The sequence below is a fragment of the Castor canadensis genome, chromosome 5 (assembly GCF_047511655.1).
Source record: "Castor canadensis chromosome 5, mCasCan1.hap1v2, whole genome shotgun sequence".
Classification (NCBI taxonomy): Eukaryota; Metazoa; Chordata; class Mammalia; order Rodentia; family Castoridae; genus Castor; species Castor canadensis.
Window position 1 is genome coordinate 99,206,288 of NC_133390.1, and position 71,355 is coordinate 99,277,642.

Below are 71,355 nucleotides of genomic sequence, written 5' to 3' on the forward strand. Positions count from 1 at the left end.
AACTCAAGGGGACCCCTACTCAGAAGCAAGTGACTTTATTCTCCTCTGATTCTGGTAAGCCTACTTGATTCTTTATTGATTTAGGGGGATTGCCTGTTTAATTTTGCTCTCTTATTCTGGGCTATTATCTAACAAAACTTGAACAACTGTGGGCATTTACTCTTCCTTTCTCCAAAGTCTAGAAAGACCAAATAATTACTCATGAATTTGCCTTTTGTATCCTAAACTGCAACTACAGGGTTAGCTCACAAAGATTTGGGGCTCCTGTGTATTTTCCTTCCTTTCTGCCTTCTTTTTGCTGGTACTAAAATAAGTTTTGCTATCCAAGGTCTTTCCAGTCCTAGCTGGAATACAACATCCTATAACTCTTAGACTCATGTAAGGCCAAATGGGGGAAAATGTAGAAAGGCACCCTTTTAAACATCCAAGTGGCAGCAAAGTTTGCATAATATCTACAGCAACGTGTGGACAAGTGATCTTTGTTTCATTTTGCCATATAGACTGGGTTTAAAAAGGAAAAAACAAGGTGTAAAAAGGAACTAGTATTTAGGAGATGATATATAAACAAGTTATGAGGAAGGAGAGCATTTTTGGATAAGAAAGGATTTTGAATTTAAATAAGGTTTTGTCTTAAAAGCAAAGCATCGTTCCAAAATGGAAACAGGCAGGTAAGGGCAATACCAGAAGATTAAAAGCACATGGCAGAAGGATTTGTTAGGGTTTATGCTGAGATACAATTAATGAAATATGGTAGGGCATGAGGAGACATAAGAAAGTTATAAATAAGAGGACGTTCTCTGGATAAAAAGGCTTTTATATGGTAAAATAAGGTTTGATTTGAAAGCAAAAGATTGTTCCAAAATAGAAACAGATAGAAAATCAGGAGAGTAAAATCATATTGCAGAAGGACTGTAGTAAGGTTTGTGATGAAATATAATTGACAAAAGAAATTCAATGTTGTCATGACAAATTTATAAAAGGCTCTGTAAAAACTTCCCTTTAGGCCCAAATAAAGCTGGGGTACAAAAAACTGTACTGATTTCCTGAATTGTTCTGCTCTATAAAAATATATCCCTACTATTCTTAATAAACTTTGCTGTTACTTTTACTACTATTTATATCTTGCTTGAAGACTTCTCTCTTGGGAACACAAGGACAGAGGACCTCAACCAAAATTTCCAGTAACAAAGGACTGAAGGAGTGGCTCAAGTGGTATAACACCTGCCTAGCAAGTGTGATGCCTTGAGTTCAAACCCTGGTCCCACCCAAACTCCCAGTAACATGAGGCTTTTCTTTTGCAAACTCCCAACAGTCACTTGGGGGGAATAACGTGAACTAGCCACTGTGATTAGGGTTCCCATGAAAGTGTCTGGACTGCCAGACATATGGAAGAACTTATTTCTTCTAACATTCATCTTCTCCATAGTCAGAGCAGCCTAAGATATCTGATTGTGAGTGCACATCTGTTATCTTATTATGCCCTAACCATGTATTCCACATATGTCTGGAAACACACACACACACACACACACAGACACACACACACACACACACACACATACACACACACACAGTCCTCATTTTACAATGGTTTAGTTTATAATTTCTCAATTTTATGGTGGTGCAAAAATGATACACATTCAGTAGGAACTGTACTTTGAATTTTGATCTCCCTTGGCTAGTGATGTGCCCAATGCTGGCAGCAAGACACAGTGGCCTGTCAACCATGTGCTCATGAGGGCAAACCACCAATGCTCTGCAGTGTCCATGGCTTAGGTGTGTTAAATGCATTTTTGACTTAGGATATTTCCAATTTATGATGGGTTTACAGGGGTGTAACCTTATTGTAAATTGAGGAGCATCTGTGTATCTACTCTCAGATTTAATTAAGAGGAGATTGAAAACCTAGGATTTGCAATAGCTTTCTAATTCAGCCACAGTAAAGAAGAACAGGAAGACTGATTCTGTATTGACTATTTTTTCCCAAGGGATCACTACCTGAACATAGTCAAATTAACTTAGCATTACAATCCACTGGTACTGTGAGGTTATTCCTGAATGGAATAATTGTTTCACTTTCATTTCAAGGAGCCAAGATTTGGGTAATTTATAATTAGCCCTTCTCTGAATAACTCTAATGCCTGAGAAAAGCAATGAGGAAACTGATGAATCCCGTCAAATTTACAGTGGCTGTTTGTACTTTTCTTTCCAAGACTGGTTATGTAAAACCTGGATAGGCAGGACCAGAGTCCTGCGGTTAATATGATGTGTGACTCTGACAGCACAACCATTTCTAGTTAAAATAGTTTCCAATTTTTGCTTAAAATTTCACTCAGCTCTTTTCCCTCTAGCAAGCACTGGATCACAGACAAGCTAACGGCAGTCTTAAAGGACACAGGACTGGAGACTCATGTAATGGTAACGGAGTGCCGCAGAATAACGGAGTGTCGCAGAATATGCCCCTTTGGCATACGGATTACTTTGAGCTAAAAGCACTTGAAAAACAGCAGATGCAAGGAGGGCATTCTAAATCTTTCTGATTGCGCTGTGGGGCTGTCTGCTTAAGGCAGCTCCTTCCTGTTATTCTGCTGTTTAGTCACTCCCTAAAACTCATCTGGTCCTGGGCTTCTTGGAAGGGTGTCCCTCCCCCTGGAGCAGCACCCTCAACCTCTCCTCTCTTTCCTCTATCTTTTTAATGTAAAATATTTTAAGGGAGGGAGAGGAAAAGGCAAAATAGAACCTGGACTGAACTCATCTGTAGTATTCGAACTGTGCCTCAACCTTGTTGAGCGCACATGAGATAAATGGTCACATTGCTCTTATCGTCTTCATGTTGCACCAGGAGAAAGGACATTTCAAGCGATGCTTAAAGCCTGTAGGCCACACTGGGTTTTCCTGCCTTGCCAGCTCACAATTTCATGGCAGTGAGGCGCCTGTATGGAATTGACTAGTGGGTTAGTATGAGGGAGGAAGGGAGGACTCAGACGTTTTGTTTATGACCCTTTTACAAGAGGTCTGGTTTCACCTTGGTGTGTGTGGGGGTCCTCTACTTTTTTATCTGCAAGGAGCCACTGGACAGCTCCAGAGTCCTCTGCTTGCCACCTTCACCTCCTTCTTTTCTGTCTATGGCATCCCTAAACATAAGATCTTGCATTTCTTTCTCCCTTGTTTCCCTTCCATGCCCAAGTACCACGTCCTGATCATGCTACCTTGTTAATACCCCTTCTTAGCATCTCTCCGACTGCAGCCTGAGCCGCGACTTTCTGTCTCTCTTGGGCTGCTGTAGCCACTTCAGACCCGGTTTCCCGCCTAGGTCCTGCCAGATCCGTCCTCCTTTGGCCGCTCCCGATGTGAGGACTCCGACTGCCCAGCCTAGCTGCGCTGCTCGGAAGATGTTCAGGCTCCGCGTGGGTCTGGCCCTGCCTGCCCCCCACGTTGTGATCGGACACACCCTAGTACCTGCACCCCCGCAGCGCGCACCACGCGACTCCGCCCCCCAGAAGGCGCTCTCGGACTAGGCGGGTGGTCCCCTCCTCCCCAAAGCCCTCCCCACGGCCCCGCCCCTCCACAAAACCCTTTATGCTCCAGTAGTCCCACGCCCTCTACACGTGCTAGCTCTGCCCTCAGCTTCCGCGCTTGGCCCCCGAAGGCCTATGCACACTTCGGGGTCGAGGACTGTGTCACAGTCTTTTTTATAGTCTGGCCCTTCGCCCAGCTCCCCCAAATTTCAGGAACTCCCCCTCAATGTGCCTTTAACGCAGGGTTGTCGGGCCAAAGAGACCTAGAATCTGCCGTCACTACCTGCCCTGCCAACCCTCAAGGTCCAGGAGGGCATCGCAGGGGATCGCGCCCCGCGCTGCCTTGCCCACCCCGCACTCGTCTCCAGGCGGTGCTGGGGGGAAAAGTCGCGCGCGGTCTCCATAGCAGCGCCGTGCAGCCCCTCCTTCCCTGCGGCACGCCCTCGGCCTGGGCGGGGCACGCGCAGTCGCCATCACAGCTCTGTGGCTCCACTCCCCAAAGCCCTTCCCTGCGGCACGCCCTCGGACTGGGCGGGGCACGCGCAGTCGCCATGGCAGCGCTGTTTAACCCCCTCCCCCCATCCCCGCCTCAAGCCCCTCCTTCCTGCAGCACGCCCTCGGCCCGGGCGGGGCATGTGCAGTCGTCATGGCAGCGCTGTTCCCTCCCCCCGTCCCCGCCTCAAGCCCCTCCCCCCTGCGGCACGCCCTCGGCCCGGGCGGGGCATGTGCGGTCGCCATGGCAGCGCCGCTGCATCTCTTACTGCTGCTGCCGAGGTCAACGCGGTGAGCCGGGCATGTGGAGTATCACGGAGGAGGCCGTCCCTGCGGCGGGCAACCCCTCCACGCCCACCCTCCCTCGGTCCCTCACCCCAGCCTCGGCCCTGGCGGCCCACCTCGGTAAGAAGGAGGGTGCCTGGCCGCGAGGGGCGGCGGGTCGCACCGGCTGATGCTCCAGCAAGCCGAGCGCCCGAGGCGGCGCGGGAAGCCCAGCTGTGGACAGAACTTTGTGCGCCTGTGTGCTATCGAGCGAATGGCGGCCCGCGGCTTTGCTTTTAGGGTCTCTCTCAGGAAGCTGTCCCTGCGGGCTCTTGTCCGCCCCCTTTTAGTGGGAGCTCCCAGAGCAGGCCCCAGATGAGCGAGAGGGTCTTAAGGCCATTCTGAGTTTGCACGTGTAGACCATCAGCGTTTTAAATATTTCTGCGCTCGTGAATTTATCAAATTAAGCATAGCCTGAGGCCCTCGCCCCGCCTCATTGCACCCCGGAGATGAGTGAGCCTCTGTCTTTAGCATCAAGGGAAATTTTAAGCTCTGAGCGTTTACTCTTAGTTAGGGACTGCAGAGTGGGGGTAGGGAGCCCAAGGCTAAGTTCAACCTTTGCATTTCCCAGAACTGAGCTGCGGAAAAGTATGTTTTGGAGGGAACTCCTTCCAAAATGAGTAGTTCCTTTCTCTACAAAAGTTTAAAGGTGCTGCCTGAGGATGTGGCTGAAAAGCGACATTTGGGTTAGATTCCTGACACTTTAGCGAAATTATTTCCTAATTTTTGCTTTACAATTTGAAGACTGATTTAATATTTTTCTAATATGAATATAGTATAGGGAAAAGTTATTGGCACCATACAATCCTGGCATATAAGTGTGAATTTTAAATTAAAAAAATAGCAGAAAAATATAGTAGAAACCTTTACATATTTAAATCTATGGCTAGCTAATTAAAGAAGAGTGTTCTTGTAACTTTCTTTAGCTATATTTAGCTTATAATCTAAAATTCCTTTATGCCTTCACAAAATCCATTTTAGGGTTCCTGGAGATGGTGCGGCCAGCACTGATCTCGAAGATCCTCAGGGCAGGATTTCTCTTTGATACCAAGGAAGGTAGTAGCAGGCTGGGAAGGAGGAAAGAAGCCAGGATGCTAAAAACAACATTTTCTAGTTTGAGTTCCAAGTCAGCCATGGCCACATAAATTTGAGAAATGCAGCATTATCGTCTCTCTCCTTTAATTTGAAGCCTTTGTGTACCTGAGGGTTTTTAAAAATGTCCTTAGAAGTGTTGTAGATAGGACCCTTTAACTTTGCTTAATTCTGTACTTCTCAATAAAATAAAACCTATTCTATTTGGGACAGTTTGGGGTTTTTTTTTTTTGGTACTAGTGTTTGAACTCAGGGCCTACACTTTGAGCTACTTCCTTTTTTGTGATGGTTTTTTTGTTTTTTTTTTTTTGAGATAAGGTCTAGTGAACGATTTCTCCAGGCTGACTTCAAACCATGATCCTCCTCCTGATCTCTGCCTACTGAGTAGCTAGGATCACAGGCATGTGCCACAGGTACCTGGTTTGGTACAGCTTTAATTGATCATCCTGTAAAATTTAGGAAATATTGTCCTCCAATATTATTTACCTGAAAATTTCATAAAAATAGGTGAAGGGTTACACTACATATATTCATCACATGACATATATTATGCTGACACTAAAATTTCAGAGAATATCTAGTGACATGTGAAAACTTACAATATAATACTTAACTAAAAAAGACAGAATATCAAAATATACCCAAAGATCTCAATGTTGTTTAAAACATACGTGTGTGTGTGTGTGTGTTAGACTGAAAGAGGCACAAAATAGATAGCAGGAGTGTATAAAGGTTTTTAAAAAGACAAGGAATGAAGTACCCTCAGATTTCAATGGTGGTATTTTGGCAGTGAATGTGTCTTTCTTTTTGACATGGAAATTTCCAAATTTGAATGTGTGTGTTAAATTTATTTTTTAAAAGGTTATTTTAAAAATCTATTTCCTTTTATTTTAAAGATAATATACCTCATCCTAAATCTTGTTCTGCAAATCTGTTTAGCAAACCCTTCAGTTTCTATAGTGTAGAAATCCACTCAGCAAAGGACTAAGATGTAGAAACTTAAGGAGAAGCCAGCTCCTAAAAGTCCAGGCTGGTTGAGCAGTGAGATCTCACACACAGATGTTTAAAGAGACATAATGCAAAAGGTAGGAAAGAAAGCAGTGTCCTGTGCGTCTTAGAAAAGTATCGGCATACCATTCCATCCCAGAAGACCTGGGTTGCCTTGCCAGATATGTTTTAAAAGTGAAACTGAAAACAGTAGACTATTAAGGAAAGGTGTGTATTTAACAGAGAAGGGAGATCTTAACTCCTGTTTTGTCTATTTAAGAACTGTACAGGAAAAAAATTAAAAAAAAAGAAATAACTATATGGGAAAACTCTGTTAGCATGAGGAATGGAATGGAAGGCTGGGGTAGGTCAAGTGTTTTCATGAACAAGGCCTCAATTTGGTGTGAAGAAAATGCTAACTTGTGACAGTATATATGGTACTGAAGAAGCCCACAGGACTAGGCAATTTTCAGACCCTTCTGGAGTTAGATTGTTGGATAAAGTTGTCTTTTTGGGGGGCAGCCATGGAGATTGATCTTAGGGCCTTGCACTTACTACGCAGGGTTCTGCTACTTGAGCCATACCTCTGGCCCTTTTTCTTTGGTTATTTTTGAAGTAGGGCCTCCCTGTATGTCCAGGCTGGACTGGACAACAGTTCCTCTGCTTGTGCTTCCCTGTGTAGCAGGGATGATAGGCATGTACTACCTTGTTCAACCATTGGTTCAGTTGGAGTCTCATGGACTTCTTGTTCCAACTGGTCTTGAATCGCTATCCTCTCAATCTCTGCCTCCTGAGTAGCTGGGAGTAGCTGTCTTTATTTGGAGCTATTTTAAGAAAGCTTGAGTTACTATAACCCAGTGTGGCACAGTGAAAGAGTCTTTGGAGGCAGTAAGATTTTGCATACTGCCCTTACTATTGGCATGATTTTGCACAAAGTACTTAATTTCTCTGGACATCATTTTCCATATGCTACCAGGTATTGCACATAACAGAGGTTAGTTTTCTTTTTATGTCATTTCCATATTAGGGTGCTGACTCAAGCCAGGTTCTGCCCACCCTTTTTGGGTACATCCATGTCCCTCATTCTCCAAACAGCATTTTAATTCTCCTAGTTTATTTCTCTCCTATTCTGTCTTTAGTTCTCTCTTCTTCCCCCCACCCACTACACACATACTCATCTTTGAAAGAAGTATAGCTGTTGCTGAAAAAAAAAGGTTTTGGAATAATTTATATGTTATGACAGATGTATTTATTTTTCAAAAGCTCCAGAATCTCTTGCTGGTCTCCAGGAACATTATTCTAATCTGTGTTTGGAAAAATCCCAGAAAGTTAATCCTTTTATATTGCATATACTTCAAGAAGTGGATGAAGAAATTAAAAAGGGGTAAGGAAGACAAATACTTGATTACATCAACAGCATTCACTGATTCCCATCTTTATGAAAATCCTGGACTACTCGGTGGTCTTATAGCCATTAGAAAATGGCTTGGTAAAATGGAGATATCTTTTGATTCAGATAAGTAAGTAGATGAGTGGTGCTGTTTATTAACTGCTGGTGGAGGACACAACCTCAAGCCTAGGCTTCAGGTTGCCTTTAACTCTGTGAACTGGGTGAGTTTTAGGCAAATCGTCAAAGTTTTCAATTTTTTTGTGTGGGATTGGGATTTGAACTCAGGGCATTGTGCTCACCAAGCAGGCAGTCTACAACTTGAGCCAGATCTCCAGTCCATTTTTGCTCTAGTTATTTTGGAGATGAGATATTTTGAACTATTTGCCCCAGCTGGCCACCGACCACGATTCTACCAATTTCAGCCTCCCAAGTAGCTAGGAGTACAGGTGTGAGCTACCAGAGCCCAGCTAAGTTTTCCATATTTTTATAAAGTGTGGATACATTGGGGGAGAGAGACAGAAATTATGCAGAGTATATTTGTTTGCAAAGTCTATAGAATGTCCAGCAGTTTTAAGTTCCCTGGTATAATGTACTATATATGGTAAGTCTACTATATACTTTGTTCTAGTGAGTGTGATCTGTGCTGTTACTATTTATGCATGTAGAAAAATACTTTTATTACTTTACTGAGTGTCATTGTATTGCAACATCTTTTTCTTTATTTTGTACTTTAACAGACTGAAAAAAGCAATCACATTAAATATTGCTGGTAACAATCGTTTAATCCCAGTAGAAAGAATAACAGATGAAGATTTTTGCATTCTTTCCAAAATTTTACAGAATCATCCATATATTCATGGTATGCTTGGTTAAGAATCAATACCTTCTGCTTTCTGTTCTCCTGACTTTAAGCATTGTTTATAAGGAATGTCAGTTTCTGTTCATCTGTCTCCTTCAGGTTTGGATGTTAGGTATAACCTCATAAGTGATGCTGGTGCATACTATGCTGCAGAATTGCTCGAGGTATTATTTTATACAAAATATTCTTCATTCTGTTTACAGTGAAACCCCTTAGTCTAAATGGCACCCACAAAAACACTAGTTATGCAAAAAGTCCAGGATCCTGAACCCTGGGCTACATTTATAACACTTGAAATACATGGAAACACCTTGTGTTTGGTCTCAGAGCTGGTACCTGCTGCTCCTGAACAGTCTTTTGTAAATTTGTGTGCCATGGGGAAATACATAGAGCATATCCATACTTTCAGTTGTTGGTAAAACTGAATATAGTAGTTTTCTTTCACTTATATTGCAATTACATTGTTTAAATGAGAATGGTGATTTTTTTTTCCTTTCATAGTTGCTTTTGCTGGAATTCAATTTTTGGGGGGTTATAGAGATTTTCTTTGGAGGTAAATACTTTTAACTAAATAAATGTGTATATAATCGGTCAATTTCCATACATATGTAATGGCTTCTTTTTGCTCCTTATAGACACAACTTTATCTCATTTACTTAAACCTGATGTTTAATGCTATTCGGCCTGAAGGTGCAGAATTGATTGCTAGAGCACTACATGTAAGCATTTATACACCTCTAACATTTTATTCGGAACTTTTAACTTCTGATATATTAGAGATAACAGAACAAATGTTAATGTAAACTTGTATTATTTCAGTATTGTAGGTATGTGTATTTTATCACACTTCAGTTTATTAAAGTGTAGATACTACATGAGAACTTTTGAAACAACAATCAGCTTTGCTGGGCATGGTGGCACGTGCTTGTAATCCCAGCATGTTAGAGGAAGAAAAAGGAGGATCATGAGATCCAGGCCAGCTTGGGCTACACAGTGAGACCTTGACTCAAAACAAACCCCCAAAACAAAAATACTTATAAGAGCTATATAATATACATAAAATTTATCCTCTTCAGGACTTTGCTTTAGATGGAGTTTAAAAATATATTTACAGGGCTGTGCAACCATCACTACTACTATTTTTAGAATATTTTCATTACCCCCCCAAAAGAAGTTCCATGCCCATTAGCAATCCTTCTACCACACACACTCCACAGTCTCTGACAGCCACTAAATACTTTCTGTATATAGATTTACCTATTCTGGACATTTTATATAAATGGAATCATACAGTAAGTGGCATTTGTAACTGGCTTAGTGTTTTCAAGGTTTATCATCTCATTCTTTTTTATTGCCAAGTAATAATCCATTGTTCTGTTCATTTTTCAACTGATGACATTTGAGTTTTGACTTTTTGGTTATTATGAATGCTACTATGGACGTCCATACGTTTTTGTGTGGACATATGCTGTCAATTTGAAGGAGTGTTTACTTATTTTGAGTGAATTTGCTGAGCCATGTGATAATTTTTGTGTGTGTGTGAAACTGGGGTTTGAAAAAAAGGCTTTGTGCTCGCTAGGCAGGTGCTCTACCACTTGAGTCAGGCCCTCAGCCCTCTGCTTAACATTTTGAGTAACTAAGTGGCTGCATCTTACAACAATTCTGCCAACAATATATGATCTTCGCACCTTGCCAGCATGTTATTGCTGTTTTAATCTTATCCAGTCTAGTGGCTGTGACCAGGTGCTGTGGGTTTTTTATTTATTTCCCCAATGAATAGTGATGTTGAGCATCGTTTCATGTGTGTATCTCCTTTGGAGAGAGGTCTATCAAAGTCCTATTCTCTTTCAAAGTTGGGTTTTGCTCATTGAGGTGAGATCTCACTGCGTTGCTCAGGTTGGTCTTGAACAGCTGGGCTCCAGCCATCCTCCTGCCTCAGATTCCCAATTAACTGGGAGTTTGAGAGCAAATCCCGCACCCAGAAAGTTGTTTGGAATTGTAAGAGCTTTTTATATAGACCAGATATAAGGTGCTTATATCTGATTTGCAAATATTTCTCTCATTCTGTGTTTTGTGCCTTAAAGAACCATAAAAACTTAATTTTGATAAAGCCCAACTTTGTTGCTTATTCTTTTGATGTGGTATTTAAGAATGGATTTGCCCAACCCAAAGTTGCAAAGATTTACATTTATGTTTTCTTCTAGTTTAGTGATTCATCCATTATGAATTAATTTTTATATGGTATAAGGCAGGAGTCTAACTTCATTCTTTTACATGTGGGTATCTAGTTGTCCAATTGGATTGGGATGTTCATTAAAAAACTTTCCCCACCGATTTATCTTGACACCTAGTTAAAAAAATCAGTTGAACATAAAATGTGAGGGTTGATTTCTGTAGTGTTCTCAGTTCTGTTAGTCTGTTGCCTATCCTTATGTCAGTACTGTGTTTGAGTGCTATACTAATTCTAGTAACTTTTAAAGTCATTTAACTTTAGTAATTTTTCAAGACCCTTCTTGGTCCCTGGTTTTTTTGTTTTGTTTTGTTTTGTGGTGGTGGTACTAGAGATTAAACTGAGAGCCTCTCACCACTTGAGCCACACCTCCACTCAAATACAAAGTGATAGGAATGTCTACTTAGTGGGTACAGGACTACCTTTGGGGATGACGAATGTTTTGGAACAGGCTCCAAGTGATGACTATAAAACACTGTGAATGCTGAAAATGCCACTGAACTGTGTAGTTTAAAATGGCTGATTTTATGTTATATTAATCTCACCTTAATAAAAAATGTTCCTAAAGAAAGTTTTCTAGGAAATAAGTTTTACAGATTTTCCAATAAAAGGAGATTTTATTAAAATCTACTTTATTTACTGGTTATGTATTGGGCACTCTTGGTCATTTTTTTCTATTAAAGTAGATTTTTATCTATTATGGGAAAGCCAAAGTTAACTCTTAAAGGATATACCCTATTTTGCCTCCTAACTCATTTAGAGAATTCTGTGGATTGAAACATAAACAACTAAGTTTTGATTCTTTTCCTTCTCAGAAGAATACAACTCTGAAGTACTTAAGGATGACTGGAAATAAAATTGAAAATAAAGGTGGTATGTTTTTTGCTTCAATGCTGCAGATTAATTCATCCTTAGAGAAATTAGATCTGGGTGACTGTGATCTGGTGAGTAAACTGATTAGGAGAAAAATCAGTAAACTGATTAGGAGACCCTGGATTATTCTTTTAAGAAATCAGCATAGAAAATGTTCAAGAGATCAGCCAAGTGAGTTTTATCAATGGCTAATCTTGCTCCAAAATGAGAAAATGTGATTTTTTTCCTCTTTACATAATAATATTGTTTAAAAAAAGTCAGATAGTAAATGCCATAGGAAAATATCAAACACAACAAAAATATTTCTAATCTGTAGCTCATCTTAACCTAGTTAAAATATTTTGCAGTAAATATGTTGTACCATAAAAATTTAAAAATGATGCTAAAAGTTGCTGTGAGCCTTCATGTGGCTTGATAACAGGAAATGTTTCTTGCATGTCTTCAAATTCCAAGGTTTACTTTCTCCAACCTACTTTCAAGTTTGAGGCTTTAGGAACCTGTTGTATAGCCTCAGATTAATACAAAATCATTGGGACACAAAAACAGTAAAATGGACCAAGAGCTAGATGCAGCCAGTACCGTTCTTAGAAAGCACTGACGCAGTATTTGCTTACACGTACCACTCAATGTGCTAGGTACTAAGGACACACAGTGAATCATATATGGCCTGTGTCCTTATGGAACTTTATATTTTAGTTGGGAAAACATCAATGAAGAAATAGATAAAAGTGCTGTAAAGATGACCAAGTACTTGACGATGAGGAAGAGATAATTCTGTTCGATGAGGTGGCTGCCTGAGACCTGAGCAGGTGATATATAGGAGTTATAAAGCATGACAACTCCTGGACAGGCCCATGGCAGAACATTCCAGGCAGTGTATCCAGAATGTACAGACGTTAAGACAGTGCTTCCCACATGTGGAATGGGAGTTATTACTGCTGCGGAATGAGGTTATTTTAATATTCAAGTATTTATTTTTCACAGATGTTTCTATTTATTTCAAGGGATTATGGTTTTACATTTATGGCAGTGATAACAAAGTTTCATTTTAAAATAAACGTATGTGAAAAAGTAAGTTGATTTAATGGATAGTATTAACTAAACAGTAAAACTGTGACAGGTAAATATTTTGCATATTCAGATATGGCAACGATCATGAGAGGAGTACATGAAAAATGAAATATCAAGTCTGTCATGTTTTAAGAACTGAAAAGTCCAAAGTGTGTGTGCAGAGGAGGTTAAAAGAGTACCTTTGCAGAGGTGGAGAGGCTCAGACACACCAGATTAGGCAAGGTGTGTGGGGAATGAGCCAAGGGGGTCAGGGGAAGAAGGGATAGTTATAAATGCAAAGGCTTTAAGTCAAGGGCTGACATGATCTGATGGGTATTTTCAAAAGATCACTCTGGTTTCTGTGTGGGAATTGGAGAAGTCGACTGACCACTAAGATAAGTCACTGCAGTCATCTAGGTGAGAGATGATGAGGGCTTGGGCAAGTGTGGTGGCCATAAAAATGTGTAGAATTGGACTAATTTCAGACAATTTTTGGAGACAGAATGTGTAAGACTTAACTGAATTGGGAGGCTAAGGAATGGCAGAGTGAGAAGCTGCTTTCTGGGATAACAGTTTTGTGTGTGCGTGGCGGTGTCCATCATGAAGATGGGGCAGGTTAAGCCCTTCCAGTCAGATAGTGGGAGGGAGAGCTATGGAGGAGAGCTGTGAAAAATGTGATAGTGACCCTTTCTTACCACACACACTTAATGTACTAGTATGAACATAAAAGAATTCTTGCACAAGGGTATGTGTTGCTAAGCATATGGGTCCTAACTAGGATTCACATGTGCATCTCTACATCATACAGAGCCTTGAGGGCTTAGGAGCAAGTGTAGAGGCAAATACCCAGAGAATGGATACTAAAATGTTAAGAAACTCCCCATGTATGCTGTAGATTTTTGGGCAGGGAGAGGAATACATTAACAATTCATTTTTAAATTTGACCAACCTACAATTCAAACAGCAAGAAATGCTTAAACCTTTTAAAAACGTAATTATGACTTATCACAATTCAGGTAATTGGTATTCAGATAATTGGTCATGAAATACTTATGTAGGGAGATTAATTTATATAATGTCAGTTTCCTTAATGAATTTACCTGTTTTTAGGGAATGCAAAGTGTGATAGCATTTGCTACAGTACTAACTCAAAACCAAGCAGTTAAGGGAATAAACCTGAACCGACCTATAATGTACGGTGAACAGGTATGTATTCAAAGTGTGGTTAATGTAACTTGTGAATAGAACTTTCTACTAAAGTATGGTGCGTGAATATGTTGTATTTTTAGAATTATCCACTGTATCTTATAAAGCACTGTTTATAAAATCAAAACTTTCATTTAAAAGAAAATTATGTGGTTTTTTTTGAAGCAAGTTCTCACCATATAGCCCAAGTTGACCCCAGGCTGACCCCAGACTCATGATCCTCCTGCCTCAGCCTCTCTAGTCCTGGGATAACAGGTGTGCAGCATGCCTGGCTTATTATACTAATTTTTGATAAGACTTTAATAACTAAATATGCATTTTGGTGCTGCTTATTTAAGCAGCAAACATGTCTTTTCTTATACAACTCAAGTTCTGGGTGAGTAAACCTGTGAGTGTTAAAAGTTAAGATGAAGAGTCTTTACAACCATGATATAAGAACTCAGGGTCAACTGTTCCATTGTTTGTTATGTTGATGTGACTGAACCATTACATCTTTGAACACATTACATGTTTGAAACATCTTTGTTCAAAATAGACTTCAAGCAAAAATGAGAAGATATAAAGAGGGTCAATATATAATAGTAAATGGAAAATCAACCAAGAAGATTTAACAGTTGTAAATTTGTATGCAACAAATGTTGGCGCACCCAACTTCATAAGACAGACACTGTTAGATATAAGAGGACAGATAGGATCAGATATAATAATAGTTGGTGATTTTAATACCCGACTCTTGCCAATAGATCATTCAGAAAAAAATAAATCAACAAAGAAAACTTCAGAGTTAAACTGCACCACAGACCCAATGGACTTAGCAGACACTACAGAATATTCTATCCAACTGCTACTGAACACACGTTCTTCTCAGCTGCTCATGAAACATTCTCCAAAACAGATCACATTCTAGGCCATAAAACAGATCTTAACAAATACAAGAAAATTGAAACCATCTTATGTATCCTATCAGATCAAAATGGAATAGTTAGATATCAATAGCAAGAAAAATTATAGAAACTACACAAACACACAAAAACTAAACAATATGCTTTTGAATGATCAGAGGGTCACTGAAGAAATCAGGGAGGAAATTACAAAGTTCCTAGTATTAAATGAAAATAAAAACACAATATACAAGATCCTATGGGATACGGCTAAGAAAATTTTTAGGAGGTAAGTTTATAGCTATCAGTGCCTACATTAAAAAAAAAACAAACAGGGAGATCTCAAATAAGTAATCTAGGGCTAGCAGAGTGGCTCAAGTGGGAAAGTGCCTGCCTATCAAGTGTGAGGCCCTGAGTTCAAACCCCAGCACTGTTCCCCACTCTCCACCCCAAAGTCAAATAGATAATCTAAAGATGCATCTCAAATTCTTAGAAAAATGAAAACAAGCAAACACAAAAATTAGCAGATGGAAAGAAAAAATAAGAACAAGGCAGAAATCAGTGAAATAAGACTAAAAGAAAGTACAATGAATCAATAAAACCAAGAGTTGGAACTTTGAAAGATTAACCAGATTGATAAACCCTTAGCTAAACTAACCAAAAGCAAGAAGAAAAAGACCTAAATTAATAAAATTAGAGATGAAAAAGGGGACATTACAGCAAATACCAATGAAATCTAGAAAATATTTTTAAAAAATTAGATTCCAATAAGTTGGAAAATCTAGAAGAAATGTATAAATTTCTAAACACATATGACCTGCCAAAATCTAACTGAGAGGACGTAATTAACTTAAACAGATCTGTAATGAGCAGTGAGACCAAAGCAGTTAATAGTCTCCCAACAAAGAAAAGTCTGAGTCCAGAAGGATTCACTGCTGAGTTCTACTAGACTTCTAGAGAAGAACTAACACCAATGTTTCTCAAATTATTCCATAAAATAGAAAGGGAAGGAATGCTACCAAACTCATTCTATGAAACTATGAAGCATTCTATGAATGCTACCAAACTCATTCTATGAAACCAGATAAAGACACAACAAAAACTATAGAACAATTTTTTTGATGAACATAGATGCAAAAATTCTTAACACTTGCAAACTGAATTCAACACACATTTAAAAGATCAGACATCATGATCAAATTGGTTTCATTGCAGGGATGCAAGGATGGTTCAACATTCAAATCAATGTAAGTATAATACATTATATCAACACAATGAATACAAATCATATCATCAAGAGATGCCCAGGAAGCATTAGACAAAATTCGGTGTTCCTTCATGATAAAAACTCCCAAAAAACTAGGAACAAAAAAGAAGATATTTCAACTTAATATATAGGCTGTATATGACAAACCTATAGCCAACATTGTAATGAATGGGGAAAAATTGAAAACATTTCCCCTAAAATCAGGAACATGACAAGGATGTCCTCTTTCCACTCTTATTCAATATAGTCCTTCAATTCTTAGAGCAATAAGGCAAGAGAAAAATAAAAGGGAGACAAATAGGAAGTTAAATTAGCCCTATTTGCAGATGATATGATCCTATACTTAAAGGGCACCAAAGACTACACCAGAAAACTAAGACCTAATAAAACACCTTCAGCAAAGTAGCAGGATATAAAGTCACACAAAATCAGTAACATTCTTGTATGCTAACAATGAACTGAGAAAGAAATAATCTCAAAATAACCCTTCCCCTCCCCCCCAAAAAAACCAACAAAAAACCCCTTAGGTATAAGACCTCTGCAATGAGGGCTGGAATGTAGCTCAAGCAGAAGAACACCTATTTTGGTTCTTTTTTCAAGCTTCTCAGCCTCACAAAAAATGTATTAGGTCCTCTGTGACAGAACAATTAATAGTGGACACCCCTCGCTGGTCAGTTTGTATTTTTAAGATCCCATACTATACAGCATTTCTTCAGGTTTTTTTTTTTGTGTGTGTGTGGTACTAGGGCTTGAACTCAGGGCCTTGACTTTGAGCCACTCCACCAGCTCTATTTTTGTGAAGGGTTTTTCAGATAGGGTCTCACAAAACTATTTGCTAGGGCTAGCTTCAAACCACAATCCTCCTGATTTCTGCCTCCTGAGTAGCTAGGATTACAGGCGTGAGCCATCGCCACCTGGCTCCTTCAGGTGTATCTTTTCAGTGTGAAAACAATAACTAAAACAAATCAAATACAGAACTACAGAATACTGAACAATAATAAATGATTTGCAGGTTGTTATAGAAAACTTATTTTGATCAGGTTGTTTTTGTTATTTAATTCTGAGGGAAGCATAATTTCACCTATTTTATAGAAAAGGAAATGGAGACTCTGCTAGATGAAGCAATTTGCCCAAAGCCATGAAGGTAAAGCTAACATCGGGCCAGGCCTGTTATCACAATGCTTATGTGCCTTCTGCTGCTGCTCTGTGGTTTCCTCAGAGTGCTTTGACATAATGAGAACATGCAGCTGGCCATATTCATCTGCATCATCTGTAGTAACTATAAAACACACCACAAGTTGGGCGTGATGGAAGATGAATGATTATATTCTAAGCACTTGGGAGACTGCGGCAGAAGGATCACAAGTTGAAGTTCAAAACCAGCCTGAGCTAGTGACACTAGTCTCAACAAATAACAATAAAAACAACCAACAGAACAACTTCTTACAATGTTATACAGCAATCATTCAAGACTTACAAGGAGGTACTCTGGCCCATTCTTCTTAAGATGTGCTTTGATTCTGAATGGTACTTACAACCTCATTGGAGTACAAATCTTTTGCCTAGAAGCAGCTAGTTAAAGTTTTCTGGTAACCAGAAAAAAAGTATGGGAAGTTTAAAAGAGAGGAAGTCAGCTATGTCATTTATTAATGAGTGTATTTTTAAAGCAAAATTAAGATGGCAAAATGTCTCTATTTTGTCTTAACACCATTAAAGAGGTAATCACAGGCAAAGGCAGGAACATAGTGAACAAACAGGAATGGTTTAGAGACTTGAAAGGATAGCAGTAGAGGAACATACATGCTCAATATAGGATATAAAGTTTTCATTTTTTTCCTATTGAAATAACTATTTTCTAAATCTTGTTTTGTATCACTGAGTTACTACATTTCATAAGTGCCTGCTACCTATTTTCTATTATTAATTTTTTACAATTAGGATATATTTCTTAAAGGGGAAGATTCACAGTGACAATTCCGATTAGGCTTATATTGTACATTGGTTAGATCACCTCCATTGTCTCTCCCAAAATATTTGCCTGGGCTGGCCTTGAGCCTCAATCCTCCACATCTCAACCTTCCAAGTAGTTGGGATTACAAGCGTGAGCCGCTGGTGCCCAGCTTTTTATTCTGATCTTAATTACTAATTTTTTTTTGGTATCGAGGTTTGAACTCAGGGCCTCAAACTTGTGAGGCAAGCACTCTTAATGCTTGGGTCACTCCACCAGCCCCCTGCTACCTATTTGTAAATGGTAAAAGATACCATTTGGAGCCCACTGTGGTGGTGCATGCCTATAACCCCAGCATGTGGGAGATTGAGGCAAAAGGATGGAGAACTCAAAGCCAGGACTAGACGAGTGGCTTAAGTGGTAGAGTGTCTTCTTTGCAAGCATAAAGCAAGTGAGTTCTAACCCCAGTGGTGCCAAAAAAAAAAAGAAGCCATGCAAATAATGCATTTGGGCTGGAGCTATAGCTCAAAACCCTGAGTTAAAGCCACTACTGCCAAAAAAAAGATTAAGAGAATTGGAAGCCAGCCTGGGCTGCATAGCAAGATCCTATCTCAAAAACAAAAGGCTAATTTTAAGTTAACAGGCAGGATATATTTGAAATAGACATGTAATGCTTCAAACTGCATTTTAGACACAAGAATTTATTTTTAGGAAGAATCTACAGCCCACTTAGGCCATATGTTGAAAGAAAATCACTGCCTTCTTGAACTACACATGTGTAAACATGGTATAAAAAATTATGGTATACAACAGTTATGTGATGCATTGTATCTGAACAGCAGCCTACGCTACCTTGATATCAGCTGGTAAGTGACAATTTATATACAAATTTACTATATAAATGTTCAGAGAACATGGGATAGTTTTGTTAAGCACTATTTCCAATGATTAGAAAATGTATCCATTATTGTCAGTCTTTTATCCTAAGCCTTAATATTGATTAGTTATACTGTATTATATCTCTTAATTACCACAATTGGTAGTTATGTTAGCTAGAATGGAGCTGTATTTTAAGGTGAATTTTCATTAACTTTCTTGGCAGTTCAGTGAACTAAAATATAAAGTACTTTATCGTATGTTTTCAAGCATCTTGTTACCATGAGTAAAAGAATAATGCTTTGTGTTTTTAAATATTACTAATTATTTTCCTTCCCTAGCAATAAAATCACTCATGATGGAATGATACATTTGGCTGCTGTACTGAAAAGCAATACTACCCTGGAAGTGATAGATCTTTCTTTTAACAGAATAGAAAATGCAGGAGCAAATTATCTCAGTGAAACTCTTACTTCACACAACAGGAGTCTTAAAGCGTTAGTATGGTTTTATAATTAATCAAAATAACCAATTAAACTTAAATACTTTAGACTACTAACCTCAAACCCCTTAACTCTTAAGGTTCTAATAAAATGTGGAAATTCAGTTTCTAAATCTTACTGTATTAAGTTACAGTAATCATTAATTCAAAAGCAATGTCTTTTAAAAACTAGACTGATTCTATTTATGCTTACCTGTTAAAATTCATGAGAAAATTTTTGTTTATAGTCTTTATCCTGAATTCTAACAAAAATCTTAAGCATTCAATATGACAAAGACTTATACCTGTAATGTACCCAAATGTACTGAATAATAAAAATAATAAACACCAAAAAGACTATTTTCAAGATGTAGGTTGCTTTGCTAGGTACATGAAACATTTAATGAGAAAACAAAATTTCATAATTCAAATTCAAATGTCAAAATTCATATAATTCTTTAGGAATTATATGGTCAATACCTTATCATATTAAAACATTTAAAATGATGCTGAGACTTAAGAAAGTGATTGAAATGAATGTTGATGCTAACTCGTGTATTCTTTCTTAGTTCAACTATGGATTTCCAGTGGTTTTTCTTCTTTTTTTTTTTTTTTAACAGATTGTCAGTAGTCAGCAACAATATAGAGGGAGAAGGTCTTGTTGCACTATCACAGTCAATGGAAACAAATCCTGTATTATCTAATATCTACATCTGGGGAAACAAATTTGATGAGGCTACATGTGTGGTAAGTTTTTTTTTTTTTTCCAGTAAAGCATTTTCTGAGCTGGGTGCCTGTGGCTCATGCCTGTAATCCTAGCTACTCAGGAGGCAAAGATCAAGAGGATTAGCCTGGGGGAAATAGTTATGTAAACCTAAGTGGTAGAGCCCCTAGCTAGCAAGCGTGAGGCCCTGTGTTCAAATCCTAGTACCGCAAAAGAAACCCCAATAAAATAAAATAATATTGCTTTTTTGGAGGATGTTCTCTACAACCATAGACATTTACAAAACCTTAGAAATGGTTACAAAGGATAGTCAGACATTACATCTTGGAGAATTTTTACTTTTTTTTGGTGGAACTAGGGTTTGAACTCAGGGTTTTGCACTTGCAAAGCAGTTACTCTACCACCTGAGTCACATCTCCAAAGGATCTTGTGAACTATTTGCCCTAGCTAGCCTTGAACCTCCATCTTTCCAATCTCAGCCTACAGAGTAACTAGGATTACAAGCATGAGCCACCAGCACCTGTGGGACTTGAGAATTTTGTCCATGAGAACTTTAGTCCACAAAATTGGACCAAAGTTAAATTGGAATTTTTACTAGAGAAATCACAAAATGACAAAACATGCCTTATTTATGAAAACTTGGAAATAAGTTTTATAGTATTAAAATCTCATTGTGTATAATTAATAAAAACCTACCTATAATAGCTGGAAAATATTAAAATTCAAGTTATCCAGAACATCTTATTTTAAGCTATAAAACAGCACAGCTAAATTGAATACTTACATTTGTTTAAGCACTGCAAGTTGAATAGATTATATTCTTAATCACACACATTTTGCTAAAAATCCTAGGCATATTCAGACTTAATTCAAAAGGGCCGTCTAAAACCAGACAATACAGATGTGGAGCCATTTGTGGTGGATGGATGTGTATATCTTGCAGAAGTCTCCAATGGCCTTAAAAGGCATTATTACTGGACACCAACTTATGGAGATGCTTACGGCCACTCATCCAATGCAGGTTTTGCTCTTGTTCCAGTAGGTCAGCATCTATGAAAAACAAGCCCTAAAATAGTTTTCATGCATTTGTCTTATTGCTTTTAAAGCCTATTTGTTTTCTTTCATAAATTAGAATGTGTAAAACTTTGTGTAGCTGTTCATTGTGAAAAACTAATTTTTTGAGAAGATATTTTACAATGTAAAGACTAAAATTTTAACCCTGAAGAAACCAGGGAATATACTAATTTTTTTCAATACGGAAATATAACCAAATAGTGAATAGCATACAAGGTTACTACAGATATATAGATCTGTATGTCTATCTATAATTTAATATTTTTTTGGCAGTACTGAGGGTTGAACTCAGGCCCTTATACTAGCTAGGCAAGCGCTCTATCACTTAAGCCACTCTGCCAGCCCTTTTTACATTGGTTAATTTTGAGATAGGGTCTCAATTTTTGCCCTGGCTGGTCTGGACATCATCCTATTTGTGCTTCTCTGTATAGCTGGAATGAATGACAGGTATGCAGGCCCTACCACGCCCAGCCATTGGCAGAGCCATGGGGATCTTGCAGACTTTTTGCCCTGGCTGGCCTCCAACCATGATCCTCCCAATCTCCACTTTGAGCCATGGCTCCTGGCGGTCAGGACAGATACTTAATGAAAGTTGTTACAAAGTGGTGAAAAGGTTTCAGATAGGAAATTCCCAGTGAATTTCAAGGAGTTTCAAAGTTCAGGACTTGAAAAAGTTTTCTATATAGTTTATTTAGGTATTACAATAGGTGTTAATAACAATTTCACAAAAATAGGCAAATAAAAAACCCTCTTGACAGTTACTATTCTGACTTCTAATACCACAGAGCAGTTTTTTCTTTTTGCCTGTTTTTGAACTTTATACAAATGGAATCGAAGACTACATAACCTTTTTGTGTCTGGATTCTTTTGTTCAACATTTATTAGTGCAATTCACGCATGCTGCTTAATGTAGCAAACCATTTTTCACTGCTTTGAAGAAGTATTCCATTGTGTGCTGGGTAGGAGTCTACAGGATTCTGGAGAGGGCCCTTCAGGCTAAGACACAGACACATTAACCTTTAGCAATGCAGTTTGCTTTTTTCAGTCTATTATATTTCTATGTGTTATGGAGGGACCTACAAGTTCCCATATTCCTCCAAGGGGAGATTCAGAAGATAGCAGGTAGGCTTACCTGAACCTGTAATGGGATGGCACTGATAAACTTGCAGTGTGATCTATATTGGCTTGTTTCAGACAGACATACAGGTGATATAGCCTTAGAGAATTGTCCACACCCAAGAGAACTGAGGTGAGACCAGCTGAGCCAAGTACTACTGGGCTCTGGCCAGGCTAGGAAAGATCTCATGTATTCTATAAATCATTGCCTGCTGCACCAGAGGCCAGCAGCATGCCCAGAAAATGGAAGAGCTAGAGACCCCATCCATCCTGATGCTATACTGTCATGTGAACCCCCTCCATATATCTGGACACCATTTGAGTCAAAAGGTAGAAATAGTAACATTTTTCCAAAAGAGTAAGCCATTACCTTGTAAGATATTAAAAATTTTATCTTCCTTCTACCAGGATAGGTTTTCTTTTTTATCGGTGGCACTGGGGTTTGAGCTCAGGGTTTCACGCTTGCTTGGGAGGAGTCTTACCCCTTGAGCCACTCTGACAGCCTGTTTTTTGTGACTTCTTGAGATAGGGTCTAACTGTTTGCTTGAGGCTGGCTTTGAACCATGATCCTCCTGATCTTTGCCTCCCAAGCAGATAGGATTTCAGGTGTGAGCCACTCCTGGCTACAGATCCTTCTCGAACCCTTACCTAATGGTAAGTCACTTTTTAGTGGGTTTCATTATGCTATTTTCATACATGTGAAAATATCATTTTACTGTCACCCACAGAAAATGTTTAAGTGTGTAAATAAGTGTTTTCGTGGAAAGTCTAGAGAAAATTATCTTATACTCTTAGCCAGTGAAAACCTGCTCTGGAGCTGGGTGTGCCAGTGGCTCATATTTGTAATCCTAGCTACTCAGGAGGCAGAGATCAGGAGGATCATGGTTCAAAGCCAGCCCCAGGCAAATAGTTAGGAGATCCTATCTCAAAAGTCACAAAAAACAGGCTATCAGAGTGGCTCAAGGGTAAGACTCCTCCCAAGCAAGCAGTGAGACCCTGAGTTCAAACCCCAGTACCACCAATAAAAAAGAAAACCTATTCTGATAGAAGGAAGATACAATTTTTAATATCTTGAGGATATAAGGTAATGGCTTACTGTTTTGGAAAAATGTATTATTTCCACATTTTGAGGCCAGCCTGGGCAATAAAAGGAAGACCCTATCTCAAAAATACACAGCATTAAAAAAGGCTGGCAGAGGGGCTCAAGTTATAGAGCACCTACCTGGCAAGTGTGAGGCTCTGAATTCAAACCCCAGTACCCCCCCCCCAAAAAAAAAAAAAGTTCTGTAGAAAAACTGCATTTCCTCTTTGTTCCATTTTCTTCTTAGTACTATCATCTTTAGAAACCTACCTTAAGTATAGCCTGTTATGCTGTTTCAGATCACATTATGCTCATCATTTTATGTTTCAAATTTGAAAGCAAAACAAATACTGGTATATACTTTAAAAATATTTGATAAAATAATGATCTGGTTTACATTCTAAAGTACTATTTACTCACTGTCTTCTTAACATCTACTACTCTAACAATATCCATTTGACTCCTGCTTCTACTGGTATATTGTGGCTGCCTTCTCAAAGGGCAGTCATGCTCTACTTACCCAATCCAATGATGTCTTTGATTTGCATCTTACCATGTGATCACTACAAAGCCTCCTTTGTCTTTGAGAAACTTGTGCCACCTGAATTCTTTCCTATTCCATCTTTCTTTTACAATTTTTCATCTTGTTTTCTGTTTGTGTCCATAATTTAAATGCACTTCTCTCAAGGTTATTGTCCTGTACCATCTTCCAGAGCTGCCTTAATCATTTCTATAAATTATTAGTCTTATGTGGATAGCTGCAAGACCTCTATCTCTAGCTTTAAATGTTCCTGGATTTCCAGGCCCTGTATCCACAACTGTCTTCTTTTTTTTTAATTTTTTTTTTTTTTTAGTGGTACTGAGAATTGAACAAAGAGCTAGGTGAGCACTCTACCACTTGAGCCACACCCCCAGTCCGTGACTTAATCTTCCTTAAATAGCAGATAGCTACCACTATCTTCTCAATAACCAAGGTTGAAAAATTAGGTATCCATCACAGAGCTATTTGACTGCAAGGAACAGAAAATGACTAGACCTTATTTAAGAAAAACTGAAGCTGGGTGCTGGTGGCTTGAGCCTGTAATCCTAGCTATTTAGGAGGCCAAGACTGGGAAACTGTGGTTTGAGGCCAGCCTGGGACAATAGTTTACGAGACCCCATCTCCAAAATAACCAACGCAAAATGGATTGGAGGTATGGCTCAAGCAGTAGAGCAACTGTTTTGCAAGCATGAAGCCCTGAGTTCAAACTCCAGTCCCACCAAAAGAAGGAAAAAGAAAAAGGGGATTTAATGTAAGAACACTGGCATCTAGTGGCCAGAAATGAAGCACAGTTGTGCCTCAAGAGTGGGATTGTACAGCAAGAAACCAGGGCTAGTGCTACCTCTTTAGACAGTCTCTAGACTCTGTAAACCTGCTTAATTCCCTTGCTTTTAAGACCAGCTTTCTCTATCCATAATTTCCTTTAGACTTGGGATTGCTTTACTGACATCTGGGCAGTTCTAACAAACCTTTTCATTTGCATGTATACCTTTACCTAACAGCTCTGAATTTTAAAGCTCATATTCTTGAGAATCTAAATAGCTCTGTCAGGTCTAAGAATTGTTTCTTCTCGGCAAGGCATCGAGTTGGCTTGTGGTCACAAGTATGGAACCATGTGTTACAAATTTGGCTGTCTAATTCCTGTCCTCCAGGAGTCAACTATGGTTAGTGTGGGAGATCACAGGTCATAAACCTAGCTATCACTATTCATAATAGCCAAACTATGGAAACAGCCAAGATGCCCCACTATTGATGAATGGATTAAAAAATGTATTTATACATGATGGAATTTTATTCAGCCACAAAGAAGAATAAAATTTTGTCATTCACAAGTAAATGGATGGAACTGGAGAATATCATCTTAAGCGAAGTTAGCCATATTCAGGAGGCCAAAAATCACATGCTCTCCCTCATATGCGGATTATAGACCTAAAACAAATGCAGTAATATTACTGGAGATAGGTCACACACTAAGGGGAGAACACAGGAGGAATAGGGAAAGGGAAGGAAACCTAAAACTTGAACGAGGTTGAGGTGCTTTCTGTAGAGGAGCAAATATAGTAATCTTAAACTGGCAGAGGCCACCATGGGAAGGGGACTAGGAAGGAGTGAAGAAGTCTGGTAGAGATGAAACAATGTAGGTTACAATACACATGTGCACGGAAGCAATGCTAGGAATCTCTCTGTATAGCTGTTTTTATCTCAAACTAGCAAAAATGCTATATCTTATTATCTCTTGAACAAAATCAGAGAACAAGAGGGTGGAACAGGTTCTGCCCAGAAAGGGGGGGTGGTGGGTGGCCCAAACAATATATACACGAGTAAATACAAAAATGATAAAATAAAAAATAATAATAAACCTAGGTATCTAAGCCACTCCTTCAGCACAAGCTATGGATAGAGAACTATAACAAGAAAGTCAGTATGGATATGCTGGACATTTGTCTCCTACCCTCCTCCCAATGTGCTTTTTGCATTCCACCTAGCTCACTCCTCAGTCAGCTGTGTGCAACTTCCTCCCATCAGCCATCTCCTGTTTGCCTCTTCAGGTAAGCAATGGCTCTTTTGCTGTCAACTCCTGTTGTCTGCTCAGCATTTCCTTTCTTACCTTCCTTTACCATCATACTCAACATTCTAGCTTGTTTTACTAGTTAGTAATACTGAGTCTTGGCTTTTTCAGTTGACTGTAAACTTAAGGGTAGGTAGAGTTTATCTCATTTATTTACATATTCTGATTTCAGCATTTTTTTCAGCATCTGAAATACTGGTAGATATCTACGGATGTTCACATCCATAGTTTATTATATTCTTCCTGAAATTAGGTACCCTATGTTTACATGATATATCTAATTCCTTAAATATATCAAACCATTCTTCACTGAATGGGATAGGGGTTGTAGAAGACAGGAGAGTAGACTATGTATCACGGTCAAGAAATTCAATTTTAAGGGCTGGCAGAGTGGCTCAAGTGGTAAGAGCACCTGCCTAACATCATGACAAACAAAACAATGTTTCAATAAATTTCAGTTCTTCAAAAATAGTGAAAATGTAGAATTTAAAGAAATTGCAGGGCTGGTAGAGTGGCTTAAGTGGTAAAACATCCATCTAGCAAGAGTGAGGCCCTAAGTTCAACCTCCCAGCACTGCATTAAAAAAAAAGAAAAAAGAAATTGCATTAAAATATAATTTTAATTTTTAGTTAGTGGTATTTCTAGCCAAATAAAAGGCTCAATCTTTAAGTAAAAGACAAAAAATTATAGTCAAGAGCTTTATTTTTAACTGCTTCCCAAAGGTAGAAGACTAAAAATGTCTAGAATAATTTTCTTCTCAATGTTTGGTATACGTTAAAATCACTAGAGGGGGTTTTCCAATCTATATGTATGACCTGGAGATTATCTGATTCAGCAGGTCTAAGGTCAAGTGGGTATTAATCTGGTAAGAGTTAAGGTGTTGAACTATTAGTCTTTTGAAAATTAGTACATGTACATTAATTGTCACTACTCTGATTTGCATGATCTGTAAGATTACAATATACAGAAATGGTAAAATTACTGTTGCAGTGGAATTGAAAGAGCTTTTAACTTCAAGAAAAGCCAGTTTTCTAAAATTTTTCTATCAAAATTGTCCTGTGAAATTAAATATAAAAAGCAAATACCACTTAACAGCGAAACTCCATTAATTATTATCCACAATTTCCTTTTTAAAAGTCCAAATCTAACAATACAGTAGGAATGATTTAATGCAAATACAAAACAAGGTTAAATTCATTAAGAAAATAGTTTTTTGGTAAGATAGTCAACATTCTAAAGAGAGTTTCAAAAAAAGTTGTAATTCTTAAATAATTACAAATAAACATTCTCTAAAAACACTGCATTGTGTAGTAACAGTATATTTAAAGGACTTAACTGAAACTATTCATTATGAGTATTAGAATAATTATCAGATACAACTAAAATATATGCATATAAATGGATGGAATTGGAGAACATCATTCTGAGTGAGGTTAGCCTGGCCCAAAAGACCAAAAATTGTATGTTCTCCCTCATATGTGGACATTAGATCAAGGGCAAACACAACAAGGGGACTGGACTTTGAGCACATGATAAAAGCGAGAGCACACAAGGGAGGGGTGAGGATAGGTAAGACACCTAAAAAATTAGCTAGCATTTGTTGCCCTTAACGCAGAGAAACTAAAGCAGATACCTTAAAAGCAACTGAGGCCAACAGGAGAAGGGGACCAGGAACTAGAGAAAAGGTTAGATCAAAAAGAATTAACCTAGAAGGTAACACCCACGCACAGGAAATTAATGTGAGTCAATTCCCTGTTTGGCTATCCTTATCTCAACCAGCAAAAACACTTGTTCCTTCCTATTTATTCTCTCTTCAACAAAATTAGAGATAAGGGCAAAATAGTTTCTGCTGGGTACTGAGGGGGTGGGGAGGAGAGGAAGGGGGTGGTGTGGGTGGTAAGGGAGGGGGTGGGGGCAGGAGGGAGAAATGACCCAAGCCTTGTATGCGCATATGAATAATAAAACAATAAAAATTAAAATAAATAAATAAATAAAATATATGCATATTATGATAAATAGTAACATAGCATTATAAGAAGGGATTTCAGTCTTTTTTTTTTTTACATGTAATTTTGGAAGTGCAGATGACTCACACCATGTCAATTTAAAATAATAATCTTTTAGCTAAGCAGACAATGTGATCTTAAAAAAAGTAAGTTAACCCTAGCTACTCCAGTTCTGCCAAATAATACTAAAAGTATTAAATTTGGAAGCTAATTTATGCAAAGACAAAATGCTCATTTTTGTATTTGAGAAAATTTGGAAACTCATATGTTATGACATCACTATAGTAGTGTTTTTTTTGGAAACACGATCTCACTATCCTAGATTGGTCTCAAACTTCTGATCCTTCTTCCTCAGCCTCCTGAGTGCTGGGATTGTAGGCATGTGTCATCACACCTAGCTAACTATAGCAGTTTTTAAAAGAGAGTTATGTCCATTAGATGCTTGGATTATGAAGGTGAAAATTAAATATAATCTTTTCATTTTGACACACTTCTAAAAGAGACTGAGTCTTTTAATTTTCTTTACATTCTAATGAATTCCTATTGAATTTAAGCAGATTGAATTAGCTGAATATTTTATAAATTTTATTTAAACCTAATATGTCAACTAAACAGACATGCATAGATTCTAAGTTTGTATAATACAAAGGTACTATTTCAAATTTTCTCTAATTTAGTCAGTCCCACCAGTGGCAATTTATTGTGAAAATGCTGTATGTGCTGAGAAATGATGAAGATCTCTTCAGTGTACAAGAATTAAATATTTTTAAGACAGGAAGGCAGAACAAGTTCTGTCTGAGAATGGGTACCAGTAGGAGGGGGAGGGCATAAGGAAAGGGTAAATTAGCTGGAAATACTTTGTATTCATGTACGAACAATGAAACCTGCTGAGCTCCAAGCAGGAGGGTAGGGAAGGATAAAGGAGAAAGATGGAGGGGATGAATCTCATTTATATTGTAAGCACTTTAATATAAACTGTAACCCCTGTGCAACTGTAATATGCTAACAATAAGAAAAATTTTAAAAACTTAAAAAAAAAAGTTAAGTATTTTTATTGTGTCCTCTGACTGGTTTCTATGACTTGGACCCCAAATACAGAAAATTACGATTAAAGAAACACCAATAAACAAATTAAATTTATTACAGGTGTAGTTTAAAACTCAAAAACAAATAAGCCATAATTAACACATGGCAGAGAACTAAGTCACCATGATGTTTGACTAGCATTATGGGAATTAACTTTATGAAACTGTCAATTTAATGTCCAGTCAGGCAGTAAAATAAAATGTAGGAAAAATGAGGTGGGGAAGAGTGGTAGCAAATAGGATAATATTAAATTTTCTATGTTCACTTGGAAGGAAAAGAACCACTGTGAAACTATGACAAGTAAAAGTTGTGGTGTGATTTATAAAATTTAAAAACAAAGCTTACAGAAAACTCAAATATAAAATGTTTAACCCAAAATATTAGAATTGAAGTTAGTTTCTGAAAATTGAAGAGTTTAATTCTTTTTTTCCTTTTTTGCAGTACTGGGGCTGAATTCAGGGCCTCAGGCATCCTAGGCAAGTTTCTTTATGCAAAGTAACATCAAATTTAGAAACTAAGTGATTTCTACTATGTGTTTTGTATCTAGAAAATTCTTTTTAGAATTTAGTATTTATTTTTTAAAAGTGCATAACAGACATAAGACAGGATTATCAAAATTTTTTAAAAACTTGGTATATATTCCTTATTTCCAGTAATCTACAAACCTAATAAAAAATAAACTGAATCAAATTTTAAAACTGTCATTTGACTAGATAAAAACACCACGTATGTTTTAAAAATATAATTTCAAGTGACTTGAACCAAAACACTGACTCAACTGACCACTGATTTTCTCTCGAATACTGAGTTCTAAATCAACAAAAGTTTATGTACAGTTTTCTATCTTTTAAGAGAAACTTCTTTTGGCTTCATTTAGAAAAGTTACCTTTAATGGAACATATTATAGAGAAATTGCACTTTCTTATTCAATACCTAAATTTTCATAAGCAGAAATATGAAGTATCAATTTGTCTCCATCATTTATGTACTGATCTCTGGGGTTTACAAATAGCAACACTTTGAGGACTGATACCATAGATTTTGCTTAAGTTTTGAAGGGCGAAGAATAAAAAAAAAAAATCCCATATTCAAAATAGAATTACAAAACTGACTTATTCTACTTCAGTAAGTAAAGAGTAATTCTAAAATGGAACTGAGGAAGCTTTAAGAGAATAAAACATACCCATCCAAAATAGTGCTACCATAGTATAATTCATTCTTTAAAAAGCTATTTGTATTATTTAGACATAAAAGCCAAAAATCAAAACAAGCACTGCAGTTTTGATGCAGCATCAGTGTTTTTACTTCAGTGAATGAAAAATAATGGTCACAACTCAAATGAATGGGAATTTAATATGAATATATGCATCTTACCAGAGATGTGTGTTTACTACCAGAGATGTCTTAGCAATTCCATATTTCTCACAAAGTCAGTATAATTGTTGTAAAAAGATCAACTGTGGTTCTGAATACCCATTCACAGTTGACCTCAACAATGTATCTGATGTAGGAGACTGATTATCTGTGACAGGAAGAAGCATGTGGTGGTCCTCAGTCCCAAGTGGAAGAGCTAATGGTAGAGTCATATCAAAAGGCTTCACATCTATAGTTTCTGACAAAGGACTTTTTTGTATGCAATCTTGTTCACTCAAAGTATGATCCTCTACACTGGAATCTAGAGTTTTATCTGCACCTGAAAGGGAAGGGGAAAAAATTTTTTTACACTATCTTTAAAATCAAAACAAAATGCCTGAGGTTAGCCAGTCTACTTCCAAGTCTCAGAAGTTTCATTCCAACCTCCACACCTTTTACATAAACTATTTTTTTACTGATAATGCCCATTTTATTACCAATTAAACTCAAGACATGAATTCAATCATTCTAAACCAGGATGAGCTTTTTCTAACTTACTTTATTACATATCTGTCAAGTTTCATATACTGCCCTATGGCATTCGTCTTACTGCTACTTAACAGTCTACTCAGGTATGCCTTCAATCCTCATCTAGACTACAAATTCCTTGAGAGTAAATATCAAATTATGCTTCTCTAATTCCTTCCAAGTACTGAAAAGTGATATATTAAATAAATATTTGCTGACTATTTTAATGAGTTCATACTATTCTGTGAGCTCAAGCTCAAAGTATGAACTTTCATCTATCTTCAGAGGTGAGAAATTATCACATTGACTAAAGATGTACTTTTTGTCTTCAAATTTTCCACTAGTTTTATTTTAACATGCTCTTGTCACTCCAAGGTGTTGAATGATTTCACTATCCTTATTAAATAGATAAAAGTACATATTTGCTTTCATAAAATTATATTCTCCAGTCCAACCAGTCAAGAGTAAGACCTCTGCTTTCTTATCCTAGTGATTCATAACAATGTTTTCTCCATTTCTATCCCCACCTCTACCCTTTGAACTCTTCTTTGCTCTCCAAGGTCTCTACAGTTAAGCCTTTCCTTTTTTCATGTTTTGGATCAGGCTCTTGCTACATAGCTCAGGCTGGCCTTCAACTTATTTAACTCATTCAAAGTACTCAACACTGAAATATCACACAGACATTCTCATTTGTTCACTGAATATTTTAATGAGTAGTTCATACTATCCTGTGAATTCATAACCATAACATCTTCTTTAGCACTTTCATGTTTATTATATTTTACATTTTCTATTGATTCAAATTTCTGGCATCCTATAAAGGTAGTAAGATGAGGACTTGGGACTATGCCTTGTTCAACTCCATATTCCTTACACAGTTACATGTATTTTATAGCATTTAATAAAAAGTTACTCAATTAATAACTCACTGAGATGTTTCTAACTTAATTCTTATGATGTTTATGTTTTATATTATAAAAGACTCTTCACACACCAAAGCAGCCTAGTGTTTCTACTCATGACAGAATAAAACAGTAAGCATACTGAATCTTTTCCAAGGATCCATTTTAAGTAATAAGCTTAAAATTTTGTAGTATGGCTTTCTACTTTTGTGTCTTATAACAATCTGGGCTACTCGTTTCCTATTTCCTCTTATACATATGCTGGTCTTCATGATAACCTTCATAATAACTAGAGTCAACCCGGGTTACCCAGGCTCTATTATGGGATCAATGGTACTTAGTTTGCTTATACTCTTTCATTCATGAAACTGTTCACAAGTCAGGGTTTTTTTTTTTCCAAAGAGGGTCTCACTATGTAGCCCAAACTGGCCTCATACTTGTGGTTCCTCCTGCGTGCTAGGATTACAGGTGTGTACCACCACTCCTGGCTACAAGTCAGGTTTTTAAAGGAGGAAACAGTTGAAATGTTCAAATTTTTTTTTTATTATTACAAGTTGAATATCAAAATTAAGTTCCTACAATTACAATGCTAATTTCCTCATATGTGTATATCTAGTTTTATAATACAGGTATCTAATTCAAATCTTCAAAATTTACATCTCAACACTGTAAGAAATGTCACTAATATGAATGCAACAAATTGTTTTTAAAACATAAGTATTTACCAGAATGGACTTTTGTTTTGTGCTTCTTTAAATTTTTAATATCTGTATAAGAATTTCCACATAATTCGCAGATAAATGGTCTTTCTCCTGAAAAAGTTAAAAAAATTAAAACTTTAATATTTTAAAAGCTGCTAAGACAAATATATCAATGTTCATGAATATAAAGCAAAAACTATACTGTTTAAACTTGGTTTCAAACTAACATTTTAATCACTTCGTTGTAACACTGAATGAGGAATTCTACGCACATAGTTACTCCTCTCCTTTAAAGAAAACATATCCCAATTTCAGGAAAAACTGCCTTTTCATTAGCTGAAATTTGCCAACTTAAAAAAACAACCTATCTTGTATTTCTATCAGATATTTATCGAGTGTCAAATGTAAGCCAGGGTCTGGCTAAGACAGAGTGGGGAGGGGGGAGGTATTCTTGCCTGGAATGCATGAGGCTCATTTTCCCTAGCATAGGGGAAAAACAAATCGCTGAAAAACCCAGGAGCATGAGAAAACAGAAGCTGAATCTTGCCTGGGTGTTCATACTAATCTAAGTGGGAATTATGAGGAAGAAGTTTTGAAAAGAAAATGAGCACTACATTTTAAAAGTGGCATTTTCCTTTGTATAATCTTTAAAAAATATTCACTATTTTATTCTAATCTACACATTAAATTTTTATAATAAGCATGTCAATGTCAAAATTTATTTCCAAAACTTGGATACAAAAAGTTTAATAATAAAATCTGACATTATATTGGTATCAACTATATCTTTTCTCTTTTTGGGGCAGTACTAGGGTTTGAACTCAGGGTCTGTACATTTGAGTCACATCTGCAGCCCTTTTGGTTTTAGTTATTTTTCAGATAGCGCCTTATCATTTTACTTGGGGCTGGCCTTGGGCTATGATCCTAACTATATATACCTCCCACGTAGCTGGGACAACAGGCACACACCACGTCTGGCTTATTTTTTTTGAGATGCTAACTTTTTGCTGGGGCTGGCCTCAAAACATGATTCTCCCCATCTCTGCCTCTTGAGTAGTTGGGATTACAGGTGTAAGCACCACAGCTGGCTCTTCCTTTTCATTTCTTGGTGTATCTGCAGTTTAATCCAAGTCATTTTAAAAGCTATTGATTATCTGGCATATTTCTTGGAAAATCTATACAATTCTTGACTGAATTTAATTCGTATTCCAAACTAAAGGAAAAAAAGCAATGAAATAGGCAAATAAAAAGGTGATACTTATACATTAAAATACTACTATAGGTAAATTATGACTAGACACCATATAGTCCATAATGGGTTGAAAGCCAAGGTTTATAGAAAAAGAAATGAAGAGAGAACAAAAAATAATACGTTCTCCCTAAACACAGACCTGTATGGGATCGAAAGTGTTTGTTGAGCTCTCCTGAGGAAATAAAACTTTTCCCACAAATACCACATATGTATGGTTTTTCACCTAGATGGAAAATAAAAGATAGCGAAGTGGTGTACTATACCAATATAAAATTTATCAATTACAAATAAGTTGTCCTAGTAATCCTAAAATATTAAAGTGAAACCTCTCAATATTGTATTTTAGAGGTATTTTCAGTGATCTTACTTAAATGCACTCTTGTTTTATTCTGTTTACATAACCTGATATTTCTCTACACTACAATTTTATTCCTGCAAATGTTTCTTCAAGTACAAATGAACTGGACATGGAGTTTGATTTTTTATGACTAAGAGCACATTAAATTCATCATTCCATATCAAATCTATTGACTGTATTATTAAGGGAAAATAAAGAACATTTAAGGAAGATATTTAAACATCAACTCTACCCCCCGAAAAGATGACTCTTTGACCAAACTTTTCTTCAAAACTATAATTTGCATTTGAGCTGCTTATATTGAATTTTACACAGAATGTCTGTGTAGGAAAGTCTGAAAAAGTTAATAAAGTCAATTTTCTAACCAAACCCATCTCCTACCTCTTAACTTCACAATTTTATCCAAAGGAAATAAATTCTCAAGAGGATATGGTGTTCTAAAGTCCTAAAACATGTCTTACTTTAAATTATAAACAAATTATCTCACTAATTTTAATGTGTATAAGTTAAATGATAAAAAAAATTTTCCCTACCTTCTACTATTCTAGAAAATAGGTCAGTTTTTATATCAAATATTTATGTGAAAATCATAAGCAAAGCTTAAAAAAGCACAAACACAAATAGATAACCTAATATACTATAATCTACCTCTGTAAAAGACCAATTCTGCTTTTTCTTTTACTTACAACTTTCCCTATTTTAAACACTCTCTCCATGTCAAACTCTTACCTGTGTGTTTTCGTGAATGAGTGATAAGTGAACTAGAGACTGCAAATGCCTTCCCACAGGTGTCACATACATAAGGCTTTTCTCCAGTATGTCTTCGGACATGATAGGTCAGTGTGCTGGCTTGGGCAAATCTCTGTCCACATCTATCACAAACATATGGCTTCTCTCCACTATGCTTCCTATTGGTAAATAAGTATAAAGTCATACTTTGGTAAATAAAACAATTTGGAGGTCAAATAACAGAAAGCATTTTTCATATAGCATTTTATTTCACTTCATCTCAGGAAGCTAATACTGTACTGAAAATCAGCAATTGTTTCTATGGAAAATACTGCTAAAATATTAGTTATTATTAAAACAGTTCTGAGATCAGTTCGAAAAATTTTGCCATCATCTTTATACAGTTATCAGTAAGCCTCTAATAACTGCAATTACTTTGCTAATCTATTTACTCTCACTCTCACTTGTTAAAACTCCTTCAAACTATCAGCATCTCCTTACCCAACCTCACTCCCAGCTGACATCTTCCTTTCTGCTTCACTGAGAAGAATTTAATCAGAAGAAAATTCCCATCACAACTGTCTACCTACAGGCACCTGCACTTACATAGCTCATTTTCCTTCAGGTTAATTGTAACATGAGGTGACAGTTCATCTCAACGAGACTCCAATTTTAATAAGCACTTGAAATGCGCTAGTCTATGGTATCACTCTGCAATTCCTCCCAACCATTATCACCCTTACCCTTCACTCAGCCCTTGGACCATAGGACACAAATATGATATGCCTTCTACCTTGAGTGAGAGAGAGACCCAACCCATTTCACTTTTCCATTTCTCTGCTTTCCTTTACCAAAAACTGGAGTCTCCAAAACTTCTATTTCCATGTCTTCTTTATTAGCCTCTGCTTAAGACTGCTTTTGTCAAGAGCATTGATGATATCCCACTTTACTAAATCCAAGTCAACTCCTAGTCTGTCATCAGAAGTTTACACAATTTATCACAACCTTCTTGAATAATTTTCTTCACTTGGATCCCAAAGTCAGCCCACTTTCCTACCATATTGGATGCTCCTTCCTAGAGACTATCTTAGCTGGTTCTTGCCCATCTATTAAAGTAAACTCAGGATTCAGTTTTTTGATTTTTTTCATTCACTCTCTTGGTGACCTTATTAAATATTGGAACTTCAAAAATACCCATATTCTGATGACTACCAAATTTATATATTCAGCTAAAAAAACAGTCCCCTGAACTGCAGATGTTAATAGTTTGGATCTGGAATATTCCCCAATATTCAGTCATGTGCTAAAGGTTTGGTCCCCAGCTGGTGGTGCTTCTGGGTAATTAAAACTTTAGGAGGCGGGGCCTTAATAAAGGAAGGTCACTGGGGGCATGCCTTTGAAGGGTCCCCTACCCCTCCTCCCTCTCACTGTTTCCCAGCAGATAAGAGTTCTTTCCACCATGTCCCCTCTGCCTCACTACAAACCCAGAAACAATAGTCAAGAGACTGTGGACCTTTGAAACTGTAAGCCAACATTAACCTTTCCTCCTTGAAGTTGATTACCTCCGATATTTTGTCACAGTGACACAGGCTAACATGGAAAACTGGTATCATCAGGAGTGGGGGCTATCACTGTGCACCTGATGATGTGATTCAGAAACTTTTGGAATCTGCTTGTAGCAGGAATTTGAAAAAGCATGTTTTGGAGAAGCAGACTGGAGAAATCCTAGGATGCTGTAAGCAGAGCTTAGTGGGTAGCTTCTGGGCTGCTCAGAAGACTAGAATTCTCATAGGAATGTGGATAGGAACCAGGGATGGTGGCATGTCCCTAGAGACTAAGGCAGGAAGATTGAGAATTTGATGCTGGTCTGGGTTACATAATGAGACCTACCAAAACAGTTAAAAAAATAATAATAATGCTGACAGTAAAGATTGTGCCCATGAAGTTTCAGAGGGAAATGAGGACTCTATTTGGAATTCGACTAGAGGCCAGTGTCACATTCTGGCGAGGAACTTGTCTACATTTTGTCCATCCTGAGATTCTGTGTGGATTTAAAGGTGATAGGTTAAGGCTGGGGGCATGGCTCAATGGTAAAGTGCCTGCCTCGTGGGCACAAGGCCCTGAGTTCAAACCACAGTACCACAAAAAAGCAAGAAAACAAAATGAGCTAATAGTTCAGCAGAAGAAATTTCAAAGGAGCCTAGCATATAGGCTGTGGCATGGGCATTGCTTGCTATTTTTAGCCAGATTTACTGTGAGATGTGAGCAAAAAACAAAGTGGAAAGATTTGAAAACTTGCAGCTTGGTCAGAAAAGAAGTGTGGGTAAAGCTAGGGCCAAGGAAGGTGCACTTGCTGAGGACATGAACACCATTACAAAGAAGTCAATGGCACACACTTGTGTGCCAGGCCAGTTTGAGTTACATAACAAGCTTGAGGTTTAGGCTATGTAGCAACACCCTGTTTCAAAAAACCAAACAACCAACTCAAGGAAATATCCCTTGAAGGCACCTCAGGAATTATCCAGATCCCACTAATCACAGGCTCAAGGGTATAAAACTGTACACTTACTTGCCTTGAAAAGGAAGTGCTGGACACTAGAGAATCATATTCCCAGGACTCCTTACCTATATTCAGTCATACAGGCATTAAGAAGATGCAATAGCCATGGTCCAATACTGCTCCCAGGGACAGCAAAACTTGGCGTAGTCCACATGGCACTAGTTTTGCAGGCATACAGAATTTGAGAGTTGTGGGGATTCACAGAGGTTTCTACCCAGATTTCAAAGGAAAGCCTACAAGATCAGGGGTTGGACTAAGAAGGTGATGTTTGAAGCTCTGAGAGTGAAGCTGAAACTCAAGTTGGAGATCCAGAAATGTGGAACATCTGTCAAGGGAAGGTGCAGAGAGCAAGCAGAACCAGCCCAAGAAAGATGCAGTAGTTTGTAGCTCACATCATACCACACTGAGCCCCAGATGCTGAACATGGAGCTAAAGGATTTGATGTTTGTCCTGCTGGGTTGCCATCTTGCTTTGGTCTGATCCTTCCTTGGTATTCTCCATTTCCTCCTCTTTGGAATGGAAATATTTATCCTGTGCCATTGTGTCATGGAAATGTCTAAATTGGTTTATTATTATTGTTACAGGCACTCAGAGCTAAGCATCTGTCGAGTCTCAGAAGAGACTTTGCTTGGGCTTCTGAGCAATTCTAGAACTGCTCAGACTTTGGGGACCCTTAGAGATGGACAAAATGCATTTTGCATTGTGAAATGGGAATGAGCCACTGGGGCCAGAGGTAGAAATGTTATAGCTTGGATCTGAAATGTACTCCAGAGGCTCATGTGTTGAAGGCTTGGTCTACAATGCAGCAATGTTCAGAGGAAAGGCTCTGAGAAAGTGATTAAATCATAAAGACTCTGACCTCTTCAGTGGATTTTTCTATGGATGAGCTCATAATCTGATGGACTACTGGGAGATAATAGAAACTCAGGAGGTGGGACCTAGTTGAAGGGATTAAGGCCCTTGGAGATGTGCCCTCGGGCACACCTTGAGCTATGTCTTGTCCCTGGCCCCTTTCCTTCTCTCTCTCCCTTCCTCTTCTCCCCAGTCACCAAGAGCTGAGCACCTCTGCTCTACTATGCCCTGACATCATGCTCTGCCTCACCATAAGCCCAGAAACAAAAAAGTCAAGTGACCATGGATTAAAACCTGTTATACCGTGAGCCAAAATAAATGTTCCTCCTTTGGGCTAATTTTGTCGTAATGGGCAGTTTGTCAAAATGACAGAAAGCTAACATACAAGACTTAAATAAACAAGTGTCTATGGCACATTTCTGATTCAGATGTTTAATAGTCATCTCAAATTTAATATGTTCATAACTGCACTCCCGCTTAAAACTGCTCTAACCGTAAACCTTCCCCATCACAACTAATAGCAATTCTCTTCAAATCCTCACAAAGCTTTGAAATCATCTTTGACTCTTTTTTTCTTTATTCAGATCCCACATCCAAACTATAAGCAAATTCTGTTAGTTCGACCTTTATAATGTATCACAAATCTGTTACTTATTTCCTTCACTGTTAGCATCTAACCCTGAACCATCATCACCTTCACTTAGGTTTCATTTGCAGAGTCCTAACTAGTCACCCTGTTTCCACTTTTACAATTCTAATGGTTTTTTCCTAATATGGCAGCCAGAGGGATCCTCTTAAAATGCAAGCAATCTCAACAGGAAAAGCTTTATAATTGTCTACAAAAAACCCTTTGTATCTCTAAGCACTATCACCATTGTGATCTTATTTTCCAGTACCCCCTCCCTGCCCCACTCTTATTCCCTTCAAACCACCATGGCTTCCTTGTAGTTCCCTGAATGTGCTAAGAATACAATATGGTAGAACTTTAATTAGAACTCTACTGTCCTGAATTCTAACGAAATACTGTATTCAAAAGTCTATGATGATTAACAAAGGTCAAACAATCCATTTTTGTTGCTTTTTTTACCTTGCATGAATCTTGAGATTGCTAGAAGTTGCAAATTGTAAATTGCATACATCACATTTATAAGGTTTTTCCTCACCATGATGCATGCGACTATGGAAGACCAGCTGGCATTTCTGAGCAAATCCTTTATCACATAATTCACATTTGTATGGCCTCTCACCTAAAGGAACAATAAAATTTGTATTAAGAAGGAAAAAAATTCTGCTTTAATTGCTAAAGTCATAAGCTTTCAAAAGTAGTTATCAACAGTACTAGCTTTGGTATTTGGAAAATGTTAAGTACTAAAACAACAGCAAACAGGACCTTCCCAGACTATTAAAAAACATCCATAGAATTAAGAGAAATCTCTCAACACACAGTAGTGAAAGATGATCAATGAGAAAAATACATACTGTATCTAAAAAAGTACAAATCTAAGTGTACCAATGGGTGTGCATACTTTGCCGCTAGAAAAGTGACATGCAAAATAAATGTAGAAGCTGAGGACAGAATGTATGTGTAATTCAAATATGTTCAGAAATCAATGGTCTAGGAAGCATGTAATGAGACTTGTTGGTAATATGTGAAAATTGGCCTGAATTATAGTTACGTTTTTTTACTTATCAGCTGCAGTCTTTGTCCCTTAAATATTTAAAAAGCAAGCACCAAGTTTATGCTTATTTTGAGAGAAAATGGGTAACAAACTGATGCATTAGGACTTAGACATCAATTATGATAAAACAACCAATAAATATCTGACTACAATTACAAATAAATTTTCAAAAGTCTAACACTATTAAACACCTTTATGAATAAAAGAATAGCAAACTTTGGTCATATGCAGTCAACATTGTAGCTAGTATGTCTTCTACAAAAATTACTATTTTAGGGGTGTTAGCTCAGTGGTAGTGTTTAGCATGCATAAGGCTCTTGGTTCGACCACCAGGACCTTCCCCTCAAAAAACAATTTTCGTCTTAGTATAAAAGCAATTACATTTCCCCACAAACCAGTCCTACCTGTATGAGTTCGTACATGTGTTTTCAGCTGGTTACACTGGGTGAATGCCTTTCCACACAAGTGGCAGACGTAAGGTTTGACTCCTTTATGTATTCTCATATGCCTTCTCAAGCTGCTGGCTTCGGAAAATACTTTCCCGCATGTGTTACACATTGGCTTGGCCTTGGGATACCTCTGATCCAGCTCTTCCCCAGAGCTCTCCAGCTCATAAGGACTCTTTACACTGGCTATGTTAGACATAGAGTGTTCTTTCAGAGCACAATTTGGCTGTGACTTTCCACGTTTCCGTTTCACTGAAACAGTCTGCACGATATCTTGTGCTGGAAAAGTGTTTTCCACAACTGCTGTCAACTCAAGTTCTGAATTATCATTTCTTTGGGCAACTTGTTCAACCACAGATGTGGACAATTTATTTGCATCTAGGAATAATTCAACAGATGCATTCTCTAAAATGTCACTGGGATATTGCACTGTTTTAGTCTGTCCTGTTTTCTGGGAATTGAAAGACTTTTTCTTCTTTTTAGTTTGAGATGACTTCTTTGCTAAAGCTCCTTGTTTAGGATTTACAGGACCTAAATCTGCAGACACTTCTGATTTTTCCCGATTGTTATAATCTCGTAGAGTAAGAAGACAAGTCTGTTGATTCAATTCAATGTTTCCAGTAATACTAGATATCTCTGTAGAAGAGGGATTAGCAATAAAAGCAAAATCTTCCATTTTAATTTTACATTTAGTTACCACCTCTTCCACTTTGAGATAGTCAGCAGCCTGATGAATTTCTTTAACATTCCAACTGTAAAGAAAAAAGGCTAAATGACAACATTCTGATCAAACAAAAACTGTTTTTTGATATACAGCTGCATATACTTCAACGTACTTTAAAGATCTAATGAAGCAAAACACTAAAAAAGATACTAACTTAAACAACAAACAACATACAAAATTTAATTCAGTCAGAATAATATTTAGGCAAAGATCTCCAATTTTACAGAACCTGTAAACATGAGAAATGATGACTATTCACAAGCTGCTGAGAGACCACTACAGAAAAACAAAATGTTTCATTTTTCTGGCTGTTTTTAATTAAAAAGAAACTGGGACACAAATATAGTTGTTAGCAAGCCGCCACTGCTTCCTCCAGTTTTCCCTGAGACCTCTTCTGATAGCAACCAACTTTTCTGGATAGCAGCGGAGAATCTAATAAAAATCGCTTCCTATTACTTCCCCATTCTGCCCTGTGTGAAACTTTTAACTGTGCTTCTCATTACTGTGCATTTGAATTACCCAACCAAGGACCTTTCTTTTTTTTTGATTGGGGGGCAGGGCATGAACTCAGGGTCTTGCACTTGCTAGCAGGCGCTCTAGCACCTGAGCCACACTACCAGCCCTTTTTGTGTGGGTTATTTTTGACACAGTGTCTTGTTTTATGCCTGATTTGGCATGGACTGCAATGCTTCTATTTGTTTCCCTGTGTAGCTGGGATAACAGGCCATGAACCACTGCACCCAGTCACTGACTGAGATGGGGTCTTGGAAACTTTTTTTTGCCAGGGCTGGTCTCAAACCCTGATCCTCCTGATCTCTGCCTCCTGAGGAGCTAGGATTATAGGCTTGAGCGACTGGGTCCAGCCTAGATCTTGTTAAATGAAGATCCAAATTTAGTAAGTCTGTGACAGGGCCTGAGATTCTGCTGTTCTCATGCACTTCTTGGTGATGCCAATGCTGCTAGTCCAAGAATCACACTTGGGAGGGACAAGGTTTTAGAATGTGTTAGTTAAGCTCTCTCCAGCAATTCTCCCACTTTTTTTTTTTTTTGATAATTCCTTAATCTAATTGGCTGGAAAGACTGTCATGTTAGACTTATACAGAAAGACAAGTCATTTTAACATTCTAGTCAATATTTATTGAGCCATCTATCATATGTGGTACTGACAGATATTAAAAAATGTCAGATACAAGGTGCTGGTGGCTCAGGCCTGTAATCCTAGCTACTCAGGGGGCAGAGATCAGGATCTCAGTTCGAAGCCAGCCTGGCCAAATAGTTCGTGTGACCCTATCTTGGAAAAACTCAGCACAAAAATAGGGCAGGCAGAGTGGCTCAAGGTGAAGGCCTTAAGTTCAAACCCCAGTACCACCAAAAAAAAAAAAAAAAGAAAGAAAGAAAAAGAAGTATCAGCTGGGCTCACACCTATAAACCTAGCTACTCAGGAGGCAGAGATCACGAGGATCACAGTTTGAAGCCAGTCTGGGCAAATAGTGCTTGAGTCCCACCTTGAAAAAACCCTTCACAAAAAACACTTGGGGGAGGGCTTAAGGTGTAGGCCCTGAGTTCAAACCCCAGTACTGCAAAAAGTATAGAAACTTAAGATATTTCTTCTTATTGGCCCTTGACTCTAATTTCTAAAATATACCATGAATTTTTGCAGTCAATTCTCTATTCGCAAAGAAATAGCACAAATGCTCAAATATATATAAAAACAATCTAATTCACTTGCATTTCATTTGGGAGGCTGAGGAGAACAGAGGTTTGAGACTAGCTCAGGCAAACAGTTTGTGAGGCCCATCTCCAAAATATTTAGAGCAAAATGAACTGTGGTTCAAGTGACAGAGCACCTGCTTTACAAGCTTGAAGCCCTGAGTTCAAACCCCAGTACCACTAGAAAAAAAAGTATAATAAATGCAACACTACTAGAATGAAAAGATCAAATTTACTCTTATACTACCTGTTGGGGCTCAAATTATATTACTGCTTCATGTTCCATGCAATAAAGCACCTAACAGAGAACAAGGCTACGTAGCCTTTATGACCAATAAAACTAGAATCAAGTCACACACTAGTTGTTCAATACTGAAACAGTAATTTATACAAACTATTTCACATTCTATAATCTCACTGACAGTTAAGAGAATTTATCAGTACTTGTTTACTTTAATAGCTGATCTCTGCTTTTGTGTACAAGCATTAAGTTACAGTACTTTCAAACTTCCTTCTATGTTTTGAACATTCACTGAAGGTCATTTAATTACATATTGCCAGGTATATGGCTAAATTTGGTAAAGGATTAGTTCCCTTAATACTCAGAACATACTTCTGAAGTCTATTATAATCTTCATTTTACATAGCAATTAAAAGAAAAATAAGGGGCTGCAGGTGTAGCTCAGTGGTTAAGCACTTGCCTAGCATGCATGAGGCCCTGGGCTTGATATCCAGAAACACACACACAGAAACACACACACACACACACACACACACACACCCAAGCCAGATTTCCAAAGAAATTAAGTAACGTGTTCAAGAACCAAGATTTAACCAAGGTAATTTGGCCCCTGAATCCACTCAATTTTCTATTATTTTGCTTGTTTTCTTAATTCCTAAATTGCTCAGCTTTTCTATTTTGGTAGACATCTTCTCTCACACTCCTGACTGGGCTCAAACAATTAGCTATCTAGCTTATCATGGAAGACATGCATCAAAAAAAAAAAAAAAAAAAAAACACCTGCCTCTTCTTCACACTGGTTATTTGCATGAAGGCACAAAGAAAGGTGCTCTGTAAGATTTTTTCTTGACTAGTTCATTGAGGAAGAGAAACCGTTAAAATTGACTGTCAACCAAAATTCACTAGCCTGAGGCTACTATCTATTGAGTATTCTAAACTCTTTTTTTTTTTTTTTTTTTGGTGGAACTGGGGTTTGAACTCAAGGGTTTCAAGATTGCCAAGCAGGCACTTTACTGCTTGAGTCACACCTTCAGTTCATTTTCCTGTGATTTTGGGTATGGGGGTCTTGAGAACTATTTGCCCAGGATGGCCTCAACCTCATTCCTCCTGATCTCTACATCCTAAATAACTAGGATTACAGGCATGAACAACTAGCACCCAGCAATTCTTAGATCATAGGCATCTATATAACGAACTATTTAGTAAATTTAAATAATTTGTCACATGAGCTTAATCTATGACATTGCTCTGTTCCTTTAATTTGTCCAGAACTGACTCACTTGAAGATTTCATTATACCAAAATTTTAAAATTCCAAAACAGCATCAACATCTCCTTTTTTTTTTATTTTTCAGTACCAGGAACTGAATACCCTTATGGCCTCTTGCCACGGAATCAACTAAGTGAGCCATGTCCTCAGCGCAAACATTTCCTTTTCAAAAAAAGGCCTAAGTAGCATCTTGATTTTAGCATTTTTATTCTGCTTAGTGTTTACAAGCAATATGTATAGAGCCCTTCTGGATGTGAATGAGTTTCTATCAAAATGGTGGTTATTAGTGGGTGGCAAAATTTCAGGTATTTCCCCCTTCCCTTTTTACACCTTCTAATTCTTCTCTAAGAAATGTGGAATCCAAGGGGAAAAGTAGAAAAAATAAAGAAAACTAATGTCTACTGCAAGATGGGGTTTCAAGTAAATCCTCCTTTAATCTTTGCAGTAACACAATCATTACTTTTTTTTGGGGGGTGGGTGGTACTGGGTTGGAACTCAGGGCTTCACATCTATGCTTTACTACCAGAGCTATGACTCAGGGTCTTGTACTCTTATCATTTGAGCCATACCAACCAAGCCCATATCTCCTGGGGTTTTTTGTTGTTGTTGTTTTGTTTTTATAGATGAGGAATCAGTGAGGCCCAGAGAAACTCAAGAAGATACAGTGATTAACAGGCAAAATCTAAGTCTAAAGGCTGTAAATCTCTCGCCAGAAAGTTATCAACAGTCTACTCATGTCTACCCTTTCATAAAAGATGGAGGAAAGAAGACAGGCATAATATAATCCATTTCTTTTCATTTTTATCTTCTCTATCTTTTCTCCTATAACTAGGAATGTACTGCTATTAATCTAATCATATGGTTTACTATGTAGAGAAGACACACAGTGTACGAATTATCAGACTCCTCAGAATCCACTTGTTAATGCAGTGACAGCAGTAAGCACCTCAGAGAAGTATTCTAGTACCTCTGACTTACTTGAGCATTAGTTAACAGTGGTTATCAGTGGGTGGCAGAATTTCAGTTGTTTCCTTTTCCCCTCTTCTGATTTTTCTGTTAACCAGGTTAACAGAGAAAACAGAAAGACTCATTGCCATTTATGCTCCAACAAAGTTGCTTTCCAGAGTTAAGATCAGGAAGAGTCCTATACACAACTATTTGTGGTTGGCACTTCCTTCTTTCCAAACAAGGTGTTTCAACTCCAAACACTTTTTAAGTAGGAAACAGAGAGTGAGAGAGAGACCAGAGGAATACAATGACTGAAAAGTAACAGCAAACTCAAATACTCTTAGAATTCAGTTTGAACACCACATTTTCAAAACTGAAAAGGTTTTGTTTCAGAACTCTTATTGTTCACAATGTGCTTTTTGGGCTTCTCAAACATATGTCCATCTCCAATCAGTAATATCGACTTCTTTATTAAAACAAAAACTGGGTAAAAATATTTGAAGACTAAGTGCAGAAGCTGAATGGGAAAAAATACAAATTAGTTTTGCTCTAAAGACTACTGACTAGCTTTTATAACTGGAAATAAAATGTGTACTTTACCTGTCAAGATTTAAAGTTCCTGTGTATATAAACTCCAACAGTTTCTGAAATCCATCAGCCTTCACCTGACTCTGATCAAGAAAAACATTGTTCTCAGAAGTGCTTCTGTATATCGCACCAAAATACTCACTAAAGGAGGCAAGCACATTCCTATGGGCTTTAAACTGGAATTCCCCAATCACTATGGTGCAGTCACAAAGAAAACCTGCTTCTCGCTGTTTGTTCAGTCTCTCTAAAAGGTGCTCACAGTGGTGTGAATACTGCATTTTGGTATCAGAATGGAATTTCACCCTTGATCTAAAAAACAAAAGAAACAGTAAGTTAGTAACCCTAAGTTTTCATCAAATGTTCACCCAAGATACTGGCGGTGGAGAAGGGGCAATGAAGAATTGTTAGCTTTCATTTTATCCCCCCTAAAAACCATCATCAAACATGTTTGGTTAAGAATGTTCAAAGGGTAAGTGCCTTTCTTTGTTTCACCTTGGATACTAACACCATCCTCGGGACACTTCAACAAATGACGGCGAATGGGAACAGTTCAACGAACTGCAGTAAGGGATTTCAGTAAGCTTTTACAGTTGAACTCTCAAACTTTCAAGCTCAGTAAGTATGCTAAGGGAGAAAAAATAACAAACCACTAAGACGTTCCTTGAGACAAATGGGGGGGAAAGGCAGGCTATGAATTTGTTTTACATGCTCCCCAGTCTCCGAAACCTGAAGGCTTGCGCAGCTCAGTTTCTGAAAAGCGCGAGGCGATGCCACGGGCGGGGAAAACGTTGGGCCAAGGATTGTCAAAGGTTCGGTCACTCGCCCCGAGGAGGCCACACCCTCCTCTCTCTCTCTCGACGCCCGGCGGCTACGGAGTGACAACCAAAGCCAGTCCCTCCTCGGCTTCTCTGCCCTGCCCTGCTCCCGGCTCTCATCCCAGCGAATTCCCACAGCAGAGATTGTGGCCTGGGTCACTGACGGCTGCTTCACCCAAGCTTTTCACCTACGGCCGACACACCCTAGAACTGCAAGGAGCCTGCCCTCCAATGACTCAAGGTCTGGAAAGGGCTAGGATGGCGGCGGGGGGTGAAGTCAGCACTCACCGGTAGCCACTCAGAGGGAACAGTTCCTTCACTCTCTCTCCGCCATCTTGCGAGGACGTCACAGCGCGGCGCAGCGCTCCGCCTCTCGCTTCTTCCTCCCCGCCTACGCCACATCCGGCTCCGCCGTTCCGTAGCGACGCAAAAGGAACTAGGACCGTAGGGGTCCGACAACCGCCGAGTCCCACGAGCTGCCCAGAGCCGGGACTGTCCAGCATGCTAGGGGCTCCCAAAACAGCCGGCATCAGGGAGTCCTGGCTGAGGGCTCGTTCACAGTATTATAGCCTCCTTCCTCATGCCATGTCTGTCCGGTCAGTCTGCAGCGGTCGGCCCGGATGTGCACCGAGGCGGGTCCCAGCGCCCCGCGGGTCACTCCGGGAGCCAATTGCGCACTGCATGCTGGGACTTGTAGTTGCTGCTCTTCTCCCATGAGCCTCCCTTCCTCCCTCGGCTCTAGGCCAGTGAAAACGACTGCTTGGTGTTCTCGGGCTCCTGGCCGTGGGGGTGTTTGAGCCGAGACCGCTCACCCTCTCCCTCCTTCACGTACCCCAGAACCCTGGGGACCCCCGGAGTGCTGTTTGCTCCAGTCAACTGTAGCTCACCTTGCCAGATGCCCTTACCTGCTGATACAACTCAAACGCACGAAAGCGAAGCAAAGCCGCGAGGCACACTAGGCATGCGCTGCTCGGGAGGAAGGTGGGCTGTGTACCGGAAAAGGTTTTCTTGCGGCTGGACCAGAACGCTTTAATACAATTACTCACATCGAGTTTGGATTTTGTTCAGTGAAAGAACAGCTCTTTGTTCAGCATACAAAAATTTCTTCCCCAGTACCTGCGGCGTCATAAATCTCAGAAAACTACAACTTACACATTTTTTCTTAAAAGTTATGTGTCCGGACCTTTAGGAATTCACCTATAAATTTATTTTAGTCAAATCTCAACTTGAATTCTCTTCTGAGGTTTTTTCCCCTACCAGAATCTCTTTGCTCTCTATACACAGGGTGAATCATATTTGGGAATAAAACTATACAGCCGTTGTGTTTATAAGAAAAGTTTTGAGACTGGTTCTTTTAATTTTTTTATTATTGTTATACTGGGGGTAAATTGTGACATTTACAAAAGTTCTTACAATGTGTCATAGTTAAACTCACTCCCTCGAGACTGGTTCTTTGTTGATTCATCTTTCTCAATATAATTTTCTTCTGATTCCACCTTTTCAAAACGTTAATTCAGCAGTATTCGACACTATTTAGAATAGGAATAAAACATAGTCTGGCCTTGGGAAAATGTAATCTCCAGGGGAAAACTAAATGACAGAATGCTTATGAGGCGACATTGCTAGTAGTTTTTGTGCTATGTTTGATCCCCCACTCTGGGCTGTACATTATTTTTTCAGTATTAGAATAGTCGCGAGTCTAATATGATTTTTTTTTAATATCAGGTTATTCACTGATAAGAAAACTTTATGAAAAGATTTGGTGAACACACCTTCAACTAAAGACCTCACACTCCTAGCAATGGAAGTTTTGTTATTATCAAGACGATGTATTGATAGGACCAGGGTACCTAATTGGACCGTTACTAAAAGGGTGTGTTTCCGCCCGGTTTCGAACCGGGGACCTTTCGCGTGTTAGGCGAACGTGATAACCACTACACTACGGAAACCAAGTTGTAACAAAGCTTGGAAAGATCCTTCTTATGTACATAGTAACGTGCAGTTTACAACTGCCTTAAGTAGAATTGATGCAATATTTTTGGCAAAGGAGTACTGGAAAAAGAAAACCGTATGTTCAATTGAGCAGTGCTGAAACTATTTCAAAAGTTGAATTTGCGTGCACTTTTTTGCAAAGCCCTGTAGGTACCGCTGTAGAAGCGAGGTACCCTTTTGGTGCTGGCCCTTTTTTGTTTCATTTTGGTGCTGGCCCTTTAGGTTAACTTTATTTTCCCAGGGGGGAAAAAAAACCCGTTTTATTACACATCGCTCAGCCGGTTTCTGCTCAGTGGAAGGAGAGTTACCAGGTTTCTTCCGCTGGGGAGGTTGGCGGTGCGCGGATGCCCAGGTCCTAGCGCCCGGGATGGTATTTGTGTCTATAATTCCAGCTACTCGCGAGGCGGAGACTGTTGGATGGAGGCTCGAGGCCAGCCTATTGAAAAAGTTAGCGCGCCTCCATTTTAATCAACGAGTGGTGTGGTAGTGTGTGTGTGTGTGTGTGTGTGTGTGTGTGTGTGTGTGTAAAACGTAAGGTCCTGCCATTAAAAAAAATCATGTACATTTTTAGAACCCACAAGACAGAAATACAAATCAAACACTCGTTTTGCACCCATGCATCCTTTTCCTTCCTCTTTTGAGCAGCGGGGCGTTCCAGAAGCGCTGGCAGTGCCCCTCCACACCCTGCAACAACTCCCCCGACCCTTGGCAGGGTTTCCGGCGGGTCCCACCGCGCAGGGCTGCTGGCTAGGATTCCACGACTTTGGGACGCCTTCTTTCTCTAGATGCACCTGTAGGATTGGGTCTGTAGGCTGGGGAGCGGCTTTCGCCGGATTCCTGGGTCTAGGGGCCCAGCGGTGCAGGTGACCCACCCCGTCCTCTGTGACGCGGTGTTCCAGGCCACCGTCCGGGCAGCAGCCCGGTGACACCCGGCGACACTGGGCGACAGCAGACGGTGGCGGCATGAGCTACCACCAGCTCCCAGTGGTGATCGACAACGGCTCGGGCGTGATCAAGGCGGGCCTGGCGGGGACCCGCGAGCCCCGGTTTCTCTACCCCAACATCGTGGGCCGCGCCAAGCGCGTGGGCAAGGCGGCCGAGGGGCAGGAGCTGTGCGTGGGCGACCAGGCGCAGGACAGGAGGAGCTCGCTGTCCATCAGGTATCTGTCCCTGCCAGGGGCGGGCGGCGACAGCCCAGCCGGGGATAGCAATGGTGACGAAGAGGATCGGGAAGCCAGCCACAGGGGAGTTTCAGCGCCCCGACATTTAAAGACTGAACGTTTGTGCTCTGTATCAGTATAGAAGCATTCAAACACAAAGATAGGTTATCTTTCAGAATGTACACTGTCATTTAAGAATGTCACATAACAGGGTGCTTTTTTTTTGTCATTTGGGATTTTCTCCCAATTAATTGGTACTAAAACTATACTATAATGTGGGAATTTGCCAATTCTTTAAAAAGTCACAGTCCTCTAAAAGGGGGAGGAAGAAAAAGATAAGCAACAAATGATTGTAGAGGAAACAAATGGTTGCTAATGTTTGCTGACAGTTTTTTTCCAGGAGAGGCTGGGGCGGCTACTGCCTATAAAGGGCCATTGGTGATAAAGACCGGGGTTAGCTAAGGTTTGAAGACAGGAGAATCTGTCTCCTATTTATCCTATTGCTCTCCCTACAGCTACCCGGTGGAGCGCGGTCTCATCACTTCCTGGGGGGACATGGAGGTCATGTGGAAGCACATCTATGACTCTAACCTGAGCCTGAAGCCCTGCGATGGTCCAGTCTTGATTACCGAGTCGGCCCTGACCCCCATAGCCAATAGACAACAGATCTCCGAAGTGTTTTTTGAGCACCTGGGTGTTCCTGCCTTCTATATGTCCATCCAGTCTGTGCTGGCTCTCTTTGCTGCTGGCTTCACTACTGGCTTGGTGCTGAATTCAGGTGCTGGGCTTACCCAGTGCGTCCCCGTCTTTGAGGGTTACTGTCTGCCTCATGGGGTACAGCAGCTAAATCTGGCAGGCCTTGACCTCAACAACCACCTCATGATGTTGTTGAAGAACCAAGGTATCATGCTGCTTAATACTTCAGAAAGAAAAATTGTTGCAGACATTAAGGAGACCTGTTGTTACGTGGCAGTGAACTACGAGGAGGAGATGGGCAAGAAGCCTGGTGGCGTGGAAAAAGTTTACACACTACCGGATGGGAAGACCATCAGGCTCTATGATGAGCAATTTCGTTGTCCAGAGGCCCTTTTCTCTCCATGTCTCATGAACCTTGACGTCCCTGGCATTGATAAGATGTGCTTCAGCAGTATAATGAAATGTGATACAGATTTGAGGAATTCCTTCTTTTCCAATATTGTCCTTGCTGGGGGATCAACCTCTTTCCCTGGTTTGGACAAGCGGTTAGTTAAGGATATAGCAAAGGTGGCCCCTGCCAACACCCCTGTGCAGGTTACAGCTCCTCCAGAAAGGACACTATCGGTGTGGATGGGAGGTTCTATTCTTGCATCCCTGTCTGCCTTTCAGGACATGTGGATCACTGCTGCAGAGTTTAAAGAAGTTGGACCCAATATAGTACACCAAAGATGTTTCTGAAATACAGATAAATGATTAGAAAAAAATGTTTTGAGCATATGTGACAAACAAAATACTTCAATTGTTGGATGTTCACGACTCTGTTGCATTTCTATAAAGGGGAAATACTAATGGTAATAATAATACTGGTGAAACAGTGAATATTCAGTAGAACCGAGTTAAATGCTATAGGAGGCTAGAGGTATGACTCAAGTGGTAGAGCACTTTCCTAGCAAGTATGAGGTCCTGAGCTCAAACCCCAATACCACCAAATAAACCAATAAGTCGATAAATTAAATAGTACTGTAGGAAGCACTATTGTTGACCTTGAAGGGAGACAGCCATCGTTGGTACGATATCCTACGTGCCAAATGAGTGATAAGATTTAAGGCTGTTGAAGTTTAAGAAAAGATTGCTGTGGGAAAAAAGACTTCATAACAGGATGGGATGGCATCAGGATAAGTGGGGGAAATAAAGAGAGCCAATATCCAGGCAAGCATAATGGAATGAACCAGGGACTAGAGATGAGAATGAGCAAACATATTCAAGGCATGTTTAATGACTCATTTTGAGCAGAGTAAGAGATACACTAGGAAGGTAAATTAAGGCCAAGGGATGAAAGGCTTTGAGTGTTAAATGTCCTCTGGACAAAGGAGACCAATCAAAATTGAAAAGCAGGAGACATAGGGAATTATGTTAAAATGAGCATGGTATTATCAGGGAGAATAAATTGGACTTGGGAAGGCACTGGATTCAATGATGAATTAGAAAGTTATTAGTTCAGATATGAAGAATCTAAATCTTGTATTTAAGATTATAAGCAATATGAGTTGAAGAAATTATGAAAAACTGACAATATCTGGTGCCTAATTAGGTAGACATGAAGAGAAAAGAAGGGTCTGAGATGACCTGGGTAGCTGAGAGGATTGTGGCAGTATTGACATGAGTCAAAGTATTTAGTATGTGCTCCACACAAGGCACTGTGCTAAGTGCAGTGAGTCCTAAATCAGGACTCAGATCCTGTCCTTATAAAGGCACAGTGGCACAGGCCTTAGTCCTACATACACAGGAGGTTGAGACAGGAGGATCCCTTGAGCACAAGAGTTCTAGGCCAGACCGAGTAACACAGAGAGACCCCCAACTCAAAAAAAAAAAAAAGCAGTCTAGTAGAAGAGGCAGAATTCAAAACCTAAATTATAATGCTTCATGGTAGGAAGAGACTTGGTGTCCTAAGAGATGTACACAATGTTGTGAGGGTCCAATTCCAGAAGAAGGCTCTAGGAGGACTTTCTGGTAGGTTTGGACTAGACTTAGAGGATAGCTATGACTTAAACGTACTAGAGTGCTTTTCCATCTGAATTTAGGGTCAAAATATGTGAGTGTGTGTCCACACACTGCTACCTACTAGCTGCAGGGCTTAAGTAAGCTGTTCAAACATTTGAAGATGAATTTCCTCATCCTTAAAATGGGATGGGTGGTCCCCATCCATCTCACAGGGTTATCGTGTAGTTTAAGGAGATTTTCAAAATACGATGAAGTTACATTCTCCTTACAGAATTAGGGAATTTTTAGGCCCCCTCCACTGCATCAAAATGGTTCCTTTGTGTTGTCCAGTGCATTGTCACTTGTATTTCTGCTGATCACTTTCTGCAACTGTATCTTTTAGTTTGCTCCTCTCTCTCCCTCACTGGCTATGCTCACTAGCATTTGCTTCTTCATGTCGTCCCCTTCCATGACGCTTTCTATGTGAACTTCCTGTAGGTACAGAGAAATGACTAGAAACACTTTCCCCTTGGAAAAAACAGTAGGGCAGAGGTGCTGAGGCATAAAAGTGATGGGCATGTATGAGGAATAGGAAGAAACTCAGTTTGGCTTGGGTGAAGCATTTGTGAAGAGGTACATTTCATTAGTTAGCACCTGTCTCCCTTGTTAATGATTGTCTACGTTTTTGGGTGAGGTATAGAAAAGGGCAGTTTGAACAGTTGAACACTCACTAGATTGACAAATATTAGAGAATGATCCCAAATTCCCACTTTATTTTATTTAGTTTTTTGGAGGCAATGGGGTTTGAATTCAGGGCCTCACACTTTCTAGGCAAGTGCTCTTACTACTTGAGTTACTTCACCAGCCCCCAACCTCTCACTTTATAGTTCTTTAAACTATAAAGTTTAAAGTGGTGAGGCAAGGTGCCTCACACACAATCCCAGCTACTTGGGAGGATTGTGGTTCAAGGTCAGCCCTAGCAAAAAAGTTGAGACACTTGTATCAACCAATAGGCTGGGTGTGGTGACAGTGTCAGTCATCCCAGCTGCATGGGAAGTGTAGATAGGATGGTAGTCTTATTTACAAATCAGGCTCAGGCAAAACCCAATGACCCTATTAGGAAAATAACTAAAGCAAAAAGGGCTGAGGGTGTGGCGCAAATGGTATAGCAATTGCCTAGCAAATGTGAGGTCCTGAGTTGAAACCCCAACACTTGCCCTCCCTCAAAAGAAAACAGGGTTACATTATCTCATCATTGTCTAAACTTCAGCAAACCAGAGAGATAGGTAAAACAAGTAAGCCATTCTCACTTTACAGATGAAGAAATTGAGATTTAAAAAGGTTAAGAGATTTGAGTTTAAATGTTTGCCTTACTCACACAGTCCTTAATCCCATTCTCTTAGGCAGTTGTCTGAGCAACCAGCCTGGAATATTCTGTAGACTCTAGCCTCTTCCACAGGCTATAGATGATCCCTTTCAAGTTAATTTAGGGGCAAAGGGAATGAAATGTCAGTTCTATTTTCCCTGTCCTTAACAATACAAACCAATCTCCTTTATCTTTTCACTTCTCTCTGGAGGACCAATAGACAACTCTGCAGAGTTTACACAATTGGACAATAGTAAACTTTTCTAGATCAGCTGACCAGAGAGATGAAAAACTGCATTATACTGGCCATTATGAAAAGCCGCACAATTTATGGCAGACTATTTCTCTCTTTTTACTATATCACAACACAGATTAAAGCAAAGTCAATGACTGAAAAACCTTTGTTTCCTAATAAAATGGAGTTTCATTTCTTAATATAAAAAAATGAAGTCATTACACTTAATAAAACACATCCGTTACTCAAAGACAAGGCAAGGAAAAGGTGTTCCAAGTGGAAAAGGGCAGGGCAGGAACTCTGACTCAGCTCACTGGGCCCAGAGCCAGTGTTGCCTGGGGATGTTTCCATAAAATTTTCCAACAAATGTGATAATCAGAAGTAGGGATCCCTGTTCTGTGTCCTTGTCCTAAATTTTTCTCTGTGAACGGCCATTTTTTAAGGTAGTGGAGGTACACCAAATCTGGTCTGTAGGGAATAGAAAAAGGTGTTATAGTTTTGATGTCTAAAGAAATCAGGCCTGGTCATGCTCACACATGTAACCCTAGTTACGCAGGAGGCAGAGAGAGCAGAAGGATCTTGGTTCAAGGCCTGCTGAAGCAAAAAGTTAGTTAGATCCCATCTCAACCAATGGCTGAGCATGGTGGTAGGCCTTTCATTCAGCTACTCAGGAGGCAGAGATTAGGAGAATGGAGGTCCAGGTCAGCCTGGGCATATGAAGTGAGATGCTACCTCCAAAAAAACCAAAAAATTCAAAAGGGCTGGTGGAGTGGCTCAGAGTGGTGCAACACCTGCCTAGGAAGTGTGAGGCCCTGAGTTCAACCCCTAGTACCACCAAAAAAAAAAAAAAAAAAAAAAAAGCAAACCACCTCCATTCTTCCTGGAAACTCTCAAGCCCTAATGACAGATCTGTCCCTTCTTCCCAATGTCGGTGGATTCCGCACAAGCCTTGGACTGGGGTGGGGTTAGATAATTACTGTCTTGGCCGGCAGAATCCTCTCTACACAGTAACCAGAAAATTTTTCAAAGTATGTTTTAAAAGAGAAAAAGTATTTTTGTTTTTGGCGATACTGTGGGTAGAACTCAGGGCGGTAGAACTCAGGGCCTCACACTTATTAGGCAGGTGCTCTGCCATTTGAGCCATGTCCCCAGCCCGCTAGGTTGGGTTTTGAAGGTGGGCAGTGGTCAGTGGCCTAATCCCAGTTGGTCCCTTTCTGCCACTTTAACCTTTTTCTTTCTCTCTGAGCCTCTCTCCTGCAGCTTTCTTGAATTCCAGGAAGGACAGCACTGATTGACATCTTTATGATAAGGACCAAAATTACCCTTAAGGAACAGCGGCGCTCTGGAGGACAGACCCTCCACAGCCAATGAGGACAATTACCTCATTAATGACGAGGCTGCACCCTGAAACAGAAGTAACCATCTCATGGGAACCAGATTGCTCCCCTTAAGTGATGACAGTGATAACTTCTTCCGAATCCCTCTCCGAATCCCTCCCAGAACCAGAAAGATGTCCTGCCGCATGTGCATACTTCAAAACCCCTCCTTTGACTCCCTTTTCTATAAAACCGCCCAGTTACTGTAAGCCCAGACGATCTTGGGGGTCACTGAATCACAGGGCTGCGCTGGACTGAACCTCCTTTCTCTGTGGTTCACCAGTATTATTTATTTATTTATGGTGGTACTGGGGTTTGAACTCAGGGCCTCACATTTGCCAGGAGGCGCTCTAGCACTTGAACCACTCCGCCGGCACTTTTTCTTTCTTTTTTCTTTTTTTTCAGTGAGGTCGGAAGCCAGAGCTTTCGGCTCTAACACTCCGCTTCCGTTTCGCCTTTAAATTACTTAAGTAATTTAAAAAGTAATTATAAGAGACTGGCGCGGCACTCGACTTCATGGCCGGAAGTGGAACTTATTTGAGGTGTGAGTGACAGGGCCTTGGCCAATCAGCCTGAGAGGGCTCTTATTTGGCGTGTGAGTGGCAGGGCCTCAGCCAATCAGCTCGCAGCCAGCTCTCCTTTTATAGCTCCGTCTGCGCACGGTGCGCGGGTGGCGGGAGGGCCGGGAGCGGTGGCTGCCATGCTTCTCCTAACCCTAAGAAATAAGGGCGGTGGGCCGGAGCTTTTGTACCCCCGCGCGCTGTTTTTCTCGCTGACTTTCAGCGGGCGGAAAAGCCGGGGCCTACCGCAATTCACCATCCAGTCTGCCTCAAACAAAAAATGTCAGCGACTGGCGCGTCCACCTCTCCCGGGACCTGCGGTGACCGCCCGCCTAGTCCCCGCTCCCCGCCGAGAGGCCGCGGTCGGCCGGGGCTTCTCCTGAGGCCCCAATGCCGCCGCGAAGAGTTGGGCTCTGTCAGCCGCGGGGCTCTCGGGGGCCAGGCGAGGCCCAGCGATGCGGCCGCAGGGACAGGAACGGAGCTGGTCCCCACGCGGTGCGCTTCCCTGAGCCGTGGGAAGCGCATCGGGACCCGGTTCTCACATGCAACCTTAGGAGAGGGGCGCCCATGGGCTGCTTCAGCTCGGCGGTCAGTGCTTGTCTAGTGGGGCGCCCAAACCCGGCAGGCAGGGCCGGGCGCGTGCGAACTGGATGGGGATGCCAAGGCGCCTCCGACGTGGTCCAAACCGATGGGCAGAATCTTGGCTGCCAACTAGATGTTTCTGCGCGGATTTTTTTTTTGAGGGGGCGGTCTCCCCTAGCCTGTGCACCCATCCTCCCCCAGTTTTTTGTCTGGTTCCAGCTCTGCAGGTTTGCTAGGCTTTTGGCACTCGCATAGTAGGAATCCTCGGTTCAGTGGGAGAGCAGCCATTTTTTTCGTAAGTAAATACAGCTACAAGATCTGGTAGGGTTTTTTGTTTTGTTTTGTTTTTTGATGCGGTACTGGCGTTTGAACTCAGGGTCTACACCTTAAGCCACTCCACCAGCCCTTTTTGTGATAGGTTTTTTCGAGATAGGGTCTCCCGAACTATTTGCCCCGGGCTGACTTCAAACCGGGATCCTCCTGATCTCTGCCTCCTGAGTATTTAGGATTATAGGTGTGAGCCACCAGCGCACAGCGATCTAGTGGTTTTCCAAGCGACAGTTATGTCTTAGTGGTCGATGCTTTTCATTTTTGCCTCTTCCTTTGGATACAAAGTATGGAGAAAGCCTGAAAGAGGGAAGGAAGTTTACAGAGAAATGTATACCTTCTTTCCTGCGCATCCTTACACACAACCCTGCCCCACTTCCACTCCCACTCCCTCTCCCAAAGAGCCTGCTAGGTTTAAAGAAACAATTACAGACCATTTCTATTCCATTCATCCCCCAAAAAGCAAGTCCACCTCAATGCAGTGCTTTCAGTACCTTAGAATCACTTTTTTTAGAGAGGTTGCCAAGAAGAGATAACCAGGGAAAATGAAGGAAATTAAGATGAAGGTATATTGTTGATGGACTTCTTATACCTACATGTAATAGAACAAAAAAACCTTTTGCAGTTGCTTTAAATGGGGTTGGGGAGGAGGTTAATGGCGAGAGAGAATGGAGGTGATCTAACCAGTGTACAATATAAGCCTAATCGGAATGGTCATTATTAATCCCTCCCCCCAAACAAATACGTCATAATAAAATTTTTTATAATAATGAAAAAAGAGAGAACTAGGCAAATCATCAGTGTGAGTCCTAATCCTGGTGATTAAAAGGGTCAATCAGTACGTTTATGAGCTGCCTCTCTAATAGTATCTCAGCCTACTACTTCAAGTAGGCCCCTGGGAGTTATCCGACAAACATGTCTCTGTGTTATTACTGCTAAGTGTGAAAACAGCCTGAAATCCAGGTTGTTGGTAATGTTCTCTAAGTAAGAAGGAAAAACCATTTTCTCCAGTCAGCATGGAAAAGAACATCAGGTATAAGTAAGAAATGAAGTTCTAGTATTGCTTTTGCCAGTGACTTCTCTCCATTCTTGCAGAAGTGAGTAAGCTCCTATCATCCTCTTTTTACTCTTAAGATTCCTTCTGAAGACTGCCAGAGTTCTTTGACTAGGTTAATAGGTGTCTTCTGTTCCTGCTCCATCTAGTGGTAAGTTAGCTTCTCAACATTGACAAAAGTGGTGGCCCTAAGGGAAGGATGACTGTAGACTGGGAATGCTTTTCTCACATTTAAAAAAAAAACCTGTGATTTAATAAATTCAGGATTTTGTTCAGTTTTTTTTTTTGTGGTACTGACGTTTAAACTCAGGGCCTCACGCATGCTAGCTAGGAGCTCTACAACTTGAGCCGTTCCACCAGTTTTTTGAGACAGGTCTTGTATAGCCCAGGTTAGCCTCCTAAGTCTCCGTGCTCTTGCCTCTACTCAAGAATGCTGGGATTACAGACATGTACCATAATGCTGGGCGATAAATTCAATTTTAAAATAAATTCACAGTCGTGTTTTAATTCTGTATTTGATATCCTTCCTTTGATTAATGTCTACTATAAACATTGCAAAGAAAAATTCTTAGTATTAAAAATATTTGATTTTGCTGGGTTCCAGCAAAAAATTGGTAATTTTTTATTTTTGGCAAAGCAATTTTTGTTTAGTTGTATAATTTTGAAGTAAGAAGGGTTAATTGAATTCATCCAGTGAGATAATGTATGGGAAAACCTTTTGTAGATAATAAATAAGGCAAGATTTACTTCTTATTGCCCTAAGATGTAAATAATTCTAGAAGATGAAGAGGCTGGTGCCTATAGTTAAATGTCTTGTCTAAGTTAATTTTTTTATATAGTTGGAGCCAGTAACTTGATTTTTCAAATTTCAGACTAGTGTTCTATTTATTATGGTAAATCCTAGGCTGTGTTGGTTAGCTTGGGAAAGATAGCAAGCATTAATTCCATAATTCTTTTTTTTTTTTTTTTTTTTGGTGGTGCAAGAGTTTGAACTCAGGGATTCATGTTTGCTAGGCAGGTGCTCTACCACTTGAGCCACTCCACCAACCTGGTTTTGTATTGGGTATTTTTGAGATAGGGTCTTGTGGATTGTTTGCCCATCCTGGTTTTGAACTGTGATCCTCCTTATCTCTGCCCCGTGAGTAGCTAGGATTACAGCCACCAGTGCCCAGCTACTTTATTGGTTTTTTGAGGTAGGGTCTTACTATGTTTCCCAGGCTGGCCTTGAACTTGCCATGCTTGTTTCTCAGCTTCCTGAATGCTGGGATTATAGGTGAGCCCCACCATACCCAGCCATTTTCTGGCTTAAAATAAAACATCATGGTTATTTGTCTTTGTTCTTGTTTTCCATTCAGCATCCAACTCCCTCATCAACTTTCTTTGACATAAAGAAATGTGTTCCACTATTTTACAAGTACATTCTTGTTTACAAGTTAATTCTCATTATTTGCAGTAAGTTGTGTTCTATGAATTCCCTGTCAACACTGAATTAGTAAATAATTTACCATTGTTTCTAGCAGATACACAGGATGAGATTCTTGAGAGCCTTTGTCAACTGACCAATACATAATTTTATGTGTGTTTCTGTTTAAAAACACTTTATTAACATACATCGATTCATTGGCATTGTACTCAAGTCCAACAACATTATAACTCACACTTAAAAAAAGCAAATGTTTTTTCTGTAAAGCACATCACAGGTTTCTTGTGCTTAGGAACATTGGACAGCACTTAAGCTGTATGCTTGCAAGTTAGATTTTTGTATATCTTTTTTGGCAGTACCGGGGTTTGAACTCAGGGCTTTGTGCTTGTGAGGTAAGCACTCTACTACATGAGCCATGCCTCCAGCCATTTTTGCTCTGGCTATTTTGGAGATAGGGTCTCTCTTTTTGCCCAAGTTGACCTGGACTGTGAGCCTCCTAGTTTGTGTTCCTGCTGTACTGGGATGACAGGCACGCACTACTACACTTGGCTTTTTCCTTTGAGATGAAGTCTCTCGAGCTTTATTTACTCAGGCTGGCTTGGATCTTCCCAATGTCAGCCTCCCAAGTAGCTAGGATTACAGGCACTGTGGTTCAAGTAGAATAGTGCTGGCCTAGCAAGCACAAGGCTGTAAGTTCAAACTCAAGTACCACTCACCAGGAAAAAAGAAAACTATGGAGATATGGAAAGGATGCCCCTTTTAAAGGGACAGTAGCCTTGTGGGAATGGAGGCCTAAAATTGCCAATATTGGAAAAAAAATTTTTTTAGTTGTTTTTTGGTGGTGCTAGGGATCAAATCCAGCCCCTTGCACATACTAAGCAAAGGCTCTACCTCTGAGCTACAGCCAGACCTAATAATTTAAATTTTTGTGTCAGTCTACTGGTTTAAAAATATTGGTAACTAATTTGAAATAAAATTTAAATATATGAGTGCATAATAAAATTGGTTGGCCTTTGTTCTTGAATCCTGGGAAGTAGCCTCTGCACCCTTGAGTTTCTGAAGTGGTAAGAGTGCCTTTTTGACTCATGGTGGGCTCTTTGGACTGTACCTAATGGTTTATGGTAATGAGGTGGCTCAGGATGGGGACTGGTCAGAAAGCCTAACTAGGTGGTGAGAAGACTGGGGCTTTAAGCATCTCAACCCCTAGAGTTGGACAGAATAGAGAGAGGGTAGAGACTGAGTCACATGGCCAGTGATTCAACCAGTCATGCCCATGGTGAGTCAGCAATAAAATGTCTGGACACAGTGAAGCTTGAATGAACTTCCCTTAGTGGCAACATCTGTGTATTTTTCACATCACGATGTGCTGGGGGGATAGGAGGAGAGCAACAATGGAAATTTTGCTTCTGGGACCTTTGCAGACTTTACCCTATGTGTCTCTGCCTCTGGCTGGTTTTGATTTGAATCTTTTTTATTATAATAAAACTGTAATTATAGCACTTTCCTGAGTTCTATAAGTTATTACAGTGAGGGCACAGTGGGAACCCCTGAATTTGTACCTAGCTGGTCAGAAAAAGGGTGGCTTGTGTGCCCCCTAGTTAGTGTCTGAAGTAATGTAACACATACTTAAATTGTTTTTGCTGAAAAGTCCTGACTCTTTTCTTGTCCCACAAATTAACTAAACGCAAAAGAAAAGCTTAGCATTTCTGTCTCCATTTTGTATCTGTCTTTGCTCTGACACATTCACCTTGCAGCTACCTTGAAACCTAGAGGATAGGACTGATCAATAACATCGTTACAAGAAAGGATGGAGGAAATTGCACCCAAGTAAAGGAACTGCAGAGCGTCCTCAGGAAAGACCACCCACCAGGTAAAAAATGGCTTGCTTATCATGACCAGAGTGCTCCGCTCAAGTGATGACATCATAACAACTCCTTCCAGGACCCCTTTCAAAACCAGGACTAAGATAATGATCAACCAGGTCACACCATTACTGGGACTGTAACTGCATGACTCTCATCCCTTGCCCTATTTAAACCTGGGACTCATGTCTGTACCCTGGAAAATGGGATGAAGTACTTTGCCTCTTCCTGAGGTGTGCCATACATGCAATTAACCTTTCTCTGCCATTCACTATTATTCATCTCTTTATTTGGCATACAGGAGCTAGTGACTGGACCTGATATGTGCAATCCATGGAGTTTGGGCCTGAAGCCTAAAACTCTGGTATCAGTAAGAGCAGTCTTGGGGAAGAGTTCCCCTCTAACTTGTGAAGTTTGGCCTAGTTCAATTTGTTGGTATCCAAAGTCATTGCAATGGACCAATTAAAAAATCCTTTGAGATTAAAATCTGGCCCATCATAGGCTTCTAATTTATGACTTTTGACCTTGACGAATTCAATGATACCAGAAGAGGACTTCCTTCCCCAGAAGTGTGGAGGGTTGGATCACACTACCAGTTCAAGGTCTACCCAAGCCTTTCCAGCCTCAGTCTCAGGCCCTGAAGCCACCATGGTGTTAAAGCAGGCCCAAGGAGAACCATTTCCAAACTCCTTTTTAAGGAGGGAGTGATAGTAATCAGGAAGGATGTCCACATACTCAAGCATTTAGAGCTGGCAGACAAGACTGTGTCCAATCTTCCTGTCATGAAGCCCATAGTCCCTCAAATCTCAAGGCTGCATGAAGGGACAGTTTCCATGGAGACCTTTCCATTGGTATGTTACCAGCCAGGGTATCCATTATCTCCACGATTGTCTCCCCCGCCTCCTGACACTGTGCCTGAGCTGAGGCTATTCCTGAAGCTGGTCTGGAGGGGAAGTGACCTGCAAGACTCACAAGAGGAGAAGCCAAAAGAGACACGCTCAGAGAGTACTGGCCCCTGGTGCTGACAGAAAGCAGAGGTTAGGCCTGGGTCAAAAGCTGAATTCCAATTAAGTGGTGGGTTTGGTTGTGGATGTGGTCAGTCATCTCAATGAAGTTTGGAGGGAATTATTTTGTGTTGAAAAAACTTGTATCCAGGAGGGAAAAAAAAGTTTACCTAGGATAAATGTATTTGAGAGGAGGCTACATTATTGGTGTATTCCCCAGACCCTCAGGGATATCACTAAAGACAAAAGTTTTAAATTTAAACTTCAGTAAGAATCTGAAAACAGTAGTGATACTCCTTCCCCACACATAGGATCTAGGGCATTTGTTCTGGTGGTGTTGCCTGGAAGATGGACCTGTCCTTCAGTGCCCATTTCATTAGACCTTGCTGGGGCTGTAAAGAGGCTGCCATCATCAGTTGGTGGAAACGAGACTGTTTCTACCATATTTGTCCTTTTTTTCTGAGTTTTATCTCCCCTGGGAAGGTATCAAAGTGGGTAGTCTCTTCATTTGTGATGTCTCAAATTGCTATTTCTTCCTTGGGATAAAAAGGAAACAAAAAAAATGGGAATAAGGATATCACTATGATCCAGTACTCCTGTTTTAATCTAGCTGAGGGAATCTAGCATACAGCACCCAAATTTAGATTTTGCACATGTCAAATGGATATACTAAGGACTACCTTGAAGAGTGATTGGTGGGGAATATGTAGGTAAAGGATGTAAGAATAACTGGTATTAAGGTGAGAAGAGGTTCACTCTCATACTTGGAAAGAAAAGATTTTATGGCAAACACTCTGCTGGGTGTGTCGAAGTTACTCCAGCAGGACGTGGTTTTGGTTCATGTTGGGCACACAGTAGGGGTTATGTGGACAAGGATGGAGGTGAGAACGATTTGTGAGGTTTTATATAGTAGTATGACCTTGATATATACCTACAATAAGAATGTTACTCTAGATGCTAGCTATTCTGTATTTTGTCCTTAGGGCTGTTGGTTATTACTTTCATGTTATTTATGAGTGTATCATTGCTGTCTATATTAGAGGTGTTAAAAGGCATAATTAGAGTTATTAAAAGCAATTTAAGGAAAATTAGAAAAAAATGTAGCAAAGAAGAAATATAAATACCAATTTTTATATGATCAATTTTTGAATGAGGGTACTGTAACTAAAATGAAAAACACTATTTGTACATATCATTTATAAAAAACAGTTGCATTCACCTAACAAATTTTTCTTAAAATGCAGGTACCTTACTAAAGTGAACCAAGTGACTTATTTTCAACTTTAGAAGAAAAAGCTCAATTAAAGCTGCAATTGAACTGTAATAGCACCAAGGAGTTCAACTTGACCTTTTTCCAGATTATCATAATCTTTAAGTGTACAAACAGGAAGCATAGTTATCAAAGAATGAGAAATAACATTTGTTTGAAGACCATTTACTGCAGTAACAAGAGGTGAAAGCTTACCAGAAATGTATAAACACCTAACCTAGTGCTATTCTTGGGCTTAACATATTCAAAGACTTGGGGGGAAACTTAAGAATATCTTTGAAGTTGGGGGTATTCATCATCATATCTTATAAACCTTTGTAGAGCCCCACTCCGAGGAGGGCAAAGCAGTTTATCTGGCTTACTTTCATGACATCCTTCTGAGATAAGGCAACCATCATCATCTCCCCTTTGCAAATGGAGAAATTGAAACACTGGAGGCAAAATCATTTGAGGAAGGTCAGTAGCCAGCTCAGGAATTTAAACATACTCACTAAGCATTCATCTTTTAGTTTGGTTTATAGAAAACTAAACAAATATACAAGAACTTTTTCATTCTCTTTTTAAGTTAAAGAATAATAATTTTTTTCTTGTCTGCTTTGATGAGGAAAACTGCTTAAAAGGCTTTTTGACAATAATTTTTTTGTCATGTTGGGGCTTGAACTCAGAGTTTCACACTTGCTAGGCAAGTGCTCTACCACTTGAGCCACACCTCCAGCCCTTTTGGCTCTGGTTATGGTTGAGATAGGGTCTCACTTTTTGCCTGGACAATCCTATTTTTACGCTTCCTCTATAGCTAAGATGACAGGTGTGCACCACCATGCCCAGCTCTTTCCATTGAGATGGGAGAGGGTCTGATGAACTTTTTGCCTGGACTGACCTCAAACCACGGTCTCAATCTCAGCCTCCCAAGTATTTAGGATTATAATTCACTTGTTTTTTGTTTGTTTGTTTGTTTTTTAGTGGTTCTGATTGAACCCAAGGACTTGCGCATGTGAGGCAAACGTTCTAGCATGTCTACCAATAATAATTTCATTATGCACTGGAATGAATAAATATTTACAAAGCTATGCTATTCATTTAACAAGGACTGCTGAATAATTACTCTGCAGCATGTTGTATTTTTCAGGTTATTGAGACTTAAAGGTGAAAAACATTCCTTCTTTTTTGTTGGCACTGGGTTTTGAACTCAGGGCCTCATGCTTGCAAGGCAGGTGCTCTACCACTTGAGCAACTGTATCTGCCCCCAATATTCCTTATTCTTAAAGGTCTCCCTGGAGAGAAAGATTGTATAAACATTGCATAGCACAATTCCATGTTACCTACATTTAACTAAATTCTTCACTTTAACCCTCAAATCTATTTCTTCCTCACTTTTCTTATCTCTGTAAATTTCACTGCTATATTCCAAATTGATTAAACCAGTTTGGGCTGGCAGAGTGGCTCAAGTCACAAGAGTGGCTTCCTAGCACGCAGCGAGGCCCTGAGTTCAAACCCCAGTGCCACAAGAAAAAAAAAAGAAAGAAAAACCAGTAATCATGCCTTACTGACATCATGCCTAATGTCTCATTCTCCCTTCTCCCCAACATGTCCTCAGGTATATGTCAAAATTATTATAGTTTAATTTTCTTGCCACTCCTTAATCTAGTTCCCGTGTTCTATAGAGACCTTCTGATTAGTCTCCAACTGCTCGTCTCCAACCCATTACCAATTAATTCTTCACAAGGTAGCCAGAGTGATCTTATTACAATACAAAATAAGTCATATGTCCTCTCTGTATAATGCTTCAATTTTTCACATGCACTTGAAATACAGTTCAAAGTTCTTATCCAGGCTTTACATGATCCAGTCCTTTCTTACCTCTCCAACCTCAATTTAACCCCTTCTCCTCTTGCACTATGTTCCAATCACACCAGCCTCTTCCTCTTAGCTCCCAGGACTTGCTAAGCTTTCTCAACTTAAGTTCTCTGCTCAAATTGTACTTGTCATTCTTAGCACCTTTTCAAGTCTCAACTTAGTTAGTAATTAGAAGCTTTTCTGATCTACTTTTAAAGTAAATTCTTTCTCTGTTCTGTTGGTTTCTTTCATAGTATATTTTCCTAATTTGTATATTATTTTCTCATTATCTGTGGGGTTTTTTGGCATTACTGGAGGTTGAACTTAGGGCCTAGCACTTGCTAGATGGATGCTGCCACTTGACCCCCTCCACCAGCCCTTTTTGTATTAGTTTTTTTTGAGGTTAAGGTCTTGCTTTATATCTGGGCAATCCTGGACCTTCATCCTCCTGTTTGTGCTTCCTGAGTAGCTGAGATGACAGGTGCATGCCACCAAGCCCAGCTTTTTATTGACTGAGATGATAAGATGAAACTTTGGCCTAGGCTAGCCTTGAACCATGATCCTCCTGATCTGTGTCTCCTAAGTAGCTAGGATTATAGGCATGAGCCACTATGCCTGCCTTTTGTTCTTTACTGGGTAATAAGCATAGAGGCAGGGACCAAGTCATTTAGCTTATTTATAGATCCCAGCACCTAGTACATAAGTGCTTTTGTGTTAAACAGCTTTCTGTTAACTGAATAAACAGCTGAGAAATCAACATATAAAAAGAAAAGGCTTATTTTGACTTATAATTTTGGAGGTTTCAGTCCCTGATTGTTTGCCCAAGTGTTTTGGGGTCTGTGAGGAAGCAGGTCATGGCAGCTACATGGGACAAAAGCATTCACTTTGTGGTCAGAAAGTGGAGGAAGAAAGGACTGGGGTCCCACAGGCTCCTCTGAGGGCACATCCCAATGGACTGAAGACCTCTTAGACCCCACCTCTTAAAAGTTTCACCACCACCCAATAGCAACAAGCTAGGGCTCAAGCCTTTAACACATGGGACTTTGGGAGACACTCCAGATCCAAACTATTCTGTGCTCAATAATAAACTGAGTGCTTTGGGGCAGAGAATAGACCACCTAATTGTAACTGCTACTTTATCAGCACAGAGACAACTGGTAAGTAAATACCTGTGATTAATAATGCTTTGCAATTTTTTTCAAGTTACAAAAGTAAAACTATCACATAAGAAAGGTGAGAAGTAGAAACAAAAAAATTCAGTAAGATACAGGTTATCATCTGGTCTGTTTCTTTCCAGTTTCTTTTTATATGTATATTTTTAATAATTATATTTGGCATGTACATTTTATACAATGATATTTCAAATGCTGTTTTTTCTTTTAGTAATAAATTGTAAGTATTATTTTATGCTATTACAGAGCCTTCAGAAACATTATTTAATGTTGTTGCCTAACATTGATTATATACCTTAATCTTTGTAGAACTTCACCTAAAAGAGATACTTAACTTGCTTTCAATATTTCAATATTTTTCCTGTTGTCCATGTTTTTAGATTATCTGTCAGTGAGTAAGAGTGTCTGAGTAACACAAAGGATAGTATTTGGTTTGAAGGAGAATTGTCCAGATTTGTCCAGAGGTACCTGTAGAGTAAGTACATCTGGGTAGTCTACCTATTTTACTTTCTCTTCTAGAGTTTCTCCAAATAAGATTTTCCTTTCTTTTTTTTAAATTAGTAACAATTTCATTAATTTCCCATTGAAACACTATTTGATATTATTAAATAAAAATAACTTTTTTTTCAATGCTGGAGAACAATCCCAAGGCCTTGCACATGCTAGGCAAGCGCTCTACTGCTGAGACATACCAAATAGGATTTTTCTTGATTACAGCATATATCTGCTTGTGTTGAGCACAAGCTTTGGCCTCAACAGCAGAAATTGAGTAGCTGTGCAGACTGAATTGTTCATTTTCCCAGAGTCCTTCTGTGACTAAAATGATGGACACGTTATTTCTTTCATCTGATTTTTTCTCATCCTCTTTTCTGCCTAATTTCACTGCTAATAGTGACAATAATGAATCTATTTGTTTTGTTTGTGGTTGTTAGTCACAGTAGTCAGGGGTCAAGGGTACCAATGCAGAGGCTGGGTATGAAGATACCTCTTCTACATCAGGAGGTAAAAATGGAAGGCAGTAAGGAAGGGAGAGAAGGAAGACACACACACACACACACACACACACACACACACACACACACACACAGAGAGAGAGAGAGAGAGAGAGAGAGAGAGAGAATGAGATAAAACACCGAGTCTTTCAGACTGTTTTGCTTGTGGTTCTAAGTCAGTCACAGGGGTCAGGAGTCAAGGGTATCAATGCAGAAGCTAGATGTGGGCATGGCTTCGCTACATCACAGCGCGCTTCTCCTGCGTTCAGTTACAGCATGCATTGCAAGATGGATTGGCCTTATCAGGAAAGTTCCAGTCTCCTTCCTTGCCATCATGATATGTCCTGGAATGTTCTGGAACGTGCAATCAGTGTGAAGTGCTGAGCTTCATTTTAATGATTAAGTGAAGGAAGGATCTCTCTCCTTGATTTTTTTTTTTGGCAGTATGGGGTTTGAACTCAGGACTTCATGCTTGCTAGGCAAGTACTCTTACAGTTGAGCACCAGCCCTCTCTCCTTAAATGGGAATGAAGAAATAACTAATGGTGCTGCTATTAGCCACTTGCACCGAAGAGGGGTGCCAGTTTGATGATAGACTTGACAAACAACAAAAAAAGGCAGAGCCCAGAGAAAAAGAGAGGTGGTTCTCTGAATGAATCCTACTTAAAAGCTTAGACCCACTCTTCTTCCACTTTGTTCTCTTCTTCCCTGGGTACAGTGACAGGTGACATTGCCCTTTCTACAGACAGGACATACTGTTTTTGGAAGTACTGGGGGTTGAAATCAGGGCCTTCTGCTTGCTAGGCAGGCCCTCTACCACTTGAGCCATGCCACCAAATCTGTGTGCTTTGGTTATTTTTGAGACAGGGTCTCACTTTATGCTTGCACAGGCTTGGACCCCGATTCTCCTATTTATGTTTCCCATGTATCTAGGATGACAGGTACATGTCACCATGCTAACTATTGGTTGAAATGGAGTCTCCTGAACATTTTTTCCCAGGCTGGTCTCGAACCATGATCCTGTTGATCAGTCTTCTAAGTAACTAGGATTATAGGCTTAAGCCACCGTGCCAGGCCCAGACATGGAAATATTAGATGCTGTAATTATATGTAAAATTTCCTCCTCTCTGGAATGTTTTGTATCTACCAAATACCATGAACAATGTTTGTGAGTATCACATCAAATAGCAAAGCACAGGGGCTATCATTCACAGAGGCAGGACCAATCTTGATAGCCCTATGCTATTCAAGGAGGTAAGCCCCAAAACTAGGAAGCTGGGACCACAGGGTGTGCTTGGAATATTTATCCTTAGAGGCAAAAGGCTGTTCTGCTTTTTTGGTTGGTTGTTTATTACAGAGAGATTCATCTGAATGATGTTATAACTAATGTGAGAATATTCCCTGGTATAATTTTTGTGTTAAGGTTAATTTTGAAAAGTGACTTCAAAAAGATAATCAATTGAATGTTACTTGATGGCTATCCCATATGTCATTCTTGCTACAGAGCAAATATTCCTTTGCCATTTATTGCAACAACATGTCTACAGTTAAAAAAATGATTATTAATGATGATCCTTCTGAACATTTGACTTCGATATCAAAAGGTTTCTCCCTTTCTATCAGATAGAAAGGTGTCCCTTAGCTAGAAAGATTGTTTTTACCTGTTCACTAGCACAATTTTCTCTACTGGTGCATGATAAGGCATTAAGACAAGGTTATATAGAAAACAGATATCAAAGAAGAAGAATAGAGGGAATCATTAAAGTCATCCTTCTCTCTACTTTCCTCCACTCTTATATTAATTTTTATCCTATCCCACCCTAACTCTGATGTTAATTGGTTGTTTGGTCTTTGCTTCAGAGAGATTCAGATGCTAAGTTTTAAATAGGGCGGGCTCAAAATATTCTTAATGTTACATTATTTTATACCAGTATTTTCCACAGGTGGGTATTCTGCAGGGTGTTTCTGTATTTTTTCTATCTTTATTCATGTACTCATTCATCCAATAAATATTCATTGAACACCTGCTATGTGTCAGCATCATGCTAGATGCTTGGAATGCCAGGTTCTGGGGTGACAAAAGTTCAGGGCCTCTGAAGTTTGGCAGTAGAGACAGATAGTGACAAATAGACTAGTAAATATATACAGTAATTACAGAGTGTCAGGAAAAATGAGCAGAGTGTTATGTCAGAGTACAATGGGAGGTGAACCTAGGTAGTAGATAGAGGAGGAGAGAAGGGTACTTATTTGAATTATACATCATACACAGTGTAGAAGCAATTATGTAGAATGGATATGACAGAATAGGAAGAAGGGAGAAGTTGGGGAGGATTCCAAGATTTCTGGTTAGAGCAATGGAATAGATATCAGTGGGATTTGATAATATGAGGAAGAATGGGTATTGTAAGAGAATGGAATATTCAGGGTTTTCATGTTGAGTGAGATGTGAAATATTCAAATGGAAGTATGTATAGTGTTGCCATAAGTTCCGGTTTGTATGCAGGATCATTCTTATAATTTCAGCAATTAATAACATCTCTTTCCATTCTCAAAAATCCTGGTTTGGACAATACATTGTATAGTCATCTGCCTATTGGTAATAGAGTTTTGGTGGACTGGGGAGGCATGAAGCCAGAATGAGTAGATTGGGAATTGAGTTGTGGCAATTGATGTAGAAAGGATAGGTATAGACAGTTCTTTAGTTTGACTGTGAAGGAGGAAAGAAATAGGAGTGTTAGCTGATGGGGTAATGAGTTAAAGAAAGTGTTTTGAAAAGCCTTATTTATGTGCTGATAGGAAAGGGCCTGTAGACCGAAAAAAGGTTGACTACTGGACCTGGAGGGAATAGATTCTGTGAAGGTAGTAAGCAGATACAGAGGTGGGATTGGCCTCAGGAAAGAAAAGAGCAAACAGAAAGGAAATGGGTCATGAGATACAGACCAATTGGAAAATTTGATGGGGAGTCATATGGCTTTTTTCTCTGTGAAGTTGGAGCCTATATCATGTACAAGGATTTCTGCATTCTTATAACAGTTAAACTATCCTCATTGAGTGCTTTAAAGTGATTGTTTTAAAATTAGAGATAAGGGCAAAATAGTTTCTGCTGGGTATTGAGTGGGGGAGCGGGAGGGGGTGGAGTGGGTGGTAAGGGAGGGGGTGGGGGCAGGGGGGAGAAATAAACGAAGCCTTGTATGCACATATGAATAATAAAAGAAAAATGAAAAAAAAAATAAAGTGATTGTTTTATTTTATTAGTACAAAAACACAGAATTATAGCTACTGTTTTCTGAATTTTATATAGAAAAGTAAGCAATTGAGGGTGGGAGAGGTCCCCCATAAGCAATGCTGCCTCTGTTCTTTCAACCTCCCCCTGCCCCATCATATGTATTAATCTTCTCTCCTTTGAGTTCTTTATTGGTGGGGTGAGAGGGAATGAAAGACACCTATCTTTTTCTTGTACTGAAATGCAGAGTATTAGCTTGAGCATCTGACCTGATTCTGTCTTTGGGAGTCCTCCCACAGTTTTGACTATAGTGCTTGTATGTTTTTTATTTGAAAATCAATTCTCATATTTTAACAAAAATGAATACAGTAACAGGGAGACTGTGATTTGATTTGTGATATCTGGACCAGGTCAGATGGGGTAC

General features: G+C 39.5%; 3 protein-coding genes and 1 non-coding gene across 8 annotated transcripts; 2 read left to right on the top strand and 2 right to left on the bottom strand.

Moving 5' to 3' along the window:
• Positions 1–4,260: 4,260 nt before the first annotated feature.
• On the top strand, positions 4,261–45,577 carry Lrrc34 (leucine rich repeat containing 34). 3 transcript variants are annotated; one of them, XM_074073817.1, is made up of 11 exons: positions 4,261–4,415; positions 7,677–7,797; positions 8,541–8,662; positions 8,762–8,826; positions 9,298–9,381; positions 11,708–11,836; positions 13,926–14,021; positions 18,829–18,983; positions 19,335–19,490; positions 20,095–20,221; positions 44,560–45,577. In XM_074073817.1, exons 1-11 carry the CDS (start codon positions 4,313–4,315, stop codon positions 44,605–44,607), a joined length of 1,206 nt encoding a protein of 401 aa, XP_073929918.1. In that variant the 5' UTR covers positions 4,261–4,312; the 3' UTR covers positions 44,608–45,577. The 3 variants fall into 3 exon arrangements, with proteins under 3 accessions (XP_073929918.1, XP_073929917.1, XP_073929919.1); XM_074073816.1 differs by lacking the exon at positions 44,560–45,577 and adding an exon at positions 21,051–27,194; XM_074073818.1 differs by lacking the exons at positions 4,261–4,415; positions 8,541–8,662; positions 44,560–45,577 and adding an exon at positions 21,051–27,194 and having other exon boundaries at positions 4,441–7,797.
• Mynn (myoneurin) lies at positions 29,472–47,770 on the bottom strand. 3 transcript variants are annotated; one of them, XM_020185576.2, is made up of 8 exons: positions 47,114–47,770; positions 46,023–46,319; positions 40,489–41,282; positions 39,493–39,652; positions 34,994–35,172; positions 34,046–34,129; positions 32,679–32,765; positions 29,472–30,863 (listed from the first exon to the last, which is right to left on the bottom strand). In XM_020185576.2, the coding sequence occupies exons 1-8, from the start codon at positions 47,353–47,355 to the stop codon at positions 30,601–30,603; spliced, it is 2,106 nt and encodes a 701-aa protein (XP_020041165.2). In that variant the 5' UTR covers positions 47,356–47,770; the 3' UTR covers positions 29,472–30,600. The 3 variants fall into 3 exon arrangements, with proteins under 3 accessions (XP_020041165.2, XP_073929915.1, XP_073929916.1); XM_074073814.1 differs by lacking the exon at positions 34,046–34,129; XM_074073815.1 differs by lacking the exon at positions 47,114–47,770 and having other exon boundaries at positions 46,153–46,288.
• Positions 47,771–48,701: 931 nt separating this feature from the next.
• Trnav-aac (transfer RNA valine (anticodon AAC)) lies at positions 48,702–48,774 on the bottom strand. Its single transcript has one exon. It is a non-coding gene; the product is annotated as a tRNA-Val (tRNA).
• A 601-nt stretch (positions 48,775–49,375) lies between these two features.
• Actrt3 (actin related protein T3) lies at positions 49,376–52,505 on the top strand. Its single transcript, XM_020185577.2, has 2 exons — positions 49,376–49,977; positions 50,493–52,505. The coding sequence occupies exons 1-2, from the start codon at positions 49,781–49,783 to the stop codon at positions 51,409–51,411; spliced, it is 1,116 nt and encodes a 371-aa protein (XP_020041166.1). The 5' UTR covers positions 49,376–49,780; the 3' UTR covers positions 51,412–52,505.
• Positions 52,506–71,355: the final 18,850 nt, after the last annotated feature.

Excerpts from the sequence above, each read along its gene's own strand:
- Lrrc34 (XM_074073816.1), top strand. The coding sequence starts at position 4,313 with ATGTGGAGTATCACGGAGGAGGCCGTCCCTGCGGCGGGCAACCCCTCC. Across the intron at positions 18,984-19,334 it reads CGCTACCTTGATATCAGCTG|CAATAAAATCACTCATGATG; the intron begins GTAAGTGACAAT and ends TTCCTTCCCTAG. Across the intron at positions 19,491-20,094 it reads CACAACAGGAGTCTTAAAGC|ATTGTCAGTAGTCAGCAACA; the intron begins GTTAGTATGGTT and ends TTTTTTTAACAG.
- Actrt3 (XM_020185577.2), top strand. The coding sequence starts at position 49,781 with ATGAGCTACCACCAGCTCCCAGTGGTGATCGACAACGGCTCGGGCGTG. Across the intron at positions 49,978-50,492 it reads AGGAGCTCGCTGTCCATCAG|CTACCCGGTGGAGCGCGGTC; the intron begins GTATCTGTCCCT and ends CTCTCCCTACAG.
- Mynn (XM_020185576.2), bottom strand. The coding sequence starts at position 47,355 with ATGCCGGCTGTTTTGGGAGCCCCTAGCATGCTGGACAGTCCCGGCTCT. Across the intron at positions 35,173-39,492 it reads AATCTCAAGATTCATGCAAG|GAAGCATAGTGGAGAGAAGC; the intron begins GTAAAAAAAGCA and ends ATTTACCAATAG. Across the intron at positions 30,864-32,678 it reads CAAAACAAAAGTCCATTCTG|GTGCAGATAAAACTCTAGAT; the intron begins GTAAATACTTAT and ends CTTCCCTTTCAG.